This window comes from Squalius cephalus (assembly GCF_949319135.1).
Source record: "Squalius cephalus genome assembly, chromosome: 23".
Classification (NCBI taxonomy): Eukaryota; Metazoa; Chordata; class Actinopteri; order Cypriniformes; family Leuciscidae; genus Squalius; species Squalius cephalus.
Window position 1 is genome coordinate 4,584,920 of NC_137144.1, and position 63,666 is coordinate 4,648,585.

The 63,666-nt window shown below is 41.8% G+C and overlaps 2 protein-coding genes across 2 annotated transcripts; both read right to left on the bottom strand.

The window, feature by feature from the left end:
• Positions 1-24,242: 24,242 nt before the first annotated feature.
• Positions 24,243-25,545, bottom strand: LOC307151167 (stonustoxin subunit beta-like). Its single transcript, XM_079859039.1, has 3 exons — positions 25,376-25,545; positions 25,244-25,290; positions 24,243-25,159 (listed from the first exon to the last, which is right to left on the bottom strand). The coding sequence occupies exons 1-3, from the start codon at positions 25,534-25,536 to the stop codon at positions 24,567-24,569; spliced, it is 801 nt and encodes a 266-aa protein (XP_079715165.1). The 5' UTR covers positions 25,537-25,545; the 3' UTR covers positions 24,243-24,566.
• A 12,733-nt stretch (positions 25,546-38,278) lies between these two features.
• Positions 38,279-56,549, bottom strand: LOC307151157 (NLR family CARD domain-containing protein 3-like; the record flags this gene model as incomplete). The annotated part of the gene is made up of 3 exons (XM_079859027.1): positions 56,186-56,549; positions 47,564-47,731; positions 38,279-40,111 (listed from the first exon to the last, which is right to left on the bottom strand). Exons 1-3 carry the CDS (start codon positions 56,198-56,200, stop codon positions 38,279-38,281), a joined length of 2,016 nt encoding a protein of 671 aa, XP_079715153.1. The 5' UTR covers positions 56,201-56,549.
• Positions 56,550-63,666: the final 7,117 nt, after the last annotated feature.

Genomic DNA, 63,666 nt, shown 5'->3' on the forward strand with positions numbered 1-63,666 from the left:
GTCGACCTTTTCACCTTGAAGGACAACACTCACTGCGCAGTGTTTTTCTCGAAGGGCAGGGATGCACCGGCCCATCACTGGCCCAGCCTCCCCCTTTATGCATTTCCCCCCATTTCAATGATTCCTGGCCTGTCCCCTGGCCTGTCCCGCTGAGGAAAGATCTCCTCACGCAGGCAAACGGGACAATATGGCATCTGCGACCCGACTTATAGGCCCTCCATGTGTGGCCCCTCAACGGGTACCAGGGGACATTCCTGAAAAGGTCCTAAACACGATTACTGAGGCCAGGGCCCCTTCTACCAGGTGCCTGTATGCTTTGAAGTGGTCAGTGTTTTCCAGCAGGTGCTTGGACAAACACTTTTGAACCCACGTCATGCGAGGTACCAGTGGTACTCTCCATCCTACAGGAGCTGCTGGACGCGGGCAGGACCCCGTCCACGCTCAAAGTATATGTGGCAGCCATTGCAGCTTATCATGCTCTGGTGGCTGGCCAATCGTTAGGAAGAAATTACTTGGTGGTACGGTTTCTGAAAGGAACCAGGAGGATTAACCCCTCCAGACCTCCGTCTGTGCCGTCATGGGACCTCTCCACGGTCCTTCGGGCCCTGAAGGGACCACCATTTGAACCGCTTCAGTTGGTTGATCTCAAACTACTCTCGCTGAAGACTGCTCTCCTACTGGCACTGGCATCTATCAAGCGAGTGGGAAATCTGCAGGCGCTCTCTGTGAGCCCCTCCTGTTTGGAGTTTGGGGTTGGTGACTCGAAGGTTATCCTCAGACTCAGACATGGTTACGTGCCTAAGGTGCTCTCAACACCGTTTAGAGCACAGGTTATCACATTATTAGCTCATCCCTCTTCCACGGAGGATGGGGAGGCTAATCTACTCTGTCCTGTCAGAGCACTGAGAATATATCTGGAGTGTACTGCGTCTTTTAGACATTCAGAACAGCTCTTTGTCTGCTTTGGTGGTTGATCCAAGGGATCCCATGTCACAAAGCAAAGGCTATCCAGATGGATAGTGGATGCCATTTCTCTGGCATATACCTCAGTGGGTAAGGTTTGCCCTATTGGTACTAGAGCCCATTCGACTAGAGGCATGGCTTCGTCTTGGGCATGGTCTTCTGGGTGTCCTATTCAGGATATTTGTGCGGCGGCCGGTTGGTCCTCGCCTTCTACATTTATGAAATTCTATAATATCCCCTTGCTCATCACCCCCAATTTTGGCAAGTGCTGCATACATGACATACCCAAAATAAAAAGGTTGCTGCTCATAAGTCATTCTGAATAGACACATAACCAACATATATTTAGAAAGCCAACCCTTGAGAGTTTACAGTTCAAGACTCAAAATTAACCAGACTGTTATTAATATTGAGATATATAAGCTCAAACATAAAAACAAAAACAACAAATATTAAGAATATATTTATTAAATGTATACAAATATTATGTGAATTTAGGAGAGCAACTTATAACCACAACTAAAGTGTAGCCACAATTGTGGTCATGCTTCATTTCAAGTCTGAGGATGATATCTCGAAAATTATGCATTTTATGAAGCCTATTGTGAGACCATGTCAGGGGAGGATTTGGAGAATTTTCAGAGAAGGCAAACAAGTTTCTCATCAAATAGTTTATTGCCCTCTAAACACCTATTTACAGTCTCTGACTAATGTCTGGCGAGGAGAACTGGCCCATTCATGTTCTTTTCATTTAAATCGACCAACCTTTCACACCTCTGCCGGTAAGAGACTTGATCTTCATTATTCTTTTATCCTTATTCTTTTGTTTTAATTCAGCCATTATGGCCTTTCTTCTGGCATAATGCTTGGCCATTTACAAATAATGTAACCCCCTATAGACGAATAATCCACCTATTAACTTAAGCCTTGTTAGAAAACAAACAACAAAAAACTATTCTTGGAACTTTTAAATGCGAATTATTTTAAAAAAATGATTGTATGGAATAGAAAGCTCCTGCAGCAGGTGCATTAGCACAACAGGTAGCCTCAAGCTACATGACACAATTTAATTTATTAATATTACGTTACCTTTTTAAAGCTCATTTTAAAACACCATCGAGTATTTGTATCATATTCCGGTCGCGGTTTAAAATTGTTTCAAATCATAAAAAGATTTTGAAATATGTTATATTTAGCATTTTAGATGAAGCTATGGGCTATCATTACCTAGCATATGCATTCTGTAAACATTCTTTATTCATATGAAAACCCCAAATCGCACGAAAATCACCCACTAAACACAAATACTTCGTATCGTGCATTTATTAGCTACTTTCAGGTGAAGAGATGTCACTTTCGCTTTGTTTATCACGGATGTCCAGAATGAGGAAGTGCAACACAGGACGCGTCATGCAGAAGAGGTCACGTTGAAGCACGTCAGATGATTGACAGCTGTACAGCGAATGATAACGCTTCGAGGTCAGATCTGACGCAAATCAGGAAGAGGAGATACACACCTAGCTCCGTTAGCTGTTTGAGCTCTTCAGATCGCATAATTCAGTGGAAAATGAATAGGATTTTTATTCTGTATGACCAAAATATTTTTCTAACATGTTATAATTATTCATTATTTCTCCAAATATGCGCACTATTGGACTAATAACCCTGGCGGATGCTGTTTATTTTATGTATTTGACCACAAATAAACCGGAGAAGACGAGAATGAATGTAGTGTGAGTTTTGATTTCTATTCAAAATAACGATCGTCTCAGATGAATTATTTTGCACTCCTGGCATAAATTAAGAAATTAATGTCACTGCAAACCACTTAAATCATAAACAGTGGTCAAATATCGAAGCTGGAGTCTTAAACCTTCATTATGATGCTGAATTTGTCCAGATCAAGTAAGAGTGTGATGTTTTTACGAGTAATGAATTTTGAACAACAAAAATCCGGGATCACCAGTGATCCCTGCTGAGCAAAGGGGATATGGAGGAGGTACCTTCCCTGCAGGCAAAGGTCCTTTCTGTATGATTTAGACCAAGGTTATTTTCGTAAACGAAAACTGAAACTAAGACTAATTGGTCAAAAAACATTTTCGTAAACTGAAATAAAATTAGAAATTCATAATAAATGAAAAACTAAAACGAAACGAAACAAACAACGATGCGAGGCCAGTGGCGTGATTACTGATGAGCGACACCTGTGAGACGCACGGGTCTTGTATCTCTCACGGAGGAGCGGGTATTTTCTTAGCAGTGGTAAAAACGCACATCAACCGATCACGCCACCGGCCTCGCGCCGTTCTACCGCGGCCCTAGCCTCGTCCTGCTCGCCACAGTAAACATGATGAATGGCAACTGTAGAACGCAAAAGCCGGTGGCGTGATTACTGATGAGTGCCTGTGAGACGCCCCGGTCTCGTGGGCTATCTCTCACGGAGGAGCGGGTATTTTCTTAGCAATGGTAAAACGCACATCAACCGATCACTTGTTTAGCGTTTATGTAAACACTACATTCAGATTCACCAATCGGAATTAATTCAGTTAGATTGAAACAAAAGTTGTGCATGTAAACAATGAATGGCGACTGTAGAAAGCAAAAACTGAATCCCGGACATTTTGGACGATCTCAACGGCCGGACATGTCCGGGAAAAAGAGGATGTATGGTAACCCCTACTACTCAGCTTTCTCCACAGAATTAGAACTCGATAGCTTTGCTTCCAAATAAAGATGGCTGACACTGCTTGTACATTCTGTGAGTGAGATCCCACCCTCTATGGGCGGTTTGAAAACTTGCGGAACAGCTCCTCCTACTGGCTGTAGTCTTTAGCCTCTGGCCAAAAAATCCTCCGATGACGCAAAATGACGATTTTTGCGTCACCGGGGGATTTTTTCCAGACAAAAAATACATAAATATCTCATATCAGGGGGATATGAGGGGGGAAAGCATGGTAATTCGAAAATACTACAGGTTTTCTACTGATAAAAAGCTTAATGCTAAATCATGAAGTATCCCTTTAATATTGAAAGCAGAAAAATGAGAAAAGAGTCAACTTTTTTTTTTTTTTTTTTTTTTTTAAAAGCTGAAAACAAGAATTCAGCTGGATTATTCGTTTTTCGTTCTGATGTAGAAAAATTTATTAACAGCTTGAATATTCGATTTCTTCACGTGGGCGGGAATGAAACGCCCCTTTGCTCTGATTTGTCAGCCGAAGATCAAACTGTGTCGTCATCAGTTCTTCCTCAGTTCCGCACAGCAGAATAAGAGTCCTCCGCTGCTGCAGTTGCGTGGATTCATAACGCGTTTATTGCAACCACATTTCATCTTTTTCTCATCAAACAACCAGACTAACGAATGGCTCAACACAACCCGTACCGGGGAAGAGCCTAGACAGGGCTTTCTTCTGTGTAGACCAGGTGTTCTCAAGTGCCAGGGGGTCCGTGAAATAATTTACCATTTTCCTATATTTTCCGGACAGTAAAGTGACGTTTTTTATCATGAAGCACGCTGTGATTTATTTCTAAGTGACCTATATAATGCATTTTACTTCAAATAATCTAAATATTGACTTTCAAAAGTAGGCGCGGCAAGAAGGCTATTCACTCTATTTTGCTTCATTTTTGGTGTGCGCCAGAAAGATGTTCAAGGAGACGGAGATGCGCTAAAGCAGCGCATAATGTTGTTCTCTTACGAGAGGTTCCGGAACCTCCCCCAGCCCGCAAAGCTCGCCGGTGCGCCCGCCTGCTTAACCTGCTTCGCTGAGTCTCTTCCTGATGGACAGCGGCCGCCGCGTGCCGCCGCTTCCGTCGTGGATGTAGACCAAGAAGCCGCGTCTGGGGGGGATGATATCTGCTCGGGGCTAGCTTTCTCTCTCCCTCTGTTCGAGCCGCGCAAACTGCGCCGTTCACAAGGGAGACCGGAAGCGGACGGTCACGGGGTTAGTTTTTTCTTTACGTTATAAGAAAAGCTACCCCGCCCTAGTTGCGCCCCATTCACCGGCGAAATGAGAAAAGTGTTTTTTGTCCCGCCGAGGCTGGACTTAACCTCCATTTTTCATATATGCTCGTGCTAACTGAAAGCTTATGTGTTCCCCCCCTGTGGCTCAGCGGCGGAATCTAAGGCTTTCGCACGAGAGACCCGTGTCTACCGGCACACAAAATTATGCCGTCAATGCTTCGCTCTGTCAGTTCCCTTAAAAGGCGACTGCAGATGTGTATTTTGCAGCCAACGAGCGCGTTGTACAACCTGCTCGCCTGCACCCAGACACCGTTTCTATGGTTCGCGTGCGTCGCTGGCGAAATGAGAAAAGAGAGTGCTTTTAGTCCCGCTGAGGCCGGACCAGTCTCCATTTCTCATTCCCCTCTGAAGTTCAGGCGACTGGAAATATCAATATTGCAGCAAACGAGCCTGTTATAAATACATGCATGCCTGCAAACAAACGCCGGAGCATACATGTTGACGATATCTTATATGCTCGTGCTAACTGAAAGCTTATGGGTTCCCCCCTGTGGCTCAGTGGTGGAATCTTAGGCTTTCGCACGAGAGACCCGTGTTCGAATCCCGGGTCTACTGGCACATAAAATTATGCCGTCAATGCTTTCGTTCTGTCAGTTCCCTTAAAGGCAACTGCAGATGTGTATTTTGCAGCCAACGAGCGCGTTGTACAACCCGCTCGCCTGCACCCAAACACTGTTTCTATGGCAACACAAAGTATTCCTAGCCGCTGCGGCCGGACTCCCTACGAAACTTCTCGCTCGCTCAGTTCCAGTAATTGCGACTGTTCCAGCGTATTCTGCAGTAAATAAGTCGGCAACACAGCCCGCTTGCCTGCACACAAACGCCGTTTTTACGGCGACCCAGATAAATCCCATAAAGAGTGTATTTTCTGGTATTCCGGCCACGGCCGATGGTGTTATGAGTGTAGTAAAAATGCCCACTGCCCAGTGCCCATTCCTACACACAAACACACCTGCCACACACGGCCCGCACAAGTAAAATCGACTCATGTCGGTTGTGCACCAAATGTAGTGATTGTGCCCACGTCCCAGTGCCCGCAAACACTACACACTACATGTCTCACGGTTTCTGTAAAAACGAAACCAACACACATACAGTCTGCACAAACAGACGGTGTTTTCAGCGTTATGAATGGGCCCGCTGTCCCGCGCCCTCATTCGCTCACAGACATAATAAACCCCACGGGGCTCACCCCGCTCGCTCTCTCTCAGCACACCGCTGTAGGAGAACTGAGCGCGGGCAGGCTGCCCGCTGTGATCAGCGCGCCCCCAGTCTCACACGCTGCAAGCGCGGCGCTCATGTTACAGCACACCGATGCTCTCCGCTCGGTCGCGACCAGAGCCCAGATATCATTCTACCCCTAGCCACTCACGCGAAAGCGTGGGCAGAGCTTCCCGGGGTATCAGAGTGGGTACTGAACATTATAGAAAGAGGCTATTCGCTACAGTTCGGTCGACACCCGCAACGCCAAGCGGCGCGAATCGAAACTACGGTGGAAAAGGAAGTAGCACACCTTTCGAGCCGAAATAGCGAAGTTACTGAGCAAAGGGGCTATAGAACCCTTATCACAAGCTCAGAGCGAAGGGGGTATGTACAGCAGACATTTTCTGGTACCCAAAAAAGACGGGGGTCTCAGACCCATTCTAGATCGACTAAACAAAGCACTTCAGAAACGACGGTTCAGAATGCTCACGACCAGGAAAATCCTCTCGCAAGTTTGCCAAGGGGACTGGTTCATGTCGATAGATCTGAAAGACGCTTATTTTCAAATACAAATAGCGTCACGTCACAGGCGATTTTTGAGATTCGCCTTCGAGGGCCAGGCATATCAGTACACAGTCCTGCCGTTTGGCCTATCCCTGGCACCTTGCGCATTCACGATGTGCATGAATGCAGCGCTCGCACCCCTCAAGCTCAGAGGCATACGAGTGCTGAATTATTTGGACGATTGGCTGGTTCTAGCTCGATCACAGTCAGAGCTCATAGAACACAGGACCATATTACTCGATCACCTCGAGAATTTAGGTCTCAAAGTCAACTGGGCGAAGAGTTCGCTGTCTCCCAGTCAGAAAATATCTTTTCTGGTACAGAACTGGACTCGCTGTCTATGACAGCACAACTGTCGCCGCAGCGCAGACTAAGTATTCAGCGCATGACAGAAATTTTTTTGAATCAAAAACAATCTTCCGGTAGGAGAATGGTCTTTACACCCACAGACAGTCAAACTGCTATGGAGGACATTTGGCAGAGCGAAAATAGACCTATTTGCGTCTCAAGAGAACGCTCACTGTCAGGAATTTCTCTCCAAGAGCAGGGATGCGCTGGCCCACGTCTGGCCCCGCTGCCCGCTCTATGCGTTTCCCCCTGTCACGCTCCTACCCCATGTGTTAGAGCGGATCAGGGAAAGCGGATGCCCAGTGCTACTCGTCGCCCCATTATGGACGAACCAAGCCTGGTTTCCAGTCCTGATGCAGCTGACGAGTACCGCCCCGTGGCCGATACCGGTGAGGAGGGATCTCCTCTTGCAGGTAAACGGCTCGATCTGGCATCCTTGCCCGGAGCTTTGGTCCCTTCATGGGTGGACCATCAACGGGTACCCGTTAACCTCCCAGCGGGAGTGTTAAACACGATCACGCAGGCTAGAGCTCCATCTACGAGGCGGCTCTATTCCTCAAAATGGTCTGTGTTCACTAGCTGGTGTACAGCGCGTGGCACTTCACCCTCACGCTGTGGGGTGCCGGAGGTTCTTTCCTTTTACAAGAGCTTCTGGATAAGGGCAGAGCCCCATCCACGCTCAAAGTTTATGTGGCGGCCATAGCAGCGTTCGCTGAACCACCGCTTGGCCAGTCATTAGGAAGGAACGATTTGGTCATTCGCTTCCTTAGAGGAGCTAAGAGGCTGAATCCTCCCAGACCTCCCTCGGTTCCCGTTTGGGACCTTTCCACGGTTCTGGAAGCCATGAAAGGTGCCCCATTCAAGCCAATACAGCCAATAGACCTGAAACTCTTGTCTCTCAAAACAGTGTTTCTTCTGGCTCTCGCTTCAGTGAAGCGCATAAGGGACTTGCAAGCGCTCTCAGTGAGCGCGGCATGTATGGAGTTTGGGCCTAATGACTCGAGAGTCATACTCAAACCAAAGCACGGATATGTTCGTAAATCCCTCAATACACCGTTCCGGCCCTGCCGGTATCTGAAGAGGAAGGGGACGCAGGCTTCCTTTGCCCGGTCAGGGCGTTAAGAGCCTATGTGTCTCGCTCATCTGTTTTCAGACAGACGGAGCAGCTCTTTGTTTTGTTCAGCGGACGTTCTAAGGGACTAGCTGCGTCAAAACAGAGTTTATCCAGATGGATAGTTGATGCTATAGCGCTAGCTTACACATCCAAGGGCCTGCAATGCCCGTTAGGTGTCAAAGCGCACTCCACAAGAGGCATGGCCTCGTCGTGGGCTTGGTCTAGTGGGATTACCTTGCAAGATATCTGTATGGCGGCAGGCTGGGCCTCCCCGTCTACATTTATAAGGTTTTATAACCTCGAGGTTCCCGCTTTACAAGCTAAGTTGCTCTCGGTCTAATTTTTCAGTGTTGCCTCCCCGATGCTATCGGCTCAGAATGCTGAAACTGATAGAGCGTCGATCACTGATCGTCTGTATACTTCTGTGGGCAGTGCGTAAGTCCCCCATATTTATCAGTCCAGGCCGAGTTCGCCCTGGCTGTGTGGAACACTTGATATAATCTGCTCTTATTAGAATCAGAATCAGAATCAGAAAGAGCTTTATTGCCAAGTGTGCTTGCACCCACAAGGAATTTTTCTTGGTACTGAAGCTTCCAGTGCACATATACAAATACAAATACAACAAGAAACATAGTAATACAATTCTAAGAATAAAATATATTTAAAAGAATAAAAATAAAAATAGTATAAATAGTAAAAAAGTAGGGTCACAGTTGGGTTTAGTCCGAATAAACATTTACATATTATGAACATATTTACAGTATTTGAGTAGTATGAATAATATAAATATAAATATCACCTGAATTAGAGAATATTACACTAGACAGTGGGAGTCTAGTGCATGTTACAGATTATGAACATATTTACAGTATTTTTGTAGTATGAATAATATAGATATAAATATCACCTGAGTTTATTGCACTAGACAGTGGGAGTATTGCACTTACAGGCATATGCTTTGGGGGGCATGTTAAGTGTTCAGGAGGGAAATGGCCTGTGGAAAGAAACTGTTCCTGTGCCTGGATGTTCTTGTGGCCAGTGATCTGTGTCGCCGTCCTGACGGTAACAGTTCAAACAGGAGGTGACCAGGGTGAGTGGAGTCTGTGATGATTTTACCTGCTCTCTTCCTCACTCTGGAAGAGTACAGGTCCTGGAGGGTTGGCAGGGGGGCACCAATAATCCTCTCTGCAGTCCGGACTGTCCGTTGTAGTCTCCTGATGTCCGATTTGGAAGCTGAACCAAACCAGACAGTGATGGAAGTGCTTAAAACAGACTCAATGATGGCTGAGTAGAACTGGATCAGCAGCTCCTGTGGCAGATTGAACTTCTTCAGCTGGCGAAGGAAGTACAGTCTCTGCTGGGCCTTTTTCACAATGGAGTCAATGTGATTAGAGCTCTATATTATAGGAATGATGCTATTCTAGCCACTCTTCCCGGATTCTCTGTGAGTCCCTTGTGATTAGGCACTATATGAGCCCCGGGTACCTGCCCTTGGGACTTTAGTGTTGTATCTCAAGCACGCACGGCGTTTTACACTGTGTTCCCCTAGCGTAACATATTACGCAAGTACGAGAGAATCTCTCGTAAGAGAACGTACTCGGTTACTAACGTAACCTCGGTTCTCTCTAGAGAGGGAACGAGTACTTGCGTATCTTGCGGTGCATGCGTCACGTTCTGATTCGGTTCGGCGATGAAATCTGACCAAACCAGCCTCTCGGGGCCGCATTTATAACCCAAGCCCAACTCGCTTTCGGCGGGACATGACGTAGTGGGCGCGAAGCACCCTCATTGGTTCTGACGTCATGAGGGGCCTCTCTCGATAGGCTGGTGCAGTTGCCGCAGAACAGCCAATGGGCGCGCGAGCTGTCTCGCCCATGTCTGCATGCTGCTGCAATGCGTTTTATATTATTGCAAAATTAAGGATAATTTTTGGCTTCAATATCTTGAGGAAAAGAGGTTTTCCCCTAGCGTAAGATATTACGCAAGTACTCGTTCCCTCTCTAGAGAGAACCGAGGTTACGTTAGTAACCGAGTACGTTTTCTTTATTTTTCAAAGGCATGACATTTTGTAGTCATTTTGAATGTACACAAATAAAAATATACATTATTAAGTGCTAATGTGCTCACGCCCAAGGAGAGCGCGCGCTATTCAAACGCAAATGATCTGAGGCGATCCATGCAAACGTGTCAACACGATAAAAACACATCAAGTTTAATCAGACGATGAGCCAAGTAATATTGTTTAACACCAATTATCAGTGTGCACATTAACATTCTCATGTATCTCAAAAAAGGTGAATTTAATTATTTATTTCCAGAGTTCAGATAGCTTTACTGCTTGAAAGTCTTTGTAAAGTTAAATTAAACTGTCGTCTTCCCCTGTATAAGTAAGAATCAGTAGCCAGAGTCGCATTGGTGTGACATCAACTCCCCTCTTCGATTGATTGGCTAGAGGAGTAGCTGTCAATCTAGAACTAGTGGACCAATGGTGACACTTAAGCCCGCCCTAATTTACATGAAACTGGAACTGCAACATTTGGGAAAGCAAGTGCAGAACATAGAAAGAAGAGCGAAGAGAAAAACAACACAAGCGTACAAAAGAGTAAAATATGAGCAGAAAATGCAAGAGAGCACAAAGTACAGAGTAATAAAACCAAGGAAACCAAGTTTTGTGCAAAATAACTTTTAATGTGTTTAAACTTTTTATTCATGCTTGTTATTTCTTTATTCACGCTTATTATATTTTGATCCGTGACCACGTTGTTTGCTATTCTGATCATTTTGCATTATTTTTTTAAGTTTGTGCAATATATTTTTACATGTGTTTTTACATTTTTGATTCACGCTTATTATTTTTTGATCCGTGGCTGCAATACTTAGGGTGGGATTTTGATCCCATAAAAAGCTGCTAGATCTGCTTATTTTTCAATCCTATTCGAAGAAAATAAACATAATCCTAGGTATTTATTTGAAACAGTGGCTAAACTAACTAAAAAGAAAGCTTCAAGCCCAGAAGTTTCCAAGCAACACAGCAGTAATGACTTCATAAACTTCTTCAATTATAAGATTACTACAGTATCGTCTACTACAGTATCGCACCAGGCAGTGCATTTTAGTCTCCCTGAGGAAAAATTTGATTCATTTATTGCTATAGGAGAGGAAGAATTTTGCAAACTCGTTAATTCATCTAAATCGACAACATGTATGTTAGACCCTATACCGACTAAGCTACTGAAAGAGATGCTCCCAGAGGTCATAGATCCTCTTCTTACTATCATTAATTCGTCTTTGTCTCTAGGATACGTTCCAAAAACCTTTAAGCTGGCTATGATTAAACCGCTTGTTAAAAAAACGCAACTTGATCCTACAGAATTAGTCAATTACAGGCCGATCTCGAATCTGCCTTTTCCGTCAAAGATATTAGAAAAAACAGATTTAGACCGTACCATAGTACGAGACAGTTAGAGTCACAAATGATTTGCTCTTATCATCCGATCGTGGTAGTATCTCTCTATTAGTGTTACTTGATTTTAGTGCTGCATTTGACACCATTGACCACAACATTCTTTTAAATAGACTCAAACATTATGTTGGCATTAGTGGAATTGCACTAGCATGGTTTTGTCTCTAGGATACGTACCAAAAACCTTTAAGCTGGCTATGATTAAACCGCTTGTTAAAAAAACGCAACTTGATCCTACAGAATTAGTCAATTACAGGCCGATCTCGAATCTGCCTTTTCCGTCAAAGATATTAGAAAAAACAGATTTAGACCGTACCATAGTACGAGACAGTTAGAGTCACAAATGATTTGCTCTTATCATCCGATCGTGGTAGTATCTCTCTATTAGTGTTACTTGATTTTAGTGCTGCATTTGACACCATTGACCACAACATTCTTTTAAAGAGACTCAAACATTATGTTGGCATTAGTGGAATTGCACTAGCATGGTTTAAATCATACTTATCTGACCATTATCAGTTTGTAGTAGTAAATGAAGAGATGTCTTATCGATCACAAGTTCAGTATGGCGTACCACAAGGCTCAGTACTAGGACCACTGCTGTTCACTCTGTACATGCTACCATTAGGAGATATCATTAGGAAACATGGAATTATCTTCCACTGTTATGCTAACGATACTCAGCTCTATATTTCTTCAATACCTAACGAAACTTACCAATTCACAAAATTAACGGAATGCATAGCTAATATATAAAAAAAATGGGATGACTAGTAATTTCCTACTTCTAAATTCTGAAAAAACAGAGATTCTAATTATTGGACAAAAAACTCACACATGTAATAATCTAGAATACTGTCTAACACTTGATGGCTGCTCTGTCAAGTCTTCGTCGTCGGTTAGGAACCTGGGTGTGCTCTTTGATACCAATCTTTCATTTGAAAGTCACGTGTCTAGTGTTGGAAACTTTATTCTTCATCGAAGCAAGACCAGGAGACTTGAGATGGATCTTATAAGCAGAAGAGATTTATTCTTCCAAGTCTGTAGTTCATCAAGTCTAACTCAAACATTATACATTTTAGGTTATATACCTTCCAAAGGGGGAGGGACTTTTGGAGGTGGAGACAAACTCAAACAAATCATGTTTGAGTTTGAGATGAATCTTTCAGTGATTTGATTCTATCAAGTGAAAACTGGTTAGGCAGGTTATCTGGCTTGCTCAAGAGAAACAGGCCCAATCAGCATAACACTATCATTCAAATTGCATAGACAAATAATTTGTTTGCTAATCCCATCAGTCTGAGTGAAACTGGGACTCCAAGAGCCATTAAAGACAATAAGGAGAAAACAGGAATTGCAACTTTGCTGAGCAGAATCATTATCTTAACCTTAAAAGCTAAATACAATATTCTTTACCATGATGTTATGTATGGAAGCATATTTGAAATAGATTCTTAAAATTTGTAATCCTTCACTAGTATCTATAAAAACCGCATTTTTCCATTTTAAAAATATCTAAATTACACCATATGCTCTCATTGAAAAATGCGGAACAATTAGTTCATGCGTTCATGACCTCAAAGCTAGATTATTGTAATGCTCTATTGGGTGGTTGCCCTGCACGCTGTAGCGTTTATACGCCCGTATAAATATAATTAATTATTATTCATAACGGACTATGATCAATAATTAATAATTTCATTATTTTCAGAATTTACTGTAGCAGAATCAATAGTATGATCATTTTATCAGTTCATCCAATGAACAGAAAGCATAAACAATTATTAACTCTAGGAAATATAATATCTTCCTGGCCAAGAAAGAATAATCCCCAGCTAACAATAAATTAAGAAATAATCAAGGGTAAAAGCATAGGTAACTTAGATCGAAGTTCAAGACAATAAATTCGTAAGCACACAACACAAGTAATACTTCTCTTTTCAAATACAAACAATACTTTAGTGATTATCTACTAACACATAAAACTAATATCTAACACAAACACACGCACACACACATTCATACGAGTTGCAGAAAGGAAGAGAGTGAGGAAAGAGTGAGATGATGAGTGAGATGATGAAATCTCAAGATTCTATATGCACTTATAAGACATGACCTGGAACGAACCATCAATCATTAATTAACCCTTCTATCGTTTCTTAGACAGGTTATTAAATTTATATCAATACACCAGTTCAGCTTTTAGTCTGGAGGTTACTTGCTTGTCTTTTGCGTTCCTTTTGGGAATTCCTTTGGTCAGCGTCAAAGGGGGTTTCCCCGTTCGTGGCTGGTCTCCTCGTGCTTGAATAGATGGGGCGCCCAGTCACGTGGTGTGCTGGCGGGTGAATGAAAGTCTTTGTTGAAGCTGGCTTTACAGAAGAAACATGGACCGAAACTTTGCAGCAAAACTTAACTTAAAACCGAGACTTTCAATCGGAAAAGAAAGGAAAATTGAGATGAGAGTAGTAAGATGGCTTGAATAAAGCTGTTGAACCCATTCTTCTGATCTTAATTTGGGTTCTTTCGTCTGCGCGTTTACATGGTTACTTTTTCTTGAGAGAGAGCCTTCTTGAGAGCGAGAACAGAGAGATAGAGAGAACAGAGAGAGAGCTTTGTTTCGGGTCTAAGATTTTAAACTCAAAAGTTTGTCCAACCTCCAGGATGAGTTCTGGCCAATTAGACACTGGCTAAATTTAGGAGGTGGCATTCTTTTCAGTTCTGATCGTAAATGATCTTATCTGGGGGGGTGTCTGTTCTCTTGCTCTTAAGCAGAGAGAACAGAGGCCACAGTTTAGACATGATTTCTAATTAAAAGAAGATCAAAACATATTACACAGATTTCATTCCAGCCAACTTACTAGTTTTGAACAGACAATCAAACAGCCATGAAACGAGACACACTTTCATTCAAACATCTAATAGTTATAACAATTACATGACTTGTATGTGATCTAAGCGTGCATAGACACATATATAGATTGTAGACAACAAAGAATGATGTAGATGTTTGATTATAGGTCAGTCAAGAATTGTTCTGGGATGAGTTTTATGGATTTTGATATGTAAAGTCTTTTTGGTGTGTAAAGTTTATGGGGTTTAGACATTTCAATCTGAGGTCATGGATAGTTCCTGCTGAAAAGAGGTTTTGTTCATCTCTCATGGGACCTTGGTCCTTAAGAAAGATGGGGTCTGTTAGTCGCAGGGGTCAGGTGACCTCTTGGTAGGGCCCTGAGCAGTACCATCTCTGAATGATCCGTCTAGCAAAACTATCAAACGTTGACCAGTTTTTCCTTTAGTTAGCCAATAAAAGTCTTTGGTTACAGACTCTCTGGAGCCTGGGTGATTTATGGCTCTGGGTTTGGTGATTTGAGTCTCTGAATGTGAAGACTCTTTGTGGGATTATGTATGAACAAAATCACCTAAAAGCTTCAATTGTGTTTGGTTCATTCTCGTAGTTGTTACTAGAGCCCGACCGATATATCGGCAGGCCGATATTATCGGCCGATATTAGGCATTTTCAAAACTATCGGTATCGGCATTTATAACGGCCGATAAATGAATATTTCAAAAATAAAATAAAAACGGACGAAACACCCTTCAACCATGTTATGAGTGTTGGCGTTGTATAGTTTGTCCACCAGAGGGCACTCTACACCGTCCCTGTTGGCAACACTCGTGTATAACGCGCCACACATTCTGCAACCTGCTGATCCAGCCAGAGTCGGGCAGAGAGAACCGCGAGTGAGATCATCGGTGAAGTGTGTTCATGGTGAGTTGGTAACGACTCACGAGACATACATTGCTTGAATAACAATTAAAAGAACATCCCTATCAGTTCTCTTAACTCAAATAAGGATGACAAAATTCGTGACTCATGTCCAGTTTTGCTGAGGTTAAATAAGCCGAGAGTGAAGCGGAACAACGCGACGTAAGTTAGGCTATATTCACATAAAATGTTAACACTGCAGTTCATAATGTGCATGTGCTTTAATGCTTTGTCGGTTAAACATTTAATTTTAAATGCTGATGCGCTGTTCTAACGTGTGCGTTTCTCAGCGCGTACATGTGAAGCTCACATGCACTAAAAGCCTTTCTACCAGCGCCTGGATACTGGACTAAGTTATCTTTCGAGTATTATTGTGCTAATACTGTTAAATACACACAAGATTTACATAAACAAAGTCTGTTGTCTAAAGTGAAGGCAAAATTGAGAGAAAATCTGCTTGTCATTGATTTGTCAAATGCGTGTACATTAGACGTGTCGTGCTCAGCTCTTAAAGAGACAGTAGCAATTGTAAACACATTGCCGCTTGTCCTTAAAGGGATAGTTCACCCAATAATAAAAATGATCTCATTATTTACAGGCACTCTAATGTTGTTCCAACTGTATTAATTTCCTTCTAATATTTTTCTAATATTAATAGTTTGAAGAATGTGGGTAACCAAACAGTAGCTGGTCCCCATTGACTTCCAAAGGAGAAAAAATATACTATGGAAGTCACTGGGGTACATCAACTGTTTGGTTACCCACATTCATCCAAATAACTTATTTTCAACAGAAGAAAAAAACAACTTGAGAGAGTAAATTATGACAATTTGAATTTGTTGTCAATTTGAATGTGAAATTGTTGTTTTTGTTCAAAGGACTAAACGTTTAGTCTTAAAAAAAAATCTTAAGTTTGTATTTTTATACATTTTATTTATCAGAACTTTAATATATTTTGATGTTCCTCTGTTCTGTTGTGACAATAAAAGAAACAAGTTTCTTTTTAAAATGCATTATCATATTATTTTAGTTAAAACTCATAAATAACTACAAATAACTAATGTTAGGGAAATTTGTTAATGTTTTGTTGCGCGTTTCTGAAAAAAAAATAAAAAATATCGTCCGATATATCGGAATATCTGATTTTAAAACCAACAAATATTTGTACCGGTATCGGCCTTCAAAATCCTTTATCGGTCGGGCTCTAGTACCCATCAAAATTTTGTACACACCAATTGTAAAGTGTGTCCAAACTTACTGTACTATAATACACATAAATAATATTGCTACTGTATTATAATATACACATAAATAATATCGGCCGATATATCGGTATCTGGCTTTTTTTTTATCGGTATCGGCATCGGCGCCCAAAAATCCATATCGGTCGGGCTCTAGTTGTTACAACGCTTAATAAACAAACTACAGCTAGTTCAAAACGCAGCAGCTCGAGTTTTTACCAGAACCAGGAAGTATGACCATATTAGCCTGGTTCTGTCAACACTGCACTGGCTCCCTATTAAACATCGCATACATTTTTAAATATTGCTGATTACTTACAAAGCACTAAATGGTTTAGCTCCGCAGTAATTGAGCGAGCTCTTAACGCATTATAGTCCTTCACGTCTATTGTGATCTCAAAATTCCGGCCAGTTAATAATACCTAGAATGCAGGGCCGGAGTGGGGCCACTTTTCAGCCCGGGAGTTTCAGGCCCAAGACCGGCCCACTTTTTCCATGGTGGAATTCCAAATTACCACTTTTTCCAAACTGGATAAATGAAGCAACAGTTCAGCTCTTACTATTGTGTAGTTTTTATTAATACCATGGTTCAACAAATAATGTAAAGGTTAAATAATAATTCACTTAAGCTGAGAAGTTAACAAAAACAGAAAGAAAGAAAAAAAGAAAGCATTTGAAATGTATCCCACTCTTGAACTAATGTTTACAGTTTTATTTGTATTCAAAAATAATGCTTTTTTTAATCAAGAAACGTGATAGAAACGCGCTACCTACAGTACTCTCAGATAAATGAGGCATATGATTAATCAGATGCAAATAGAATTATAAAACCAGTCCTAATTGAAAGAAAACAAGTTGACAAAAAAGATTGAATCCAATATTGGGTGATAATATAGTATAATGAGAGATTTATAAGCTATTTTTTGTAGGCTGGTTATTTTTTACCGGGAACACCACAAGTGTGACTATGTGCCATTTTGTACAAAATAAGTTTTTCAAAACAAATTTCCTGGTGAAAAATTAAAGTAGACTAGTGTGATCAACAGTGCAAATTTTTTTATAGCTTGAGTTTTGTTATCATCAATATTAAATTGCATAATATTTGCAAAGTCTATGAATCGCCATGTATTGGGTGATACAAAAAGGATATAAAATACAAATATTTTAATTAAATTTTATATTTTGCTTGTGAATAGGTTGACAATGCTACAACAGTATTAGCCAAATAATTACGTTGCTAATGCTAATCATTACTAGACCTATCTCTCTTTACCCATTGCCACTTGTGTTTGTCCTCTTGAAAATAAATCTGTAAGCTTGGCACATTTAGCAGCATCCTCCTGCAATGCCTTTCTTTTTTTTCAACCTGGCTTTTTCAGCCCCTCCTGGCCTCTTTCTCCCATCCATCCTCCCTGACGCGTACCGTTACGGTAGGGCCGGCCCAGCTATCAGTAGGCGCCGGCGGTGCCACGGTAGCCTACCTGAGAAAACGTTTTGGAAAAGACGGGCGATGGACCCAACCAACTCTATGGGAGGGGAGGGGAGAACTCCCTCTCATGGTACAACCCATGCAGAGGCTGCGCGCTGCGGTGTCAGAATGTGGAACGTGTGTAGCCTAATATAACTAACGTGACAAATGTGAAAAAAATAAAAAAATCCGGCCCAAAAGTGAAGCGGCCCACCGGGAATTCTCCCGATTACCCACCCCGGGCCTGCTAGAATATCAAAATCAACTGCTGTCTGAAAGACTGAAAGTCTTCCTAACATTGTCCGGGAAGCAGACACACTCTGTCAGTTCAAAGCTAGACTAAAGACACATCTCTTTGACCTAGCATTCACATAATACATTATAGACTTCTATAATTCAATGTTAGGCATAGATTAGGTCAGCCGGAACCGGGAACACTTCCCATAAATCCTGATGTGCTCGTTACATCATAAGAAGAATGGCATCTATGCTAACTTTAGTGTCTTTGTTTATCCCGAGGTTTTCCCGCAGCCTGCCGGATCCAGGCCGTATCCAGATCTGACGAAGGACCTTCGCCTGGACCCCGATCCAACGCAGTGCTGAAGTTCCAACTAGTCTCTCCCTATGGAGGGTCCCTTTACCACTCTACAGATAAAGCGTTGACGGGAAAATTCGTTTTGCGTATCTACCCCGAATTGACAAAATTAAATTAAATTCTGTATCAAAATTTTTAAGGAAAGACCAGTAGTTTGTTTAGGCTTGGTTTTTAGGGAATTACAAACCTGCGCACATATATTCAAACGCACATAACTATAGAACCAATTCTAAATGTGCATGTGAACGCCATCAGCGTTTCTCACAGGTTCGCGTTTAAAGTCTGTGTAGAGAGAATGGTGTCATCTTAGCGGCCCCTAATTTAATAACAAATGATCGTTGCGACTGAAGCGAATCAATCAAAACTAACTTTAGCTGGAAAATAACTTTATTAAAGGACCGCTATAAAGCCAAAACAATCTCTGTTACCTTAAATTATACACTTATCACTGTAAAGCTGCTTTGAAACAATCTACATTGTCAATCTACATATCTAAATACAATCTATTTTAATGCAATGTGTTGTTAAATGCTTAGTTTATTCCAAGCGCGCTGTATCTTTTTTTCTGGGCTTGAGCGATGCTCAATTCACAAATGAATCACTCTTTTGAGTCGATTCTGTTCAAAGACTTCATCAAACAAGTTGGCAGATCTGTCTAAATCATCTGAAGCGATTTCAATTCACACTCGACTCGGAGTCGTAACAGGAAGATTTAAGAACATCAAGAGCGTTAGATGAAGTGGCAGTGGACCTACAGTACAGTCAAGTGAGAGCAAATCTTCAAATGCATCATATTTTTGCCAGCGATGAAGATCTTTATTAGTTGAACAACTTAATCGACTCAGAATCGACTCAAAAGAGTGATTCATTTGTGAATTGAGCATCGCTCAAGCCCAGAAAAAAAGATACAGCGCGCTTGGAATAAACCATATATTCGATTTCATTTCACTCAGGTAATACATTTTACAACCAAACAGATTATTACGCCACGATAGCACTACTAGAAAGTATGACATTACCCGTTTTTTTGGACATATACATTAATTTATACATCAAATAAAGCTACCATTGTTCACAGTTTATGAACACCCGCCATCCCGCGGTAGTTTGTGTGTATTGTTGCGCAGTGGTGTGCAAACTCAACTTAAAAAACGAATGCCTTTGCCTGCCGTAGACACAGATAACCAGTTTAAACATGCTTGCAGAAATATACATTTGATTATATTTTGGAGAACAGACAGAAGGAGATCCGTCAATGTACTTTTTTTTTGTGTGTGTGTTCAGATGTTAAGTAGCAGTCATGAGCGCGAGGACGTGAAGAGTTTTAACTCTTTCTTCTCTGTGTCAATTACATGCCTTTGAATGCAACACTCTGCAGATTCACTTTATTTCAACATTGTCTAATAATCCAAATGTAGTTGTATAAGTTACTATTATACAAACCAAAGGACAGGCAATGATTTTCGGGCTATACAGATGGCAGAAATGATGCTTGTCTCTCTTCTGTTTTTGTTGCAAAGATAGCCTATCTACTTATGATAATAATAGTCATTTAAATAAAAAAAAATCTAAATAATATCATTTTCTTCTTCTTCTTCTTCTTCTTTATTTATTTATAGAGCACTATTCCAACAACAATAAGTTGTACCAAAGTGCTGTACAAGCAATTCTAAAATAGAATAAAAATAAAATAAAACAATAAAACACCACAGTAAAATCCACATAATAAGACATAAATGCACAAGAGCTCAACCCTCTACAACTAAAGAGGACATATGAGATAAGTGAATTTTCAAAAGGCTTTTAAAATTGCCTAAAGTTGGAGCAGACCTAATATAAAGTGGTAACATATTCCATAGCTTAGGGGCAACTACAGCAAAGGCCCTATACATTTTATATATATGACGACTTCAGAGGCAAAAGCCTCTAAGTACCATCTGAAATTTTCTTCTAAAAGAGCATTTTTATCAAGCTTGTATGTTTATGTTCAGTTATTTCACTTAAAGGAACTGTATGTAAGATTGTGGCCAAAACTGGTACTGCACTCACTTTGCAGTACCAGCAAAATGACTGTATTCAAATTACTGTAGAGCAGTGTATCCCCTCCCCCTCCCCCCTGACTCGAGGTTGCCAGATAGGCTGCAGGATCCAGCAGGAACGTAGGCTGACACGTTTGTAGCTGCAGCTGTGGTAACTAGAGCAGAGCTGGCAACCCGGATGCCGAAACACTACTGACTTCATGATTGGTAGATAGGTGGAGGGTGGGGCATCAGGCCAAAACACAACATGACAACATCAACATCAGTTGAGGGCTGCAACTATCACTTTTAAATGACAATATCCTAGCCGGACTACTGTTGTCAGTGATATAAGTATTTGAAATGATTTCTTAATGTCTAGTGACATATCAGGGCCATTTTATGATTAATTGAAATACATTTCTTACATACAGCTCCTTTAAATGGCAATGAAAAGTACCTATTAATTGTCATTAAAGTGAAATTACTGAACTTAAATATACAAGCTTGATAAAAATGCTTGTTTTAGAAGAAAATTTCAGATGGCACTCAGAGGCTTTTGCATCATGAAGTCTTCATATATATATATATATATATATATATATATATATATATATATATATATATACAGGCCTATATGATCCGAAGTAAATAGTAACTCGCTACTTGAGTAGTTTTTTCATTGGATACTTTTTTACTCTTACTTAAGTAACTATTATTACTTTTACTTTTACTTTGAGTAAATATTTCTATAAGTACTTCTACTTTTACTTGAGTACAGATTTTGGATACTCTACCCACCTCTGCAGATCAGTGGCGGCTGCTGGTCTTTCAAAGAGGGGAAGCTCATTTTCGGCCTACATCATAAAAATTGTCCATTTATTTATACGTAAATTCTGCCCAATGTTCCTTTTCAAGAAAATGCTCTGTGACCCTATATCGTTCCAACTAGATGTCTTTTCCAGTGACTTGACCAGTGTGTCCTCTCAATGGCCAGCAGAGTTAGGTATAATTGTATAAATGTAATAATATAATAAAGGTATAAATAACAATATAATAAAGTATAATAATAATACTACTAATAATATATAGGCTATTTTTAATTATTGTAATAATTATTGTTTTAATTATTACTAATAATATTATAAAAAATATAATAGGATAAGTAATAATATAATAAAGGTATAAATGTATAATTGTGTGAAATGTATTATGAAAAATGGCTAGCAATTTCGACAAGCAAATACCAAGAAAGAGGTAGCAGCAGTTTATCTTTTGACTATCACTTGAAAAATCCGCGATGGAACTGAGCTCGAATAGCTTCAGCGGCAGCGACTTTTTATTGTATGAAATCGCTGTCAATCAAAAGGAGATGCAGCCCCTCCAATCATCACGCGGAAGCCCGGAGTCCGGGCCAGCCCACTCCTCATTCACCCCCAGAGACGCTGAGCGTCCGTGGGCGGGACATAATCGCAGCATTTATCCAATGACCGTCTAGTTTCGAAGCGCTGAAAAAAACTGTTCAGAGCAGCCCCATTGAAGTCAATGGACGCTGGGCTTCAACAGGGAAATGCACTGTGACGCTACGGGAATGTATGAGAAGGAGATCGAGTCAGCCGACCTGCTGTATGTAGCTGATTCTGAACGAACTCGTCTTTGAGATTAACGTTTTCTAACGCATTTTTAGTCAATAAAATGTTAACACAATAGTACATATTTGACCATTAATTTTTTTTGACATTGTAGGGGAAGCCGAGCTTCCCTTGCAGTCTTAAAGAAATCCCCACTGCTGCAGATTAATCCTTGTTAAAGTTTTTCAGTCAAGAGCAGTGAGAGATTTTCTCTTTTTTTAGTTATTTGATTAACGTTTTGCTTTTACTTTAAGACGCACATAATCAGATTTCTTTCTGTTTACGTTCACTTAAAGGGATAGTTCACCCAAAAATGAAAATTACTCCATTATTTATTCACCCTCAAGCCATTCTAAGTGTATATGACTTTCTTCTTTTAGACGAATATAATCGAGTTATATAAAAAAAATGTCCTGGCTCTTCCATGCTTTATAATGATAGTGAATGTAGGATGAGATTTTGAAGCCCAAAAAAAGTGCATCCATCCATGGTAATAGTAATTCCATAAGTTATTAAAGCCCTTCCAGGCGTTATTAAAGCCAGGCGTTTGTGTAAGAAAAATATCCATATTTAAAACTTTATCAACCAAAATAACTAGCTTCCGGCAGATGGCCGTACACATCGTGCCATCATTGGGTGCATTCTGCACGAGCCAAAGAATTACAGGAAAATAATTTTGTTTCTAGCCCATACGGTTCTAAAACTTTTTAAATAAATGTAAATTAAATTTTGGTGGTGCTGGAGGGATTGAGTTACAGACTCCAAATTTGCTGTGGTGAATGTTTGGACTGTCCTCTATCAGTGTGCTAAATTTCTCAACTTTTTACCATACGTTACTATGGGCTGCCATAGACATCCATAGCAGAAGAAGAAGAAGAAGAAGAAGAAAAAGAAAAGAATAATAATTAGAAGAAAACTAACGGATACAGTAGCAGGGTTCTCAAGTTTTATCAAAATCTTGGAGTGAGATCACATGCGGTTGGGGGAGGAGCCCTAATGGAGCCCCGCCCCCACCTGTCCCCGCCCCCCAATTTTACCCATTGTTCATAATTAACCAGCACAAATTGAAATTATAACAATTGGTAAATCTGATAAATGACAGAGCAATTAATCACATCAAATATACTCTTTAATGTTATATTTCAAAATTACAATTAAGTTACAAAAATATAACAAATTGCTCCAAACAGTTTGGAAAAACAAATATTTTTGCATTTTGAATGTGTCTAGTCGAAATGGTATAATGATTTATTGTGTGGTGGGACATTGAGAACAAATGACATATTAGAGTATTATTAAGGTATGTGTGTGTGTTTGTGTGTGTGTGTGTGTGTACACAAGAGTACACACTCCAGCTTATGAAATGTGTTTTGTGTTGCAAGTGTTTGAAAAATACAAATGCAATGGCAATCAATGATTAATGTAACGTTATGTTTTGACAGGATATAAAATATTACCCAGAGCACTCTGCTTTAATACGTATGTAGCCTTAATGTAACTAGAAATACTATTATACAGTATAATATATAATATAATTTAAAATAAAATAAATACATTTAAATTTATTTAAAATAAAATGAAGAAATACATTTTCATTCCTTCCCATACCCACTAACATTTCCCTTAGTTTCAGATAACGTAAGCTAGCCAAACTGAGCCAAAGCTTCTGGTCTGGTTGCAAAGTAGTTGTAGAGTTTTTGACTGTGCACATCAATAATAATGTATACGATAGGCTATATATTAAATGTTCTAGCCTTAAAATGTTAGACGAGCTTTCTTCCAACTTACCTTCTCCATCATCACGACCATAGACTGTAGATCACGACGTGTGTTCGCGCGATGTTGTTGGTTACCTAGTAACGAACGTACGGTGGCCGAGAATGTTCCGTCAACTTCCGTGTGTTCGCGCATCTGTGTTGCCTATTAACGAACGCAATCTGGCCGAGATACGTGCTGGCGGCAGGAAACTTCACTTTGTGTGCCCGCGCCTCATATACAACGTTATATATAAAGCTTGTAGGACAACTTGGTTGGCATTGCCTTTTCAGCGTGAGAAATACACGGTGTGGCGTGTGAGCGTGTGAACTGGTTGAATTGCGTGTGTCTCACGGCCAATGCGTGAGACTTGAGAACCCTGCAGTAGGTGCCATCACACCATCGGTGCTTGGCCCCTAATTATGTGAGATTTGAGGACTTTGTGTAAATGTGGACATTACTGTGTCTGTGTGTTGTTTAATCTGACACAGAGACACTGAGGAATCATCATAAAGCCCAAATCCAGCATAGAGGGATTCAGTGAATGTGGTGTTGAAAGTGTGTAAGTGTATGAGTGTGTTTGTGTCACAGACGCTGTAGAAGGACAGAGTGCCGGCCGACATGTCCACATACACTCCTGCTCTATTAGAGGATGATTGGATGTCAGGTATATCAGTGTAGTTATTATTGTGCCAGATAGTAAATCTATAATTATTGCAGTTCAGACTCCAGGATTTGTCATTGTATCCAAATATAGAGTCATATCTCTCTCCTTTCCTGCCTATTCCTTTACACGTCACTGATATTTTAACACGCCCGCTCCATTCAGCCTCCCAGTAACAGCGTCCAATCAGACTCTCTCCACACAGAACCTGAGGAGCATAATCAAATCTCTCTGGGTAATCAAGATACAGCTGCTTCTCTCCCACACGCGTCACCTTCATGTTCTCATCAGATAGAATGAGACGAGTGTTTGCTGTGTTTGTATCCAGTCTGAGTTCGCAGGCATCTGAATAAAAGAAGACAGAATCATCTATAACAAAACAACAGTCACTACGTGTCTGTGTGAGTGTGTGTGCGCTTGTAGACGTACACTTTTGTGGTCCAGTTGTGATCCTGATTTCTCCACCATGATCCACACTATAAACACACAAACACACATTAATGTAGATATTCACCATGCACACACCTACATTCAGTATGTCAGTATTAGTGTTTTACATACTTGAGTATCTGCAGTGAGCAGTTTGGATCATTCAGTTTGTCCGAGAGCAGCTTGACTCCTGAATCTCCTGGGTGGTTGTAGCTCAGATCCAGCTCTCTCAGGTGTGAGGGGTTTGAAATCAGAGCTGAACACACATAACCACAGCCTTCCTCTGTCACCATACAGCCAGACAACCTACAGAATAGAGCAGAGCAGTGTATTGTTGTGAAGTGAGAAGTGCATGTGAAGCTGTATCAGCTCCAGCTCTAGCCTCATATCTGCCTTGTGTTGCTGAAGGACACCTGTAAACTACATCAGCTAGACAGCTGTTGTGTTAGCTATTTTATAAAAACAAGCCAGGATTGTGCGTGATACTCAGCTTAACTGTTTACTCAGGAACTGATATCATAACCCGTGTCCCCACCCCTTTGTCCGTACTACAACATTACCATTACACTGAAATTTCCCATTACAGAGCAACAGTGAAACACATCACTGACTGCTGCCTTCATTGCTCTAGTCCAGGGTTTCTCAAACTCAGTCCTGAAGGGCCATTGTCCTGCAGAGTTTAGCTCCAACCCTGATCAAACACACTTAGCTGTGAGTTTCTAGTGATCCTGAAGACATTGATTAGCTTGCTCAGGTGTGTTTGATCAGTGTTGGAGCTAAACTCTGCAGGACAGCGGCCCTCCAGGACCGAGTTTGAGACACCCTGCTCTAGTCAAATCAGGATGGACTTAAATAACTACATTAATCATTCTCCTTACAGTTTAAACCAGGGGTGGGTGTCAAACTCAGTTCTTGGAGGGTGAAGGATTCAAATTTAAGAATCTATTTGAGATATGCTTCCTTACATAACATCACGGTGAAGAATACTGATTTTAGCATTTGAGGTTTTAATTTAGATAGTATATAAACTGAGAAAGTGATTATTGAGTTTACAGCAAGATATTCCTGCCCGACCTGTTTTTCCTTTGTAAGTTAAATGAGTCAGATCACGGAGACGCTAACCTATTGTCTTTAATGGCTCTTGGAGCACGAGCCACAGTCCAGACGTTGAATCGTTTGGCTGATTGGATTAGCACATATGCATTTGAGTGGTTATGCTGATTAAATTGAGACTGCCGGTCTGGGACGGGTTCCTTAACCTGTATACTCATTTACATGCTTTGTTTGAATTTGTCTCCACCTTCAAAAGTCCCTCCTCCTAAAATGCCTATAAGACACCATGTAAATTTATATACTTTAGATAATGTTGGAAGTAGTGCAGCCACGTACAGCGGAGTTCTCAATAAAGAATAACTTCTGTTGAACGTGATCCCAACTGTCTCCTGGTCTCTGCTTCGAACAAAGAAAACTTTACAACAGATGGTGCCTTGTGACCCGGATGGAGACAAAGGAAACTCAAAGAATTTTAAGCTCAAAGAACTGAATCTTGAAACTTCAAGCTCAACAAAAGATCTTACAAAGATTGCCAGACTGAATCTTTCCAGCTTCCTCCAGATTGAAAACTTCAAGCTCCAAAAAGATCTCAATGCCTGACTGAGTTCCAGACTGAATCTTGAAACCTCAAGCTCAAAGATCTCAACAAAGCTGACTGAGTTCTAGACTGAATCTTGAAACTTCAAGCTCAGTTCCAGACTAAATTTTTCTGTACAACCAACAATTCGGTGAGTTTCACTCCATTCAAAGAACCAATGCAGACCAGTACAAATGTGTTTTTTCCTCTGCGCCGTTCAGAGAAGAAGTTAACAAACAGCTGTAGAGTTTGGTTAACTAAAGATAAGCCTCTAAAAAAGTTTTTCTTTTAGAGATGAAATTTATCCTCTGTTGTTGGCAGGGAAGATTAACAGTTACATGTTAATATTGTGTGTATGCTCTTGATCTGTAAGCTAGAGAAAGTTAGCATCAAGTGCTAATAGTTGGTATCCTTTGCTTTAGGCAGAGAAGAATTAGCTTTACATGCTAGTTATTTCTGTTGATCCTCTGTTCTTGTCAGCAGGGAAGTTAAGTGTTACGACCCTGTGTTCCACTTGCTCGCCTGCTGGTGGCGTTGTTCTTCATTGAGAGTGCAGGAGATCGCACACACCTGTTCCCTGCTTCCACCTAATTAAGGAGAGGATAAAACCTTGGCCTCCACCACTCTTCTTCACTTCGTCCAGGGGATTGACGCCCTCTGGAGAAGTCACTTTTTGGCGTGCCTTTATTTATTTACAACCCATACCAACCTTTTCTCTTCCCCATTTGGATTATGATTTTTCCCCTTTGATTTTGAACCCTAGACTTTGTTATATTAATTTATCTGTATTTTGAAGAGTAATAAAAACTTGCAAGTCATTTCAGTGTACTTGTATCCTTTATGTACGGTCGAAACGAGCTGGCCGTAACATAAATTGGGTGTCTCGTCCGCGATCCTATGGGGGTAGGAAACGTTGGTAAGTATGGGTTGTATGTGTGTATGTTTTTGTGAATGATTACCTTTTATAAATGAGAACTCTGGTTAGTTAGAGTGTTTCCAGCTGGATTGTGAATACAATCTTTCCGACGGAGCACTGTTTGTTGTTTTGTTTTGTTATTTTGCCTTTCTTGTTTTTGGAGGTTATCCTGGGTGGAGATTCACTCTCTGTTGGGGGTACGCTTCCGGACCTTCAGTCTGACTGATTGTCGCGGAGCTTAGCGTTTAATGTCGCCCCGAGCCCGGTACATCTCTGAGGACCAGGTAGGATTTAGTTAGTGTTTTCTGAGTTAGGAGCTGGAGTTTTCTCATATTGTAAACGGTAAATCCATTCGACAAAAATAAGTAAAGGTAAGTCATTGTGTTCGTTTGTATAGTGCGGTTTATTATCGCGCTTACACTGTGTTTTGACTTGTGGGAAGTCTTCGGAAGTTTTTGTGAATGAGCATAGGTTGCATAAAACTGTGACGTAGTTTTTTTGAAGTAGTTGCTTATGGGAGTTGTATTTCGTGTAAACAGCGTCTCACGTGTGTTAGCTAAATTATTAGTTTTGTTTGTGTTGTTGTGCGTATATACATACGAACAAAATGTCTTCGGTGGTCGAAGATTTCTTTGCGTGTCCGTCAGAAGCTTTGCTTGAGAGTTGTACAAAGGAGCAGTTAGTGCAAATTGCCGAACGCTTCAGTATCGATCTTACTTCTCAAGAAAAGAGATTGAAGGAAACTATCGTGACTACTTTGAAGCGATCACTTGTTGATAGAGGAGTTATAGAGGTAAGCACTGAGTTAATCACTCAGAGTGAATCGTTTGTGTCTACTCCTGCTGATGTTTATAGTGAAAGTGAGACAAAATTTCCAGAATTGTCTTTGCAAGAGAAGCAATTGTGTTTAGATGCCGCGAAAATTCGTGCTGAACGTGACGATCGCGCTATTAAAGAGCGAGCGGTAGAAAGAGATTATCAGTTAGCTATGCGAAGAATGGAGTTTGAGTTAGAGAGGGAACGTGATGAGAGAGCGTTTCAGAAGGATCGAGAAGAGAGAGCGTTTCAGATTAAAAAGTTGGAGTTAGAATTAGCAGCAAAGACAGCTGAAGTTTCACAAGCATATCCTGTTTCACAACAGCGTGCGAATGCAGGTGAACCTGTGTTTGACGTTCACAGAAATATGAGATTAGTGCCGCCATTTTCTGAAAAGGAAGTGGATAAATATTTCTATCACTTTGAACGTGTTGCTTTATCCATGAAATGGCCGAAAAGCTTTTGGACTTTGTTGTTACAGTGTGTGTTCACAGGTAAAGCTCAGGAAGTTTATTCTGCACTCTCACTGGAACAGAGTGGTGAGTATGATGTGGTGAAATCTGCTGTGTTACATGCATATGAACTCGTGCCTGAGGCATATCGTCAAAAATTTAGGAGTTTGAGTAAAGTTGATGAATCTACTCATGTTGAATTTGCAAGAGAAAAAGAGAACTTATTTGATCGTTGGTGCACTTCAATGAAAGTTACAACTAAAGAGCAGTTAAGAGAATTAGTGCTCTTAGAGGAGTTTAAACATTGTGTTCCTCATGCTGTAGCTACGCATCTCACTGAACACAAGGTGAATACACTTTCTGAAGCGGCTATCATGGCTGATGAATTTGTGTTAACCCATCGTGGGTCATTCAGTTCAGTCGGTCTTAAAACCAACGATATGAGTAAGTCTAAGTTTTGCTTTCAACCTAAGACGAAGTCTCCTGTGATGAGTAGGAATATTAAGGCGACAGTTGCTGAACATGCTAGTAAATCTGTACTCTCACGAGACATGGTTTGCTTTTATTGTAAAAAGCCTGGTCATAAAATATCTGACTGTCTTATTCTCAAGAAGAAAGAGAGATTGTCGAAACCTGTTGCTTTAGTTTCTACTTCACCATTCACTGTTGATACTCGTGATGAGAAAGATTGTCATTTATCTGGTGCTAGTGATAAATCTGTTGATCAGTGTATAACTTCTTCCGTTGATTATACACCTTTTATCACTGAGGGAAATGTGTCATTGCCTGGTTCAAACGAAACGGTGCCAGTACGTCTTCTTCGAGATACGGGAGCCGCGCAGTCGTTTCTTTTAGAAGGAATTTTGCCTTTAACTTCTGCAACCGCTACTGGAACTCATGTGTTAGTGCGAGGTTTTGAGATGGGGTTTGTTGAAGTGCCTTTGCATCGAATCCATCTTTCCTCTGCCATTGTATCTGGTGACGTAGTGGTTGGTGTTCGTTCTGCACTTCCAGTCCCTGGGATTACATTTATTCTGGGAAATGATTTAGCTGGTGGGAATGTTTGGGGACGGAGTGATGTGGCAGCTCCGCCCATAATAGCATCTATACCGAGGAAATCTGATGTTGAAAACTGTAGAGAATTTCCTGATTTGTTTCCAGCTTGTGCAGTTACTCGATCAATGGCTAAACCCCTGTCTGAAAACCAAGTTGAAGTTCCACTGCATGACACTTTCTTTTACACTGTTAATACAGGTAAGCCAGGATCTGATGTGTCTAAATGTCTTGAGCAAAGAGACCTGAAGTCCTGTCCTTCGTTGTCTTCTGACCAGAAAGATTCAACAGTGCTGAAAAGTGAATCTGCTGATACATCTGAGGTTCTATCCACTCCTGAGAAAACCAATGTTGATCTCTCCGATGTTGATGAATGTTCTCTGACTTCTTTGTTACAGATCTCTCGAGAGGATTTAATTAGAGCTCAACAGAGTGATGACACTCTTAAACCTTTATTTTCTGCAGCCAGGTCTAAGAAGTGTTCTGATCCTCTGTCCTCTTCGTACTTTCTTGATGATGGTCTGCTTTGTCGGACAGTGGTCCTGCATAAAGATGTTTCTCTGGAACCTAAAACTCAGATTGTGCTTCCTTTCACAGTGAGAGACTCTGTGTTGCATTTGGCTCATCAAGGACTTGCTGGTCATACCGGAGTTCGTAAAACATATGATCGTGTCTTGCGACGGTTCTATTGGCCTAAGGTAAAACGAGATGTGGCAAAACATATTCGATCTTGTCATACATGCCAGATCACCGGTAAGCCAAATCAAAAAGTGCCTGTTGCTCCGTTGCAGCCTATTTCTGTCGTCTCCACTCCTTTCGAGCATTTGATAGTTGACTGTGTTGGTCCTTTGCCCCGGTCTAAGACTGGTCACCAATATCTTTTAACCGTCATGTGCCAGACTACTCGTTATCCTGCTGCTTATCCGTTAAGGTCCATCACTACTAAATCTGTCTTGAAGGCCCTCACTAATTTCATGTCGACCTTTGGAATTCCCAAAGTTATTCAATCCGATCAGGGTTCGAACTTCATGTCAAAACAGTTCTCAAAAGCCCTGCGTCAACTTCGAGTAAACCACAATATTTCTAGTGCCTATCATCCGCAGAGTCAAGGAGTTCTTGAGAGGTTTCACCAAACCCTGAAGTCCCTTTTGAGGTCATATTGTGTGGAACTCGATGCGGATTGGGAAGAAGGTCTGCCGTGGATGTTATTAGCGATACGTGAGGTAATCCAAGAAAGTCTTGGGTTTAGCCCAAATGAATTAGTGTTCGGACATGTAGTGCGAGGACCTACGGCTGTGTTAGCTGATGAGTGGCGAACGTCTAAACCTTCTGAAAACATTTCAGATTATGTGAGTGGATTCCGGCGTAGACTGTATGAGGCACGAGCTCTCGCTAAAAAGAAGTTGAGTAAATCTCAAATAAAAATGCAACAACATTTTGACAGAAAAGCTGAGCTGAGAGAGTTTCAGGTGGGTGATCAAGTATTGGCTTTGCTGCCTCTACCTGCCAACCCATTTCAGGCTAAATTTACAGGCCCCTACAGTGTAGCTAAACGTCTTTCCGATAATAATTATCTGTTGAATACTCCTGACCGGAGGAAAAAAGTACAAGTTTGTCACAGTAACCTGTTGAAATTGTATATAGCTCCTGTTCGTTCTGTTACTGTTAATGTGGTAAACTCTTGTGACTCTTTTTCAGAATCATCTCCTCTCTTTCGCAGCACGAGTGGGGATTCGTTAGAGAATGCTGATGAGGATGAGAGTTTTCTTTCTCGAGAAAAAGTCGACGGGCGACTTAAAAACTCGGAGATTCTTCTTAACCAGATTAAAGAACTTTTTTCTCGTTTAGCAAAGGCTAATCTTACCGTTAATCTCGCCAAGTCTGAGTTCGCGAAGGCAACCGTTACCTATTTGGGTAAGGTAGTGGGGAATGGTTGTGTAAAGCCCATTGAGACTAAGGTTGAAGCCATTTGTAACTTTCCAGCTCCCACCACTCGTCGTGAATTGCGACGGTTTCTCGGCATGGTGGGATATTATCGGAGTTTTTGCGAGAATTTCGCTAGTGTAGTTTCACCTCTCACCGATTTATTGAGTCCGAAAGTGCCTTTTTGGTGGTCTGAGACATGTCAGCAGGCTTTCGAAAATTGTAAGGCTTTGCTGGCATGTGCCCCTGTTTTAACAGCTCCAAATTTTGAAAAGTCTTTTAGTCTTGCAATTGATGCGAGTGCTTGCGGTGCGGGCGCTGTTCTCTTGCAGGAGGATTCGAACCAGGTTCCACATCCTGTAAGTTACTTTTCTAAGAAATTTAATCGACATCAACAGGTATATTCCACCATTGAGAAAGAAGCTCTTGCCCTAGTGTTGGCCGTACAACATTTCGAGGTATATCTAGGGTCAATTGCTGCACCGATTATCATTTATACGGATCATAATCCTTTAGTCTTCTTGAATCGGATGAGGAATCGAAACCAGCGACTTATGCGATGGAGTCTCATTTTACAACCTTTCCATCTTGAGATTAAACATATTCGAGGAAAAGACAACATTATAGCTGACACACTTTCTAGAGCGTAAAATCGTGATCTCTGCGTTGCCTGTTCTTCTCTTTCTTTGCATCTCTAGGGCCCAGAGGTGTTGTAGAATGAAGAGGAGTAGAAGACGTTTCTTTGGATCACTAGAACTTTTTATTGTGTCCATTTTGGGTGGTGCTTGACTGTCTTTCCTTTGGTTTTTAGATTCGTTGCCGAATCTTTTTTGAGGAGGGAGGTGTTACGACCCTGTGTTCCACTTGCTCGCCTGCTGGTGGCGTTGTTCTTCATTGAGAGTGCAGGAGATCGCACACACCTGTTCCCTGCTTCCACCTAATTAAGGAGAGGATAAAACCTTGGCCTCCACCACTCTTCTTCACTTCGTCCAGGGGATTGACGCCCTCTGGAGAAGTCACTTTTTGGCGTGCCTTTATTTATTTACAACCCATACCAACCTTTTCTCTTCCCCATTTGGATTATGATTTTTCCCCTTTGATTTTGAACCCTAGACTTTGTTATATTAATTTATCTGTATTTTGAAGAGTAATAAAAACTTGCAAGTCATTTCAGTGTACTTGTATCCTTTATGTACGGTCGAAACGAGCTGGCCGTAACATTAAGTGTGGTAATTTGGAAAGTTAACAATAGTTAAGCTGTGTTAACAAGTGTACCCTCTATTGTAGACAGTAGAGACAAGTTTTAATGTTTTTGATTGTGTGGTAACAAAGAAATTCACAAAATGGTTAGAAGGAATACTAGTCTGATTCCAACAAATGAGAAAACTGTATTAGCTACCCCTTTATGGACAGACAATGAGTTTAAGTCTTTGTTATCAGAGCACATGGACACAATAGTGACTGAGCAAGTCAGATTGAATTTAACAAGGAAATTTGGCATTGATGCAGACAAAGTGTGGTCAATTGAAGATTGCAAGAAAGTGTTGGGTGCATGTATCAGGAAGAAAAATGTGAAAGGCATTATCTGTTGTCACAGAGAATTTAGCTTATCCATTGCACAAGAACAAGATCAGTGTATTGCTACGTTAAACGATCAGAACAAACAATTGCAGACTCACATGTCCTGTCTCAAGACAAAGGTGGGCCATAACAAAGCCTCAACCAAATGTGATTTAGAAGACCAACAGTCAGATGAAAGCTATCCTGATTTACAGTCTTTTGATAGTATAGAGGACAATGTCAATGCAGATGTAAATGCAGTTGAAGTGTGCGTAGCTAGACAAAAGCCTCAGGGAAAAGGTGTTGATACAGTTCCATTTGCAATCCCCATATTGCAGCCAAAAGCAGTCAAAACATCTTTAGGTCCTAAAGATATTGAGAGAATTGCTGAAAGTTTGCCATCAGTGCAAAGAAATTTTTCTGAGTTTAGGAGAGCATTGTTCAGTAAAATGCATCTTTACGACATGTCGTTGCCGGAAGTTACAAAGCTGATGTCACAAATTATAACTGAATCTGAATTCAACAATTTTGAGTCTGCTGTTACTTCTGAACTGCAACATGTCAGTAAGGGCGATTTGAGAGAAGGTGTTTTGAAAATCCTAAAGAATATCTTAGGACCCAAAATCGATTGGTCGAGAGTTACTAGCTGTGTACAAGAGAAAAAAGAAACTGTGAATGAATATACTGAGAGGTTCTGTCAGGTAGCTGCAGTGTACAGTGGAATTGCAGACACTCCAGAAAAGGTGTTAGGTGATAATGGCCCTTTGGTTCGCACATGGTTTCATTGTCTTTTGCCAGAACACAGAAAGGCGTTGCCTTACTTAAACATCACATGGTCCAGTAGAACCCTGCAAAACAACTTGGACAAGTTAGCTACTTGGGAAAGAGACTCTGATGTCAAGGCAAGAGTAAAAATTGCAGCAGCATCCTTTAAGGTCAATTCAGAGAAACAGAATAGCATCCCACGTTGTGGATAGCATTGTGGATAGCATCCCACGTTGCAGCCGTTGATAGCTTCCTTTTTCTGCCCCATCCAGGTAGTGTAACCACTGTTCCTTCCAAACTATGCTTCCAACGGTACCTCTAGAAACATTTAGTGGCATTGCTATCTTTTTGTATCCTGTTCCTTGTTTGTGAAGGGTGATGATATCTTCTCTTAACTTTTCGGACCATTCCTTTGACTTAGCCATATTTCTAACATGCAGTCAAATGTGACACTCAAGAAACCTTGGTAGTTTAGATATTTCATGTGTTCTAGCTCAAGCAAACCTGGTGCAATCAGTTTATTTGTACCAACTTGCTCCTCAGAACCACAACCTGTAAGTATGTGTTTAAAACTGTGTCTATTAATGCAGCTTGTCTGTCATTCTTACTATTTTGAGTAAAGATAAAAGATGGAGCAAGATTTGTTTTACCAACGTTTATGTTACATAAGTCATTCACGCTAGAGCTCGCTAACCAAGTATTTGTAGGTTGAACAGTGAGCTCATTGGCTACTGATACAGCAGAAACCAAACAGCTGTGCCATATACTGAATGATGTGATTGCAAGCAGATTGAGTTAAGGACCTATCAGCCTGCGCCATCTAGAGTTTCATGACAGAACTTTGTATTGATTACGTTATTGACCAAAATATTTGTGATTATGATTTTTGCCATTATCGAACAGCCCAAGAGTATGGGATCAATATCCTGTCTAAAGTATTGCAGCCATGGATCAAAAAATAATAAGCGTGAATCAAAAAAATTAACATGTACAGTTGTCACAGTTGTGCCTGTCTGATGATCCATCATTCACCTCTATTGCACTTACCTCTGGACCTGGCACCGCAAGCGTCGATCTTCTCCGAGCAACACAACAGTGTTTCATCAAAGAATTGCCGATTTGAACGAGAAGTTTGAACGAATAACTCGCTCGTAAAAACAGTAACTTGCCACCACCTACTGGCCGTTTTACTTTCATATTTAATCAATCACAAGGATGGGCAATGTCGGTCCTGGGTGCAGAGTTTAGCTCCTCCAACCCTAATCAAACACACATGAACCAGCTAATCATCATCTTTAGGATAATTAATACAGACAGGTGAGGTTTTTATCGGAGTTGACGCTAAACTCTGCAGGACAGCGGCACTCCAGAAACAACGTTACCTATCCCTGATGGACTGTATTCAAATTTGAAGCTATATTAAACATTAATCCTAAAGTAATATGCAATTATGTAGCTATGTAAATAAACACAATAAGTATGTAATAAATCACTGTATATTAAATCCAACTGGTTTCTGTATATCTTCTCTGTAACACAATCATTTTCAATAATCTTTTGTCAAATTTGGCGTAGTTAATAAAGAAGATAGGCAATGCATAGCAGTGAATGGTCAAAGTCTTAAAGTCTTCAGACTAGGGCTGGGCGATATGGCTGAAAACTGTATCACGATATAAGTGTTTCATATCGGTCGATATCGATAATTATTGAATTTTTTTATAACATATTTAAAATAAGGACCAGTCCAGGAGACAAATATATTACATTTAAAGATTTTTTATTTTAAACTTAACCTACCTCTGATTATAATCCCATCAGTTATAAAGGCAGAAATGTCAACACGACCATGGAAAACTCAAAAGTCTAAAATCACAATGAACACTTAACAATTATCTCTTAACATTAAGGTGCAAAATTAAAGAATACGTAAGAAATGCTTTATAAAGGGGTGGGCGATATGGCAAAAATATAATATTACGATTTCTTTCTATAAATTCTATTAATCTATTTCTTTCTATTTTCTATAAATTATACATTGATACTTATTAAAGCTATTAATAAAGTTATTAGTCAAGAGCAGTGAGTGATTTTCTCTTTACATTTTGTTGTTTTATTAACATTAAAGGTATAGTTCTCCTAAAAATTCTAATTTTCATAATTTACTCTCTCACGTTGTTTTAAACTCGAATAAGTTTCTTTCTTCTGTTGAAAATAAAAGTTATTTGGAAGAATGACCAACAGTTGATGTACCCCAGTGACTTCCATAGTATATTTTTCTCCTATGGAAGTCAATGGGGACCAGCTACTGTTTGGATACCCACATTCTTCAAAATATTAATATTAGAAAATATTAGAAGGCAATTAATACAGGTTTGGAACAACATTAGAGTGCGTAAATAATGAGATAATTTTTATTTTTGGGTGAACTATCCCTTTAAGGACAAGCGGCAGCGTGTTTACTATTACTACTGTCTCTTTATAAGAGCTGCGCGCGACGCGTCTATTATACATTAAAAATTATACATATAAATTTGACAAGCAGATTTTCTCTAAATTTTCTCAAGTTTGCTTTCACTTTAGACATATCCAACTAGTTTATGTAAACCTTGTGTGTATATAACAGTATTAGCAAAATAAGACTCGAAAGATAACTTAGTATTCAGGCGCTGGTAGACAGGCTTTTAGTGCATGTGAGCTTCACATGTATGCGCTGAGAAACGCACACGCTAGAACAGCGACGGTCTTGCATAATCTGCAGACGACATTGGTCTGACTACGGTCAGACTTTAAGTCAGGCGAGCTGACTTTTCCTGTTTTATCTAGTTACTAGAGAGTGAGTGCCTTTGTTCAAGCAATCAAACTTGCTTTGCTGGTTTCTTCCGACGAAAAAAAAAATTATCGAACGTTTTATCGAACGCATTTTTAATTGATATTGATTACGTGTCTATCGCGATACATATCGTTATCGTTTTATTGCCCAGCCCTACTTCAGACAATGGTCGTTTTAAACTTAGTTTTTGCAAAGAATTGTAGCGTTTCATAACTGCAGGATGTTTCACTTACAGTAGCCTTAGCATATTGACATCATGAGCCAAGTAATATTGTTTAACACCAATTACCAGTGTGCACATTAACATTCTCATGTATCTCAAAAAAGATGAATTTGATTATTTATGTCCAGAGTTCAGATAGCTTTACTGCTTGAAAGTCTTTGTAAAGTTAAATTAAACTGTCGTCTTCCCCTGTATAAGTAAGCATCAGTAGCCATGAGTCGCATTGGTGTGACATCAACTCCCCTCTTTGATTGATTGGCTAGAGGAGTAGCTGTCAATCTAGAACTAGTGGACCAATGGTGACGCTTAAGCCCGCCCTAATTTACATGAAACTCGAACTGCAACATTTGGGAAAACAAGCGCAGAACATAGAAAGAAGAGCAAAGAGAAAAACAGCACAAGCGTACAAAAGAGTAAAATATGAGCAGAAAATGCAAGAGAGCACAAAGTACAGAGTAACAAAACCAAGGAAAACAAACTTATGGTCATGCTTTCTTAAAAAGTATAAGTTTTGTGCAAAATAACTTTTAATGCATTTAAACTTTTTATTCATGCTTGTTATTTTTTGATTCACGCTTATTATATTTTGATCCGTGACCACGTTGTTTGCTATTCTGATCATTTGGCATTATTTTTTTCAGTTTGTGCAATATATTTTTACATGTGTTTTTAAATTTTTGATTCACGCTTATTATTTTTTGATCCGTGGCTGCAATACTTAAGGCGGGATATTGATCCCATACAAGAAATGCTGTTTTTTTCCACCAAAGATCAAACATGGTTATGGTAAAGAGTGAAATATTCCTGAAACATGCTCAAATTAGCTTGTAATAGTTCCTATTTAAACATGATTCTTAACATTAACACTTACAGGGCTTTTCTGCAGTTGATCACAGCTGGTATCAGTCTTCTTCTTCCCTCATCTGATGTGTTGTATTTCAAGGGGTTCAGCTCATCCAGCACCTCATCTGACACCTGAAGCATGTAGGCGATTGTTGAGCAGTGAGCAGCAGAGAGTTTCTTCTCTGAGTGTTTGTCTGATTTCACAAACTCCTGAATCTCTCTGGACAGAGTCTGATCTTTCACTTCCAGCAGACAGAGGAACAGATTGATGGACCTTTCAGCGGAGAGTCCGTGTCCATCTTTGATCTTTTCTTTAATATACTGAGTGGTTTCTCTGATGCTCTCTGAGCTGTTCTCTGTGTGTGTCAGTAGATCTTGTAAGAGTCTCTGATTGGACTCCAGTGAGACACCCAGCAGGAACCTCAAGAACAGATCCAGCTGTCCATTCTCACTCTTGAAGGCTTTATTGACTGCACCTATAAGCAAATTTTGTACTGAAGCAAAATTCTTCAGCTTCTCCATAGTTGCATTTATATGGTAGTAAAACACGTAGAAAGCAGCGAGAAACTCCTGGACGCTCAGATGAATGAAGCTGTAGACTTTCCTCTGATGAATCACAGATTCCTCCTTAAAGATCTCAGTGCAAATCCCAGAATACACTGAGGCGTCAGTGACGTCTATGCCGCTCTCTCTCAGGTCCTCCTCATAGAACATCACATTGCCCTTCATCAGCTGATGGAAAGCCACTTCAGCAAGTTTCACAATCACTTCTCTGTTGGACTGCAGGAGTTTCTCTGGATTTCTCTCTTCATACTTCTGATTCCTTATGTTGATCTGAATCAGCAGAAAGTGGCTGTACATCTCAGTCAGAGTTTGAGGGATTTCTGCACTCAGATCTTCTTCCAGGAGCTTCTGAAGCACAGTGGATGAGATCCAGCAGAAGACGGGTATGTGGCACATGATGTGGAGGCTTCTTGCTCTTCTGATGTGTGAGATGATTTTGCTGGCTTGATGCTCGTTACTGATTCTCTTCCTGAAATATTCATCCTTCTGAGGCTCATTGAATCCCTGAATCTCTGTCAAACGGTGGATGTATTTGGATGGGATCTGATTGGCTGCTGCTGGTCTGGAAGTGATCCAGATGAGAGCCGAGGGAAGCAGATCTCCTTTCATGAGCTCTGACATCAACATACCCACTGATGAAGTCTCAGTCACATCAGAAACTTCCTGAGCGTCTGAAAACATCAGTGGGATTCTGCTTTCATCCAGACCATCAAAGATGAACACAACTTTACACTGTTCATAAATCTTTGAGTCCAGATCTTGAAGTTCAGGATGAAAGTCCAGCAGAAGTCTGTGAAGACTGTACTGATGATCTCTGATCAAGTTCAGCTCTCGAAATGGAAGAACAAACATGAAATCTACATCCTGATTGGCTTTTCCCTCAGCCCAGTCCAGAATGAACTTCTGCACAGAGACAGTTTTTCCGATTCCAGCAATACCTTTAGTAAGAACAGTCTTGATTTGCTCTTTCTTCTCGCGTCCTGGTTCAGGTGAGGCTTTAAAGATGTCATTGCAGTAGATTGGAGTGTCTTGTGAGTGTTGTGTTCTGGCTGTTTTCTCCATCTGTAAAACCTCATGTTCTTCATTCACTCCTTCACTCTCTCCCTCTATGATGTAGAGCTGTGTATAGATCTTGTCCAGGAGAGTTTCATTCTCTTGGAGATTCAGTCCCTCAAATAATCTCTCATACTTGTTTTTCAAGCTGATTTTGAGTCGGTCTTTTACTCTCTGTAGTTCATCATCCACTGGTTGAGGAGAATCCTGGTCTCTGGTCTGATAATCTCTATTCCTAGCCTGACTTCGTCATACTCATATTCTAGTCAGAATGTGAGTCTGAGACTGCTCCATAGAGATTTGATTATGGGGCGTGTCTCAACCGAACCAGGAAAAAAAAAAAACTCTGAACTCAATTGGATAGACCTACAACCAGTCAGAGCAACGGAGTAAATGACGCATGTTCTTCATTCATATTTTCAACCAACAAAATGTCGCGGCTCTCTGTTCCTCTTTTAAAATGAATGCGCTGTGGATATCTTCTATAACAGACGCGATGGCGGAATCTACACATGATGTTTCATAAACAAAGTTCGGGAGAAGCACGTACAAATAATCAATCCAATCAACTTGTCATCAAACAATACCATGTCTAACGTTACCCTATATCAGCATGAGGAAGCATATTCACTCTGTCAACTTACCTAACACTCCTTGACAGTTTTTCAGCATCCCTCCACCACCCCGAATCCTCACTCTTGTCTTGTTCTCTCACAACCAGGAACACGGGGGATGGCTACCGAGCCCACAGCCCTCGGACAGCACGTCATATACGCATTTAGTCTATCTGACTTATTTGTGTGAACTCGTGAAATCTTATAGGCTATAAGCATTTATTCTATCTGACTTATTTGTAAATGTGAACTCGTGAAATCTCAATTCTCCAGCTGCACTCGTCTTTGTTGTAAACTAATTCAAATCAAGCACTCTTTGGTGACGTAGGTGATTACGTTACCGTTGCTCATCTGTCCATCATCGTATAAAGCCCGCCCTGACAATTTGATTGGTCCGAACAATTTTTGTTCGGGCATAATAGCTCCTCAACGGAGCGAGTCCAGACCGAACTTCCCGACCAAAAAATATTGTGGGCGGGGTTCGGGCTGGCACCCAGGCTACTCTATTCCCACTGCGGAGAAGAAAAAAACAGATGGAAAAACATCTCGGTTACGTATGGTAACCCTCGTTCCCTGAGTCCAGGGAACGGAGACGCCTCGTCGGGGGAGTTCCCCTGACGAATTGGGATCACGCTAGGGAGACCAATTGCCTTCGAGTGAATTAAAACGAGCCAATGAACATTGGCATGCAAGATTTGCATTCCGCGGCCCGCCTACCAGTGCGGGTATAAGGCGGAATCAAGCGCATACACAAACGCTTTTCGCTGAGGAGCCGAACGGTGTCCAGTCCTCCGCGAAGGTACAGCAGCATGGCGACGGGACGAGGTGTCTCCGTTCCCTGGACTCAGGGAACGAGGGTTACCATACGTAACCGAGACGTTCCCTTTCGTCAGCAGGGAACTCCGACGCCTCGTCGGGGGAGTTCCCCTGACGAATTGGGATCCCTACCAAAACGCCATAGTGCTGGCCCCTTCCAGCGCCCAGCTAAGCTACCCTGCAGCAGTTTCCAGAAAATTTTGCGGGAGCTAGCTAGGGAATCACACTGCTGTTCCGCAAGACCCAATCAGTGGATATTGGATAACACTGGGAAAGCGTGCCCGACCCCAAGGATATAATAGGGGGGGAACGCTGCGGAAGCTGAGGCAGCCTAGAGGAAGGCCCTCAAATACACACATGTACTAACCACGTAGGGTAGTGAAACATATGGAAACCCTTGAAGGTAGTCCCAGTCCAGAGGAGTGAGGAGCGTACTCAACAGGGGTGACAGAATGTGTCTGTCAAGGGGAAGACACGGCTGCAATGCACGTGGCAATAATGGGTCGCCGCAGGGACCACTGGAAAGAACACCCAGTCTACTAGCAACTCCTTACTGAAGGTAGCAGACCTGGTGCCGGGCGGTCCGCAACGCCTGGCACCGGAGGGGTGATGGAGGAACTCACGAGGTTAGCCGTTTGTTGGGTAACCAACGGAGCACAAAGACGCACGTATCCGCTCACGGAATGGCGTCGCAAGCCGACACACCTATTCCCTCTAGTTACTGGCCGTAGCGAGTACTCGGGAGGAAACCGGTTCCACACGTAGGCTATAAAACCTAGCGAACGTGTTCGGTGTCGCCCAGCTCGCAGCTCTACAAATGTCTGTTAGCGAGGCGCCTTGTGCCAGAGCCCAGGAAGCGGCAACACTCCTAGTGGAGTGAGCCCGCAACCTAGGTGGGCAGGGCTCACCCTGGGACTCATAAGCCCTGGTGATAGCATCCACTAGCCAGTGGGCTAACCTCTGCTTGGAGACAGCCTTCCCCTTCTGCTGGCCTCCGTAACAAACAAAGAGCTGATCTGAGGTCCTAAAGCTTTGTGTTCTGTCTATATAAACCCGGAGGGCCCGGACGGGACAGAGAAAAGCTAGGGCTGGGTCTGCCTCCTCCTGGGGCAGCGCTTGCAGGTTCACTACCTGGTCCGCGAAGGGAGTGGTAGGAACCTTGGGCACATATCCGAGCCTGGGTCTCAATATGACCTGAGAAAGGCCAGGCCCGAACTCTAGGCACGATTCGTCGACCGAAAATGCCTGCAGATCCCCTACCCTCTTGAAGGAAGCCAATGCTAACAGGAGCGCTGTCTTAATGGACAGGATATTAAGCTCGACTGACAGCAAAGGCTCAAAAGGAGGACTTTGAAGTGCCTTAAGCACCAGAGTTAAGTCCCAAGAGGGTACAGGGTGCAAGTTGCGAGGTGGATTTAGCCTCCTAGCACCCTTGAGGAATCTGATGACCAGGTCGTGCTTCCCCACGGACTTACCTTCAACTACATCGTGATGTGCGGCTATTGCGGCAACATACACTTTAAGGGTGGAGGGAGACAGCCTTCGCTCCAACCCTTGTTGTAGGAAGGAGAGCACGACTCTGATCGGGCAAGTTCGTGGGTTCTCCCCGTGGGAAGAAAACCAGCCGACGAACAGGTTCCACTTCAGAGCATAGAGGCGCCTCGTAGAGGGGGCTCTAGCTGAAGAGATGGTATCTACCACTGCCTGTGGCAGGCCATCTAGAACCTCCGCGTCCCGTCCAGGGACCAGACATGGAGTTTCCAGAGGTCTGGACGCGGGTGCCATAGAGTGCCCCGTCTCTGAGAAAGAAGGTCGTTCCTCAGAGGAATCGGCCAAGGAGGGGCTGTCGCGAGGAGCATGAGTTCTGGGAACCAAGTCCGGGTTGGCCAATACGGGGCTACCAAAAGGACCTGCTCCTCGTCCTCCCTGACCTTGCACAGTGTCTGTGCAAGAAGGCTCACTGGGGGGAACGCATATTTGCGTAAATCCCAGGGCCAGCTGTGTGCCAGGGCATCCGTGCCGAGAGTTCCCTCGGTCAGGGAGTAATACCACTGGCAATGGGTCGTGTCCGGAGAGGCAAACAGGTCTACCTGTGCGGCTCCGAAGATTCGCCAAATCAGCTGGACCGCCTGGGGATGGAGTCGCCACTCTCCCGGAAGGGGAGGCTGACGTGAAAGCTCGTCGGCCACATAATTGAACTCCCCTGGGACATGAATGGCCCGAAGCGACCTCAGATGCTTCTGACTCCATAGGAGGAGGTGGGAGGCGAGTCGCGACATACGACGGGAGCGCAGACCACCTTGTCGGTTGATGTACGCAACGGTCGCAGTGCTGTCCGTACGGACCAGTACGTGCTTGTGTCTGAGAAACCCCTTGAGGCGACACAAGGCCAAGTGTACTGCTTGCAACTCTAGGCAATTGATGTGCCAATGCAGCTGGGGCCCCGTCCACAGACCCGAGACTGCATGCCCTTTGTACGTGGCCCCCCAACCCTTGGCAGAAGCATCTGTGAACACCACAGCATGCCTGGAAACCTGGACTAGGGGCACTCCGGCCCGTAGAAACGCAGGATCCGACCAAGGGGAGAAGGTTTGGCGACAGTGCGGGGTGACTTTGACCCGGAACGTGCCGCTCTGCCACGCCCACCTCGGGACTCGGTCGTGAAGCCAGTGCTGGAGCGGTCTCATATGCAACAAGCCGAGCGGCGTTACTGCGGCTGCGGCTGCCATATGCCCCAGGAGCCTCTGAAACTGTTTCAGTGGGACCGCTGTCCTGCCTCGAAAGGACTTGAGACAGGTGAGCACTGACTGGACGCGCTCCTCTGTGAGGCGCGCAGTCTGAGCGACTGAGTCCAGTTCCATACCGAGATAAGAGATCCTCTGCACGGGGCAGAGTTTGCTCTTCTCCCAGTTGACCTGAAGCCCCAACTGACTGAGGTGACGGAGCACCATGTCCCTGTGATCGCACAACACATCTCGCGAGTGAGCCAGAATGAGCCAGTCGTCGAGATAGTTGAGAATGCGAACGCCTTGTTCTCTCATGGGAACAATGGCCGCCTCCGCGACTTTCGTGAAGACACGGGGCGACAGGGCCAGCCCGAAGGGTAGGACCTTGTACTGATATGCTCGACCCTCGAAAGCAAACCGAAGAAATGGTCTGTGTCGAGGAAGAATCGAGACATGAAAGTACGCGTCCTTCAGGTCGATCGCTGCAAACCAATCCTGGGGACGGATGCACTCGAAAATGCGTTTCTGTGTGAGCATCTTGAACGGGAGCTTGTGCAGGGCCCGATTCAATACTCGCAGATCCAGGATTGGTCGTAACCCACCGCCTTTCTTGGGTACAATGAAGTAAGGGCTGTAAAACCCTGACCTCATATCGGCTGGAGGGACCGGCTCGATCGCGTCCTTCGCCAGCAGGACGTCGATCTCTTTCCGCAAGACCGGAGCATCCACTAGACGCACACGGGTGAAGTGGATGCCCCTGAACTTGGGAGGCCGGCGTGCAAACTGAATTGCATAGCCGAGCCGGATGGTGCGGATGAGCCAGCGCGACGGACTCGGGAGCTCTAACCAGGCTCCGAGACACCGCCGCAACGAGCCCACCCGCACGACCGGCGTACCCGCGGAGGGGCAGCGAGGTGGAAGGCAGGGACACGGCTCCGGTGGCATTGTAGCGGCCGAGAGCGGGGTCTGGGTGTGTACTTGGACAACACCTACCTGCTTCCACCGGGGGACAGACGGCAGAGAAGACCCGAGAGTGTTCTGCTGCGGGCTGTCGCCTGGCGAGGGAAGGGGAGGAGACGAGGAGCGAGGCCCAAGGGCAGCTGCTGGTCTCCGTGCCTTCCCGCCCAGCGGCAGACAGGAGTGACGTGACCGAGGTGGCGCCACTGCTATCGGAGAGCTGGGGAGAGGGGACTGAGAGTGACGAGACCCGAGGGTGGCGCACACTGACGTCCTACTCTCAAGCGGGAGAGACTGCATGTTCGGCAGTCCCAACCGTGAATGACCCAGAGGAGGAAGAAACTGCTCTTTTAATGAGGTTTTGGGTACCACCGACCAACTGGTCGGCGGCGGAACAGAAACAAGAAAAATTCAACAAAGCATTCTCCACCCGGCCCTCCTCCGGGGGAAGGAGTGGTGATGACACACACTCCCGAAGAGCAGTTTTCGTCACACTCTCTAGGTCGCTCCTCTCAGGGTCATTTCCCCTCCTTTTGCTGGGGGGGAAACGAACCCCGAGCGGGCTGGTTTTAAGGCGCTTCTGGACCACAGTGTGGACATCGTCTGACCGAAGGCCAGCGCTGTGACTAATCACGGTCAGTCATAAAGCGCAGCTCTACTCCGAGTCAGAACTACCCACGTGCACTGAATGTGCAGGGGTAGTGAGAGAAGAAAAACTTTTGCAGATTTAGGCATGTTTGGCTTGCCATATTGGCGCCAAAATGCTTCCATACTGCCAAAATTTTTCACACCCATCCAGGCACTTTAGAACAGCCCAGGAAAGTGTGGCTGTCAAGTCTGAATCTTCAGCATGAGAACACACCACTATAGTAGGAACTCAGCATCATTTTCAGAGTATAACAGCCCTCTCTCCGATGTAGCGATCGACATCTGCCCTCTCCTGGGGCCCCGAATGAAATGCTTGGTCCCTCATGAGAAAGACCAGAATCCCACCCGAAAGCCTCGACGGCACACGGCACGCTGAGCGGCTCAAGCCTTTACGAGAAAGGGGAGACGAACAACGTGCCGACGTGGTCATGCACTCATGAGAGAACATGAACCACCCACGAACGCAGTCTCAACACACTGATTAGGCATGTGAAACCGTGATCGTGGCCGTCACCAGGCATGCAAGACAGTGAACGTGGCCATCGTCTCGATGACACACGGCACGCTGGCGCTCAAGCCTTCAGGCAAGGCGAACAACGTGCCGACGTGGTCATGCTCTCATAAGAAAGCATAAACCACCCACGAACACAGTCTCAGCATGTTTGCGATGCGCTAGAGGAGTGGGAAGCTCGTGAGGGTCTTTCACCTGGCGAGACGTTCCGCACTGTAACCCCCAGATCACCAATGCTATTAGCCAAGTAGTCCTCTTTTTTGAAAAGGAACTAGATGGGGAATAAGCAAAGGGACTCAACCTCGTAGAGGTACACGAGTCTCGATCGCGCATCTAGAGCGCCGAATGACGCGCGCTGGGTTGCCGTGACAACCCGCGCTGTCAACCGGCGCTCGACGGCACACGGCACGCTGAGCGGCTCGAGCCTTTTAAAAAAGGGGAGACGAACAACGTGCCGACGTGGTCATGCACTCCTGAGAGAACATGAACCACCCACGAACGTAGTCTCACACACTGATTAGGCATGTGAAACAATGAACGTGGCCGTCAAATGAGGACAGGAAACAATCACATCCAGAAACACACGAGTGAAACGTCATCCTGAAAAGGACGCGATCTTCACTCGTGTTGCTCTTTCAGGAAGAAATTACTCTCTTTATTGTGCTGAAGCACACAGGGACCCAACGTGGCGACACAACGGGGAAACTGCAAGCCCGCTGTGCGCACTCAACCGTTTACCAGCTGTAAAAACAGCTTTTGAATTAACAGCGTGTAGACGCAGCCGGCAGACAGGAAATCGCGTGGTCGCTGAAACGCCGTCTCACCAACACAGAGAGGTCCATTCCCGAAACAGCAGACTCGTAGAGCGTAAGATAAATACAATCTTAAAGCTCATTCATTCAGAGAGGACACAACCGGTCGGCTCCGAAGCAGAAAGCGTTTGTGTATGCGCTTGATTCCGCCTTATACCCGCACTGGTAGGCGGGCCGCGGAATGCAAATCTTGCATGCCAATGTTCATTGGCTCGTTTTAATTCACTCGAAGGCAATTGGTCTCCCTAGCGTGATCCCAATTCGTCAGGGGAACTCCCCCGACGAGGTGTCGGAGTTCCCTGCTGACGAAAGGGAACTATTATAAAATAAAGGATTTAAACAAAAAAAAGAAAAGAAAAATGTAAATTATTACAGATAGTAGTCTTGTATTTTTCATATATTTGATGTCTTGTGTCTTGACTCTGGGATCAAAGTTAGTTTTCCATCACTTTAGTTTTGTCCAAATATTTGAGGTAAAATCAAAAATACAAGCTCATCTCTTAGCGTGCATTCAATTATTTTTTTCTCTCACATGAATTGTCGTCTCCTAGTTTCACTTACTAGCAATAGTTAAGTCACCCACTAGTTATACATGTTCACACTTACACTGGGTCAGATGTCACGGCTCCATCACTGAGGTCAGGAGGATGATTCAGTGATACGTCACTCTTCAGAGACACACAGCTGGGTTCTGGAGATGAAGCTCTCTGAGTACTTTGCATCATTTCAGATGCAGCTTTTTCTCCTTTCTCCATAATGACGAACTGACACCTGGCCTGTATATAGAAACACAGAAAAAAAATTACAATATATCCATGATAATTTCTTCTTTACAAATGCACAAAAGACATTTGCACTGAGACAAATAATAAATTACCTTTTCGCTTCAATCCCCATGAGAAAAGTTCATCTGATTTAGCCAATCAATGTGTGTGATGGTCAGGTTTAATGTGTCAAACATGAATCAGTTTAATGTGAGTTCAGTTTACATGTAGTTTAGTTTATTATTTATTGATATAGAACATTTATTAACAACAGAGTCGACCAAAGTGCTGCACAAAAGAAAAAAAGATACAGTACATAAAACATATAACAGAAAAAAAAAAAAAAAATCACAAATTTAACCAACAATAAAATTCACACATAGAAAAGTATTTACAGCATTTACTCCAGCCCATAAGCGGTTTTAAAAAGATGCATCTTAAAAGGTTAGTTCACCCAAAAATGAAAATTAGCCAATGATTTACTCACCCTCAAGCCATCCTAAGTGTATATGACATTCTTCTTTCAGACGAATACAATCAGAGTTATATTAAAAAATGTCCTGGCCGTCTGCCGTAAGTTAGTTATTTTAGTTGATAAAATTTTAAATATGGATATTTTTCTTACACAAACACATCGATTCATTTCAGAAGGCCTTTATTAACCCACGCAGAGCTGTGTCGAGGACTTTTATGGTGGATAGATGCACTTTTATAATAGATAGATGCACTTTTATGATGGATAGAGGCACTTTTATGACGGATAGATGCACTTTTACAATGGATTAGAGCTGTAACGATTCCTCGATTAAAGTCGAGTACTCGATTTTAAAAAATCCTCGATTGCAATATACCAGTGTCGAGTAACCAGCAAAATACCGGAAGTGGCGCATTCCACAGATGAGAATCCATGAACCGCATTATTACACCGTTTTCTAAGGCTACGCAATCTATTTAAAACCATTTACAATCATAATATAGCATAGTGCTATCATGAAATCACAAAGGTTGTGATTCAGTTAAAAATATAAGCTGTTTTTTTTTTTTCACAGAGAAGCACAGCGCTTTATTTAACGTAGACTAACCATGTTCCGTACACTTTTCGCCTTTCACCGCACGTCAGCGACCACTCTTCCATTGCTGAGAGCAAGACTAGCATGTTTGTGTGATCATTCCCAGGGGGAATAACCATTAATTGGTCCACACTTTGATTGATGTCTTTTTGACCAATCGTTTTTGAGAAAAGTGGGGAAAAGTACCTCCTCCGCCTGTGTACGGATGATGATAAGGGTTAACGATGTTCCGTAAAGTCTTATAATGGTGTTCCATACAGAGAGCATATCTTGATTTCAATGGTGAAAATAGAAATTTAACTGATCAACTGATCAATTCGAAGAAAACATAATTTAAATGAATAAGAAAGGTGAGTACCTTTTTATTTGATTAAAATGGAAGTTAACTGCTGCTTTAATAAGCTAGAGGACCATGCAAGTTAGGCATGATTGTGTCCTGATATTAATTATGGCATGTGAGCTAAGCATGAACCATGTGAATAACCATATCTTTCTGAAGACAAAGAAGGACAAACAATTTGCATTGATTTAAAAAAAAATTATGATTATCCAATTAAAAAACTTCAGAACGCGCGTTTCATAGTTGCACTGTCATAATTTATATGCATGTCAGCGTCTCGGGTTTCTCAAGCTCAATATCTGTGTGCTGTGAGTTTGTGTGGCTTATATCGTTCAACTGCACACAGTGTGTGCCGTTTCACATGATTCGTAACGCAACTCATTTGTAAATCTACGGCAACACAGGAGAATACATAAATATCTTTCTGAAATATATGTGAATTGTTGTTCATCGTGATTTCAAAATAAAAGTTTAACCCTTGCACTGAGTTTGCATGTTTTGATGTGCATATGTTCTTGTTCAAGAAATTACAGCAACTGTTGCATTTCTATCATACAGAAGTGACCAAATATTAAAGATTAAGTTGACATTTGAATTAAATTTTGTTCCAATATTAAACAAGGATTTGATCATGCCTTAGTGTAACCAGGCCGTTGGCACTATCTGCGGACATTTTTTTTAAATTTTTTTTTTTAAATTTTTTAAGTTATGTTTATATTAGTTTATATCATTTATTTTACATGAAGTATTTTAACAGCGTTGTTCAATAAAACCCATATGATTACTTTGATACTTTATTTGAACAAATAATTATTGCTTGTTATATATAATAGGTAACACTTAACAATAAGATTCATTAGTTAATAATGTTGTCATGGTTCCAAAATCTCAGAATTCGGTACCAATACCAGTGAAAATCCACGGTTCTCGGTACCAATTTCAGTACCAAAGGGCTAGAAATCAATAAATTCTTTGTTGATACTTCCTTGTCATCATGGAGAGCGCAGTTCGCACCGTTTCAAAAATAGTCGATCTCCAAATGCGAATGAACTTACTCTGAATTTTAGTATTGTTTTTAGATGAGGATCCTTTTTCAAATACAAGGTCAATATTGATTTTCACTAACAAAACAACAAATTATCCGTGAATTTATATGGAACTCATCTTTACTCTCCTCATGTAACGTTGCATTCGGAGATCGACAAGTTTCTCCTTTCCACAAGCGCTTGCTCTCCCGTGGCGTCTGTCGTTGCTATGCAACCATGAACATACGCGTGCCTGGAAAAATGAGCGCGCCGCGTCGCTTATGAGCGCACTTGTTGCGCGCCTGATTCATAATCCCACGTTTATAATGAACAACGCGTTATGGTTATTGTGTTACAAACAGTCAGAGCCATAATATATCTCTCTATATGGCTCTGCAAATGGTGTACGCACACAGTGTATGCACAGAACAGAGGGGCGGGGTGAGCAAAGCTCATCATCATTTAAAGACACATGCAGTTAAAGTGTAGCCTAGAAATCTAGACGCACCCTAGCGGCAGCAAAATGTATTTTGCAGCCAGGGCAGTCTAGCAACTCTCCATTGACTTTCAAGCTGCAAAAACCTAAATTGGGTCAGGCCAATCACGTCGCTTATAGAGTATGCGGGGCAGGCTTAACATATGACGACAGAGTTGCGACGGTTACCTGGCTGTGACTTAAAAACAAAGAATGACGGCTGCTGGAGAACAGTCTTTCGAATCGGCTTTGGCCGCGACTCTGGAGGACTTGGAGTTCAGTTTTTCTTTGAGAAAAGAGCAAAGAACGGCACTTAAGTCATTCTTAAAAAAAGGAAGATGTGTTCGTCGTTTTGCCGGATATGGCAAAAGTTGAATCTATCAACTAACGTTAGCTCCGCTGTTGGGAAAACACTCTGGTTGGTTGAAGTGCTGTCCTATTGCGTGCAGAGGGAATTTGAAAGACAGCCGTTTATCCCGCCCCTCGGAGTGAGCGTGTCTATGGTGAGTTGCCAGACCTAACATCTTGATGTAGGTCTGGCTTGCCAGGCTACTTAAAGTGTAAATTGCAGGTTAAAAATTTCACTAAGATAATGCAATGTGTTTATTAAACATAAAGATAAGAACTGCCCACCATTGTTTTTTATACCAAAATGCTGAATATAATATGAAAAGTTGGCACTTTTAACAGTGGTTTTAACCGCTCCCGCTCCCTTCCACTAGATGGGGTGTGACGTCATAAGAGGAACTCACTAGTAGAGTTACCGGCATAGTCAATAGTACCCTATGCTAGCAGCTAAATGTAATTACTCGTGCATTAAGTATGGTACTCTTCAATGTTGTATTTCTTTGAAAGCTATAGATGCCTTACAAAACTACAGAAAAGTTGGTTGTATGTTTTATTTGATAAAAAAAATTATGGATAAAATAACTCAACTGTAAACATACTTGTGTGTGCTGACTTCAAGGGGACCGTGATCCTGCCTGAAATGAGAAAAAGCTATTCGCAAAACAAACGGGTTCAGGCACGTCAGATCAGCCGGTCGCAGGTCGAGCTGTTCCACTAAACTCCAAAACACGTTCACCTCACGGCAGCACACACTCTCCACTGCTGATTCAATTGGGTGGCATAGCCCACACAAACACAGTGATGGGGACATCGATCTCTCTTTTTCTTTTCTGACAATAAACATCGCTAATTAAATCGTGAGAAATTGATAAAGTGTGGATTGAGGAAGGGTATTGCGATTGGTGCTTGTGCAGTGTGTGCATCTCTACAGCTCAGGGGTGCGTTTCCCGTACAACTATATAGCTCGCTGCTTAACTACCATAGTACGATGCATCGTTGGAGAAATCATCGCTAATATGTGAGCCCTTTACAATGTTAAAAGGACCAAATGATAATAAGTCATGGGATAACTTAAAATATTTAATTCATTTATTTTCAAGGTACATTTTTATTTTTAAAGGAACACGCAGACTTTTTGGGACTTAAAAGTGCTCTAAGCGAGGTTGGGTGAGGTCACTTCTTGTTGACGTTTAAAGTATTGTTAAACAAAACGGAGGTTAGAACGACCCTCCCTCCTCCTCATCCCGAGTTGGAGTAAATCACTCTGCACAAGTAGCAGTGCTTCACCTTCTGAGAATATAGTTCCCAGTATGAGATTGGCATGGGGTTAGGGCTGGGCGATAAAAAGATAACGATATGTATCGCGATAGACAAGTAATCAATATCAATAAAAAATGCGTTCGATAAAACGTTCGATAATTTTTTTTTTTCTTCGTCGGAAGAAACCAGAGTTTGCGAAGCAAGTGTGGTTGCATGAACAAAGGCACTCACTCCCTGGTAACCAGTAGCAACGTATAGGGGGTGACACGCTAACAGCCGGTCATGTAACAGTATGGTTGCACCATATCGTTGTCTCGTGTTGGATTCTTCAGTAACAGAACCGGCGTGGAGTGATAAGTGGAAAATGAGTGCCTCAGTGATTGTTGATAAAACAGGAAAAGTCAGCTCGCCAGTATGGCAGTTTTTTGGATTTTATAAGTCTAACCGTAGTCAGACCAATGTCGTCTAAAAATTATGCAAGACCGTCATCGGTTTCTCTGTTTATATTTAACACTTTGCACTATTTTATTACACTTTATTAAGAATTTCTTACGTATTCTCAGGGTTCCAGACTGCGACCATTTTTTGAGAATGTGCGAGTTAAATTTTTTTGCGAGTGCGCGGTCATGTAAGTTAGCCTACTAAGTTAAATTCACGCATGAATTTTTACTGCATTGAACTTGTTTTAGCGCCCGCCAAAGCGAATTTTTGTCCCGCCAAAGTCTTATTGGATCAGTGAGTAATGTAGATGAACTGCTGCGCTTGTGACTGACAGGGCGCATGTTTAACTGAAAGAACGAGCAGAGAGAGAGAGAGAGAGAGAGAGAGAGAGAGAGAGAGAGAGAGAGAGAGAGAGCAGGTCGCGTGCGCGCACTCTCTCTCTCTTCGGAGCCAGGCAAAAGTGTAAACAAGACTTCACCGTCTCCAAACTAAGCGCTGTCTTGCTCTCTCTCCCTCGCACATATTAATCTAAATAAATCGACACGGTGGTAAAAGTCGGAAGTTTCATGTGGAGCATTCGGAGATTTTTTTTTTTTTCCTGAATTACCGCTGGGTGTGAATTGTGCTAAATAAGTTGCCTTATCTTCTCTGAAAAGCGTTCCGCACATTCAGCTGACATAAAATCACACTTTAAATAAACGAAAAAAAACTATCCAGTGATGAAATGTTTTCTGTGTTGACACAAATCTTGGATGTCCATGTCCTAACTGCTGGGATAATCACACAACGCGCATGACACGTCCAATTCGCGAACTATAATGACTCCTTTGAACCGATTAATTTTAATGAATGGTTAAAACAACTGATCTTTCCAACAGTGAACTCAGGAGACGTCTGAATCGGTGTATAACTAATCAGTAACACTTTACAATAAGGTTCTACAGTATTTATTACATAAAAAGTAGGCTACATTTTGCTTACTCAAGCTTAAGCTTTAAAATAAATAAAACCACTTGTTTTTTTTAAAAGCATATGACTACATTTTTCCACACTGTGCTATCAAGAATCGATAAGAGAATCGTTAAAGGGGTCATATAATGGTACATGCACTTTTACAAGTTGATTGTACTGAAATGTGTGTTGGCAGTGCCTGTACACAACCATCATAAAATGCTAAAAATCCATCCAGTGTTTTTTTTTTTAATTTTCTTATATGTTTTCCCCTCTCCTAAATCAAGCCGTTCGACCGTGTGACGTCACACGGTCGGACGCCCCTCCCACAATGGTGATTGACAAACCCGTTTCAACACAGACCCGCCCTCGCCCTCGTGAGCGAGCTGTCAATCATAGCCTGCGCCAACCGGCGCGTTCATTGCTGATAGCTGGAGCACTGTCTATGAGCAGAATGGCGTCTAAGAGATTGTGGTGTTCTGTTCTTGGGTGCAATAAGGAACACAGTATCATTTTGATGTTCCTAAATCTAAACCGCTTAAGACGCAGTGGCTGAGTTTGTTTTCAAAGGGAATATTCCCCACGATCAACGTCAATGCTTTCATATTTGCGCGAATCATTTCACACACCAGAGTGCTTTACAAACGAGGTCAGTATAAAGCTGGTTATTTGCTAAAAGCTGCTCCTGAAAAAAGGATCAGTACCAACTATTCGTGTTCCTGCTGCACCTCCAGAAGAAGTGAGTGTAACGTTTTATTAACCTTTATATTAATCTTTATATTAATCTTTGCAAATCGCTTGCTGCACGCTTCACGATGAATGCGGCTATTTTTACACTCAGGGTACATTACGGCATGTTTTCTATGTATGACGTTCTCAATATAATTCATAATCCCATGTTTATAATAAACAACGCATTATGGTTATTGTGTTACAAATGGTGTACGCCCAGAACAGAGGGGCGGGGTGAGCAAAGCTCATCATCATTTAAAGACACATGCACTGAAACGGCGTGATGAAAACAGAGCTGTTTTTGACCAGGTAAAATTAGTGTTTCCTTACAATACTAATGAGAATTTTTAATTAAAGTATATTACAAACTTTTAATTTAAACCCTAAAGAATCATATTAGCTTGTACAAAAATGACATTATATGACCCCTTTAAAGAATCGGATCGATAAGCAGAATCGTCAGTGGCATTGATATTGATCAAATCTTATCAATTCCCATCCCTATGTAAAGACAGTAAAATTATAATCAAACATTAAAGAACATACATGTTTTATGTGTTAAAAGATTAAAACATTTTGCTAACATGAGGTCTTGTGTCACTGTCAGTCTTTTTACATCAGTGCAAAACTAGGGTATGCAGATTAAGACCACTATTCATCAGCATGCATTGATTAATCCCATGGCATGTAGAAAAAAAAAGGTGCGACCAAATCATATGCTGGTGCGACCAACTGAGAAAGTTGGTAGCACCAGTGCAACCAGTGGAAAAGTTAGTCTGGAGCCCTGATTCTTTAATTTTGCACCTTAATGTTAAGAGATAATTACGTGTTCATTGTGATTTTAGACTTATGTTTACATTTTAATTATTTGAGTGTTTTCCATGGTTGTGTTGACATTTCTGCCTTTATAACTGAGGGGATTATAATCAGAGGAAGGTTAAGTTTAAAATAAAATAAAAATGTTTAAATGTAATATATTTTTCTCCTGGTCCTTATTTTAAATAGGTCATAAAAAATATCAATAATTATCGCTATCGACCGATATGAAACACTTATATCGTGATACAGTTTTCAGCCATATCGCCCAGCCCTACTTTCCATAAGATCATCTTTCAATCCAAATCAAACCAGCTATTAACTGAAATAAAACCTTGCCAATCTCTAGGTATGGTGATGATGTGGGGTGGGCTATTTTAATTCCAAAGGTCAAGGGAACTTAATCAGGATGCATAGTATCCTGGATCCTATGTGTGAATTGAATTTGCAAATAATACAGTGAATCACAGTTATAAGTTATTGATTATTCACAATAAAAATCATCAAAATTATACATATTGTATAGCCTACAATTAAAATTATATATTTTTAAAAATCATAAAAATTATGCAAAAAGACTTTTATACCAAAATAAGTCCTGTAGTATAACCAGCAGGACAGCAGTGGTGTGTAAACTGAATTTGGTGACACTATAGTGCTTGACAGTGAAGTGATTTGACAGTTTTTGTAGTAACGCTTTTCGGGTTTTGCACTTTGCAGACGGTCCCTTCGGATCTGCGCATAGAGATCAATGTATTGTATCCACTGCGAAGGAAACCTCGTTTCGAGGAAAATTGGGTTGTAGCTGCTTGTCGACGTAACTACGATTAAAAAGAGGTGTTATTTGTGTAGTAACAACGTTTAGCTCACGAGTTATTAATCCGGGGAGTTCGAATATGTGAATGTATTGCCAGCTTTACTCAACCGAATTGGCCTCACCACAAACGTTTCAATGTACAATTTCTCACCGACTTCATGCAAATAATAAACTGAAAGCAAATAACTGACCGTAAAGTGTGACATTTGTGAAAGTTTAGAAGACGAAATGGCGGAGCATCCTTCTTGATCCAGTGTTTCCTGAAGAAGTCGTAACACCTTCTACCTGTCCCTTGGTGGCATAAAAACCCTGAAGTGGATTTGACTGAAGAGTTAACGGATAGTGACTTTGTTCCTTTCTTTTCTTTTTGTAGAGCTTAAGTCAAAGCGAATGTTCTGAATTAATTTGTTCTTCGCGTCAGAAATAGCGCAGAAGAATAAGGAATAAAGCAATAGATGTGAGAAATACGCGGACACTTCACATAGCATACCAGGCGCGCTGGAAGCTGTTTGTTTCATGCGAGGAGGGCTGAGGGCTGGCTCGGAAAATATGTGACGTCATTATGTTGTGGCTGACGACAAGACATGCAATTTCTCTGTACTGTAGGCCTATACGTGTTGTAGTCATTAAAGAAAACATATTTAGTTTCATAATTATGTTTAAATATTATAGGCTAATGTTATTTTTTAATTTAATCAATGTTGATAATGAAAGTGAGCATGCAGCATGAGAAAGACATGATACATCATGAGATGTGCAATAGATGGGTTTCAGTTTCTCGAATTACCCATTATCCTCTGCGGCGCGCCGCCATGTTGTGTGTCAAAGCTGTCAGTAAGCCACTGGGAGACACGGCTCATTCACTGTGCTGCATTAATAGAAAGCCAGTTAATATAAAGTATTTTTGACTCTTTTGTGTTGAGATAACGATGACAAATTCCTCCAAACCTGGCGACAATGTGAAGGTTATTTACAGGGACACATTAGACGATGTTTGCCAGGCAAGATTTGATGAGAAATTGAGTTATATCGATGGAAAGGATCCTTACACAATGTCGAAAGAGGACTGGTTGTAATCCTGCGGCGTACCCCGATATTCAGGAAATGGACATTGCCAAGTATCTCCTCCACACCGTTAGTGCGTACACTTTTGACGAATTAAGAGGAAGAAAGTCTCTGGAAGCATACAATTATTTTGTTAGAATGTGCGAGTTAAAATTTTATGTGGTCGCATTTGTGCGAGTGCATGGTCATGTACTACTCAGTTAAATTCACGCATGAATTCTCCTGCATTGAACTTGTTTTAGCGCCCGCCAAAGTGAATTTTTGTCCCGCCAAAGTCTTGCGGTGAGTAATGTAGATGAACTGGGCGCATGTTTAACTGAAAGAACGAGCAGAGAGAGAGAGAGAGCCGGTCGCGCGCGCGCACTCCCTCTCTCTTCGGAGCCAGGCGAAAGTGTAAACAAGACTTCACCATCTCCAAACTAAGCGCTGTCTTGCTCTCTCTCCCTCGTGGAAATGTTAGTCTGGAGCCCTGCATTGACGGTTCACATCGCTGTAGCCAGGCGGCTGATATCTGCACAGCCCTTATTATACGGTACATTTAGACTCAGTGTCAAGACAACACCATCTGGGTAAAAAAACAACAACACAACGCTCCGAACTAATTTAGTGTAGGAGAGAGATGGAGAGCAGAGGCACGGAGCGATGTGCTCCAGGTGTAACGTTAGCCTCTGCCTCTAACACAAACGCTTGACCCACTTGACACACAAGATGGCGCCGTAAGGAGTTGCGGGAGAAATGTGACGTCATCGTAAATCTATCTATATGTCTGGAGACATGGTAAGACACTGTGTAAGACATGATTTTGACCACTTCATTGACTTTAGTTTTGTAGAAAGACTCCTTTTAAAAGATTTTCGTTTTGTAAATTGAATCTTAATTTTGATCAATGTTTTATCAACCATTTGCCTGTTTTTAGTAAATAATAAGCCAGCACGATCACTTGCATTGCACGTGAACTGGAGGGCGCCGAAACTCAGCTTGTGCCTCACAGATTTGAGAAATATAGGATGTCTATTATAGAAAAAGCTTGAAACGTCTACTTTTAAACAAAACTATTCAAAACGAAAAGAAATAGGCTACTCTCTGATTATGTAATCCATATGAAATGTGCATTTCTCTCATGGCGAGTCCGCATCGTCAACTTCATCTTTGCAGCGACACAGAAAACACCAGTTTATTAATAAACAATTAAATGTCTCCTTGCTATTTTTGAAACATTCATAATCATTAGTTTTGCCGGTTCTTTGTGGCAAGCTTTATGCGTGCGGTGATGCACTTGAGTAGGCAAACAGCTATATTACGTAAACGCTCATCATCCTGTAGGCTATAAAGCCTATTTATGTAAGGGTTATTAATTACATACCTAATTATGTAATTAAATTAATATAAAGGGGCGATTTGTCCACTAATGGCTTAAATGAACAACTACTAGTCTACTAGAAAAAAACTTTAGTCGGAGGCAGCCCTTATTCCACATATTTTGGTACCAGCAAGCCATTCTGGGTTGAGCGAGCAACCCTGAGCAGAATTACCCTGGTAATCCAAAGTTCTCGTGAGAGTACAAATTGAATTTGCTTAGCGAGTTACTCTGTTGTCGACTAATGCTGCTCATTAAATACGCCCCTCTATCTGAGCTGCACCAATCACATCGGGTTATCTGATATAGGCGGGCCAGAGGCGAGCTAAACAGAAGACGACAGCGCTGTGACGACAGCGCTACAATGAAAGATTTAGACTTTTTTTCTAAAAGAGGAACAGAAGACGGCGCTCAAATCGTTCCTTTGCAAGAAGGGCGTTTTTGCTGTTTTGCCGACCGGATACTGTAAGAGCCTAATCTACCAGTTAGCTCCGCTGGTAGCTAAGCAATAACTTGTTGTGATTGGTTGTAGTGTTATCCAGTTGCGTGCAGTGAGATTAATCTTTTAGATTTAGGTCTGGATTTCCAGGCTAGAGCGGAATGAGCGAGGGAGCAGAATATTTGGAAATACGCTCTCTGCTCACATGCTCTGATTGGAACAAAGCGTGCCAAATTCAAACTTTATTTCATTTTCTCTGTAGCTTGAACACTCAGTACATTAGACATAAGAGCGTTAGTTAACACTGTCCATTGATGCCCATTTTATTTCACGTTTTTAAGTACAATATTATGTTAGTCCACAGCCCCCCACCAGGGGTGCTGATGCTATGACGAGGAGGATTTGGAAGCGAGATCACGGAGATGTAATTTACGCATCTTTGGGGTTAAAGAAGGACGAGAGGCAGGCGTTTCAGCGAGCACCTTCGTTGCAAAACTTTTACAAAAAGTGATGGGCCTGGACGAGCCGCCCGTTATTGATAGGGCTCACCGTACTTTGCAGCAAGCCCCGGGAGACAGGCAGCCACCGGGAGCTTTTGTCGTCAAGTGCCACTACTATCAAGAGAAGGAAAGCATTCTACGAAAGGCTGTTACATCTCCAAAACTTGTATCTGAAAATGGCGACACTATCAGAGTGTTCCCTTCACGTCTATTGCGATCTCAAAATTCCGGACAGTTGATAATACCTAGAATATCAAAATCGACTGCTGGCGGTAGATCCTTCTCCTATTTAGCACCAAAACTCTGGAACAGTCTTCCTACCATTGTCCGGGAAGCAGACACACTCTGTCAGTTTAAAGCTAGACTAAAAACACATCTCTTTGACCTAGCTTTCACATAATACATTATAGACTTCTATAATTCAATGTTAGGCTGCATAGATTAGGTCAGCTGGAACCGGGAACACTTCCCATAAATCCTGATGTACTCGTTACATCATAAGAAGAATGGCATCTACGCTAATTTTAGTGTCTTTGTTTATCCCAAGGTTTTCCCGCAGCCTGCCGGATCCAGGCCGTATCCAGATCTGATGAAGGACCTTCGCCTGGACCCGATGACAACGCAGTGCTGAAGTGCCAACTAGTCTCTCCCTATGGAGGATCCCGTTACCACTCTACAGATAAAGCGTTGTCGGGAAACTCAATTCGAGTATCTACCCCGAATTGATAGAATAAAATAAAATTCTGTACCAAAATGTATAAGGAAACACCAGTACTTTGTTTAGGCTTGGTTTGTAGGGAATTACAAACCTGCGTACATATATTCAAACGCACATAACTATTAGAACCAATTCTTAATGCGCATGTAAACGCCATCAGTGTTTCTCACAGGATCGCGTTTAAAGTCTGTGTAGAGAGAATGGTGTCGTCTTAACGGCCCCTAATTTAATAACAAATGATTGTTGCGACGGAAGCGAATCAATCATAACTAACCTTAGCTGGAAAATAACTTTACTAAAGAACCGCTATAAAGCCAAAACAATCTCTGTTACCATAAATTATACGTTTATCTCTGTAAAGCTGCTTTGAAACAATCTACATTGTTAAAAGCGCTATATAAATGAAGATGACTTGACTTGACTTGATTACACGCAGAATGTGACACGACGGAGAGCGGCTTTCGGACAGGTGAGACAGTTATTACGGCAATGCGAGGGAGTAAAATACGGGCTGTTGTATCCTGCAAAACTGAGGATTACGTCTCGGGACGGCCAGCAGAAGAGCTTTACTGACCCAGAGAAGGCGGTTACCTTCGTCAGGGGACTTATGAGTGATTAATATGGGAGTTCGTTCGGCTACATACCTCGGTATATTTGGTGGGAGTATTGGAGTGAACCAATTGTTGTTGGGGATCAATATTGCTGCAATGTAATGCCACGGGACATTGGATCGGTTCAGTGACATTGGACAGTGGGTGTACTGACGGCTATAGAGCTGGTAAGTCCCGCCCCTTCCGCTAATCCCCCTGGACCTCTAGGTTGAAAAATCGTCAATGCAAGTGAATGGGAGAAAATAATAATTTTCTGGTCCCGTTTGAATTTTGCCATGAATGTGAACATATGTTGTCTGTGAATTTTTTATATAACTTTTCGTGTAAAGAATGCTACAATTTAGCATGTAGAAGTTTGATACGGGTAGACTTTGTGTGTGAGCACTTTGTGGACTACAACTCCTCGCTGCTTTCGACGCGTTTGAAACGTCACCACCACTCGCACACGGACACTAGCACACGGATCCCGCTAAACATGGCTGTGTCTTTGGTGCACTTCACCGCCTTCTTTCAGGGAGAGGACAAAATCGTTGATGTTGGCGAAAACCACGGGTAAGTCAACTTTATGGGGTGACGTCACATAGGCGACATGTAGTCTTTCTCGTTGTGTCTTTTCCACAACTGCTAGCCGAAGAATCATACCATATACTGTCAAACTCGTAACATGAAAAGTTATATAAAAAATTCACAGACAACATATGTTCAATTCATGGCACAATTCAAACGGGATCAGAAAATAATTATTTTCTCCCATTCACTTGCATTGACGGTTTTTCAACTTTGAGGTCCAGCGGGGTTTTACGGAAGGGGCGGGACTTACCAGCTCTATAGTTGCATATGTGGACTGAGGCGTTTTCTTTTTTTTTTCTCATGTCTCATTCAGAACTGTCCTCTAATATATGTAGGAAACAAGTATGGATAATTTGACTGTTTTAAAGTAGGCCTATTATTATATTATTATTATATATCTATTCATTTAATTATTTATTTTCTATTTTTCTTTATATACAATAATTCATATATATGTCTGCTTGGTTTTTCATGTTTCACTCAGAATCATTTTCTAACATATGCAGAAATCAAAGTACTGATAACTTGATTTTTTTTATATTTTTGATTTATTATTATTTACTTAACGCTCACAAATGCAGTAATTTATTCATTTTTATTTATTTATTTATTTTTCTTTCTTCTCTCTTCTCTCTTCCATGTACACAGGGATATTGAGTAATGGTTCTAATTAGTCTTTTTAATGTTATAGGTGTTCAGCTAAATGGTTATTATAAGGTTTGTGTGGGGCCTCAGCTCCACTCGGTAAGTTTTATTTTCTTCTTTCTATGAAACTTCATAGTGGCTTGGGAGGTTGGGGGGGTGCAGTCTCTCATTTGGGCAGGGACCAGCAGGGGTCTGTGTTGTTAATGGGTGATTTAAAAGTTTTCTTTTTACTTTGCACAGTCTGCTTTTTTTCTGTCTTTGTGCTTTTGTTCCTTTCCCCTTTACCTTCTTTCTTTTTCTCAGAGTTGGAGATGAGTTTTCATAATAGCACTGAGTTGGACTTTATCAGCCATGGGTTCTGCAGATGGAATGAATAGACCTGCGACTAAATTTGTGAGCTGGAACGTGAGGGGACTCAATCATCCTGTAAAGCTAAGTAAGGTGTTTTCACATTTAAACAAATTGAAAGCAGAGATAATATTCCTACAGGAAACACACCTTCGCACAACAGACATTCCTAAATTAAAGAGAGGATGTGTATCACAGGTCTACCACTCTGAATTAAATTCTAAATTTCGCGGTACAGCCATCTTGATTGGCAAAAATGTACAATTTATACAAACCAGTGTTATTAGTGATAAATGCGGGCGTTTTGTAATTGTCCAGGGCAGACTTTATAATGTGCCGGTGGTCCTAGTTAGTGTGTATGCTCCAAATTGGGATAACCCAGACTTTTTTAAAGAACTGTTTGGCCGTATACCAGAGCTGGGCACACATCATCTGATTCTGGGAGGAGACTTTAATACGGTTCTTAAACCTTCTCTAGACCGTTCCAAAGTATTTCCAGCCCCTCCTTCCCCCGCTAAATCTGCAACTATTATAAATGCTTTTTGCGGTTCTAGTGGTGTAGTAGATCCATGGAGATTTAAGAATCCTACGTTAAAGGAGTTTTCCTTTTTCTCCGCTGTTCATCAAACATACTCAAGAATAGATTTCTTTTTGCTGGAACAAAAAATGCTTTCATCAATTAAGTCTTGCAGTTATGAAAGCATTGTTATCTCTGACCACTCTCCGGTCACTATGGAGCTTTGGCTCCAGGCTAGAAGGCCAATTCAATGTAATTGGCGATTTAATACATCTTTGTTGTCTGATGAAACATTTGTAGACTTTATTTCAACACAGATTGATTTCTTTATTGAAACTAACCAGCTGCCAGACACCGATATTTTAATACTTTGGGAAACTCTTAAAGCATATATTAGGGGTCAAATAATAGAATACACTGCTCGTCTTAATAGAAACAGGTCTAGACGCTACAATGAGTTGATCAATCTAATCCACAATGTTGACCAGCAACACTCCTCGGCCCCTACGGCTGACCTCCGCAAAAAAAGAATAGCATTACAAACTGAATTTGATCTTCTTGCCTCTACGGAAGCAGGAGAGAAATTTCTGAAATCTAGACAAAACTTTTACGAACATGGAGAGCGGGCAAGTAGGTTATTCTCTCACCAGCTGCGTCAATATTCTGCTGCCAATTTTATTACAAAAATACAAACTGCGGATGGAGAAGTTAAGCTTGACCCCAAAGACATTAACAAGCAATTCAGATTATTTTATTCATCCTTATATTCTTCAGACAATCCTAGTGACCATGTATTTCTTGAAAATGTAACTCTCCCAACTATAGCTGAGGAGGATAAGGTCATCCTTGAGCAGCCGATATTTGAAACTGAGATTAGTCAAGCAATTAGGTCAATGCAAAAT

Coding starts and splice junctions, on each gene's coding strand:
- LOC307151167 (XM_079859039.1), bottom strand. CDS start 25,536: ATGGTGACAGAGGAAGGCTGTGGTTATGTGTGTTCAGCTCTGATTTCA. Junction 25,291..25,375: donor TGCTCACTGCAGATACTCAA/GTATGTAAAACA, acceptor GTGTGTTTATAG/TGTGGATCATGGTGGAGAAA. Junction 25,160..25,243: donor CACAACTGGACCACAAAAGT/GTACGTCTACAA, acceptor TCTTTTATTCAG/ATGCCTGCGAACTCAGACTG.